Raw genomic sequence first — 72,089 nt, 5'->3', positions numbered from 1 at the left:
ATCTCTGCACTGATGATGATGAGTCTGGCTGAATATGATGGTTCTCTCAGTTTTACATTTCTTTCGCTCACATAATTCTTTCACTAGTGTGAAAATATCTTGAAATTTTCCTGAAATGACAAGCTGACAACATACACTTTTTGTAAGAGCAAATATTTGGCCAGGCCTCCCTGGTTGGGCCCATCTGGTGCTTGTATGACGATTTCAAAATGCTGAAGGCCCAAACTCTCAGTGAGGTCACCATTCTCTGAAGAAGGCAAGGGAAGATGTAGGGCCCACTCGTGGCAGTCAAAATACCAGGTACGTGGCATAGCGGAGCTCCGCAAGTCGATCTTAGCTGGCTTCCTCTAGTCTTCATCGTCTCCTAATACCGGTACTTAAAGATAAAACAAACAGAAAGAGAACTTTGAGTAATCAATCAATTTTCAATGTTTGATGTTAAAGTGATATATTGTACTACACGTTGTACATAAATCTTGCCAAATTGAGAACATTTGTTTAAAAAATCAGCACATTTTTCTTTTTCATTGGAGATCAACATTCAACAATCATATCATTATGGTCAACTAGTGTTTCAGTTTGAACTCTTTATACATACATGTATGATTAATGTACAACATATGTTACGTTTCCACGCCTGACTCTGTCAAGGGCGTGTTATAGTTAACTTCACATATTCTGCTCAATGCACAAACCCGCCCCCACCGATTGATAAATCACTAGCACAGGGTAGACAGTGTTTCTGGCAATTCCATTTCTCTCACTTACAATGTACCGGGTAACCGGTACATACTGTATAGCCTGTATTTTACTTGGTGATTGACTAGCAAGCGGTGTTCCCTACGAACTGTTGTTATAATATACTGGCTTTTTGTACGCTTAAATGGTCACAGATTTGTCATACAATTTACACACACACATGAAAGCAAAGCTTGGCATTTTTTTCTACAACTTTGCTCACTGCATGTCCAAAATACGATTCAACATAAATCTACAAGTTAAATACATAGCTGTACATGTATTCTCAAATCATCACTATTTTGTTGGTGTCTAATGTGGCAAACAGAATGTTTCCATCATGGCACACAAACTGATATTGAGTGATAAAGAGCTAACTTAAATCCAACTTTGTAGTTAGCGTTAATAATACTTTAAATCTAGGCTAACAAGAGGTCTAAGGCAAAACACTCACTAACTGGCCAACACTGGTGCTCGGTTTGTCTCAGTCGGGTTCCTCATACACTTGCACTGCAGACGAGTACAGCATGGCTATGCATATCAGTGAACCTACTGCGTACTGGTGGCTGTAGCTGTTCCAGTGTCTCACAGTCCATTATCGGGCATTGTCAGTCTCCGACACGTACCACCACCACAACGGTAGTACCAGATTGGATTCACAGTGGATTGTTTCGTCAATTTTCACGATGTCACTAGCTTGCACATTTCAAATCGTTTGAACATACATGTAGTATGGTGTACGACATTTCTGAAACATACCGTAGGGCGTACTAGTACACCGAAAAAAACGTAGCGTTCAAACGTACGGCTTCGATTCCGATCGTCACCTAGTATGATCAGCTATGGTTGAATACGGCCTGGAAGCAAACTCGACATCAAAGTCACTCTCAAATGAAATAAAACGTCAATGTTTACCGCTAACTAAACCTTAGATTCCTGAGCTCATTGAAGATTCTCATTCCGAAACACAAATGCAATCGTAAGTGGAGTTTTCTCGGTATAATTGGCTGCTGGATGACAGAGTTGAACAGATTGCGATGGGTGCGTTGATGTGTGTACGACAGCGCAGTACCGACGTACAGCTCAAATATGAATGCGGTGGCGGCCGGCCGGCCAGCCAGCCAGCGCAGGGCTGGGGAGCGGACGGCGGATTGCGCTGCCCGCCAAAAGTAGCTCGTTTGCATAACGGCTAGCTACGCGGTAGTATGACGTCATGTTGCCGTTTGAGACCCAGGGATTTATTGATGAGCATAACGAGTTTAAAGACAATTAGGTTATAACAATTACATAAGTATAATTTTATTTCAAAATATATGACTTATATTTTTTTTTTTTTGCAATTGTTAATATCCACATGATAACAAAATTAACAAAATTTTCCGTAAAAGTTGTTCATTGTAACGACGTTCTGTTGTTTGACAACTTCCAGTAGAATCCACCGGTTTCTATTGGTTTCTGCAGGCACTCGGTTGGTTTCTACTGGTTTGACTTGTTAGAAGTATTTTGACACCCCATTTTAAACCAGTAGAATCTACTGATTTCTGTCGGTTTCTACTAGTATTACTTCACAAGTTTACAACCCTCTTCAAACCGGTAGACTCCACAGGTACTCGTTGGTTTCCGCTGGTTTGACTTGATATTTTTACATCCCATTTCAAGCCAGTGGAATCTACTGGTTTCTGTCGGTTTCTACTGGTATAACTCCACACTTCTACAACCCTCTTCAAACCAGTAGACTATCTACAGGTACCTGTTGGTTTCTACTGGTTTGACTTGTTTGTTTTTACATGTATAGGAGATGACTGGTTTGTACTGGTTACCACTGGTTTGACATGATATTTCGACACCCCATTTTAAGCTAGTGGAATCTACTGGTTTCTGTCACTTTCTACTGGTATAACTTCACACTTCTACTAATCCTCTTCTTACCAGTAGACTATCTACAGTACCTGTTGGTTTCTACTGGTTATTTGATTTTCCATGTATAGGAGATTGACTGGTTTGTACTGGTTACCACTGGTTTGACTTAATATTGTGACACCCCATTTCAAGCCAGTGGAAACTACTGGTTTCTGGAGGTTTCTACTGATATAACTTCACACTTCTACAACCCTCTTCAAACCAGTAGACTATCTACAGGTACCTGCTGGTTTCTACTGGTTTGACTTATTTGTTTTTCCATGTATAGGAGATTGACTGGTTTGTACTGGTTACCACTGGTTTGACTTAATATTTTGACACCCATTTCAAGCCAGTGGAATCTACTGGTTTCTGTCGGTTTCTACTGGTATAACTTCACACTTCTACAACCCTCTTCAAACCAGTAGACCCTTACAAAAAATAACCATGAAATTTACGGTATTACCATGGTAAAACCTCAATTGCCATAGTAAAACCATGGTATCGATGGTATTACTACGAGTACCACAGAAAAACCATGGTGATGCATGGTGATACCACAGAAAAACCATGGTAAAACCTCAATTGCCATAGTAAAACCATGGTATCAATGGTATTGCTACGAGTACCACAGAAAAACCATGGTGATGCACGGTGATACCACAGAAAAACCATGGTAAACTATCAATACCATGACACGACCATAGTACTGATACGTATACTATAGAATAACTGTGAAGTCTATGGTATTTCCATGGTTTTACCATAGGCGACACAAAATAACCATGGTAATAGTATGTTATAATTTTTATACCATAGCACTACCATGGTATTACTACCAGTACCATGGAAAAACCATGCCATCTACTGTATTTGCCTGGTATAACTATACAGGTACAATAAAATAACTATGGTGATGCCGGGTTATGGCCATCATACCATGGCATCACCACGGTATTACCACTTGTACCATAAAATAACCATGGTATATAAGGAATTTCCCCAGTATCGCTGCACTAATTAACCATGGATATACCATGTAATAACCATCATACCATGGCACGGTTCTGGCACTACTAAGCCTACTTGTACCATAGAATAACCACGGAGATACCATATGATAACCATCATACCATGTACTACAACCACAGGGTCTTTAATCGTACCGCAGCATATATAACCATAGTCTTTTTGTCATCTTCTGTATTTCTAAGGGTACACAAAAATAGCCATGGTGATACCATGGTTCAACAACAACATATCAATTATGATATTCTTATAGCTGAAAGGGACTGTACAGTAGGTACTGGTTGAGATGAGGATTCAGATTTACAACTTATTTTTTTCTGTTAGATGATAAACCTCTCATGAAATAAAGTGTATGAAAGAGCATATACAGCTGTAATTTCAAGAAGGATTCAACGTTTTGAAGAAAATTCGTCTTGAAATGGCTGAGATTACCAACCCCCCCCCCCAAAAAAAAAAAAAAATCAAAATGAAATTGACAGGCCCCATCTTTCATTAGGAGCTCTTTGTTTTAATTTGTTTTTAGATATCTCAGTCATTTCTCAGCCTGTTTTCATTAAATAAACGTTTGAGTCCTCTTCTGCTCTTTATCATTTCAAAGAGTGGTTTCTAAATATCTCGCAAAATGTTACAAGCTGAATCCTCATCTCATCCAGTACTGTATACTCCTTTTAAATGTCAAATAATGACGAAAAAAGGTACATTCTCTACTGGTATCACAAGGAAAAAATGGTCCCATTATAGCTATCCGTTTGACCCAACTTGTTCAAATAGTTGCAAACTGGAAGTAGGCCGATACTCGTTCACATTACCATGGTGTGAATTACCATACAATTAAAGATGAAAATTAATACCAACTCACGCCATTCCAGCTGACACTAAATTGAATGAGCTGGCACACTCTGAAAAAAAAAAACCCAATCAATTCCAGCTGAATATTATGGCCTGGCTCTAAATCATTGATTATGAAGTTTTATTTGTACCAACTGGAAAACATGTCGTTCAACTGGCAGACTCACTAGTTGACTCCACTTAGACAAGTTGACTCCGAACTAACATTTCATTCCAACTGACAGACTGAAACAAATGAAATAAACTAGGCAATTGTCTACCAATTAGAATTCATTGACATAACCTACAGATTCACCACTGGATTCCAATTGCAAGAAACGGAATAAAGTGTCATACTGAAATATCAACTACCCGATTCCTGTATAGATACAATAATTGTATTGAACTTGACTAGACACAACTGGCAGATTTACCAGTTGATTCCACTTGAAAGCGATGGAATGGACTGGTACACTGAGAAAACATAGATGACTCCAGTTTGAACAAATGGATCAAACTGTGATGAGTGAGTTACATGTGTGTAATAACAACATACCTAATAGTAGTAGCATAGTGGTACTGGTGATAATAATGATGATGATAATAATAATAATAATAATAATAATAATAATAATAATAATAATGATGATAATAATAATAATAATAATAATAATAATAATAATAAGGTCTTATCCAGGAGAGCCTCTCCAGTGTTGTCGCTGCTCTATACCACAGGGCCCTGCCATACCACTAACAGTTGAACTGTTCTAATGAAAATGACAGATTAAAAAAATTAGATCTATTTTGTAAACTGGAAAATTAAAGCCTATTGGTTGATTCCAGTAGGAAGAAATAGACCAAAGTATGCCCTTAGACAAAGTGGGATCAACTGGACACAACAAGCAGATTTTTCAGTTGATGATCCACTTGAAAGAAATTGTGTGAAATGGCATACAACAACCAGTTGATTACAGTAGAAACAATGAGTGCACATTCGAGTTCGACACCCACAAATCATACAGCCAACAAATCAAACAACCCATGAATTTGACACCTAGCGAACAAGGCCCACATGACTGCGACACTAGGTAAATAAGGCCCACGACACTTTTACAATAAGCCCCATGATGCAATGTCGAGCTTGTGGGCCGTATGACTTGTGGGATGACCCCGAAAAAATTGGACCAATTTGGTGCAGGTTGAATCGACTGGACACAACTGGCAGATTTACCAGTAAGAACTGGCATACTAAAACATCAACTCCATGATTCCAGCAGATTCAACTTTTTTGAACCAGGCTCTTGTATACCTGTTGCAAATGACTTGACACAACTGATAGATTTATTCAACTTCAAAGCAATGCAGATTTAACCTACATGCACTTTGATAAAGTTTAGGCTGTAACAGTTAGTAGAACCCAGCCGGGTAATGTATCAAACTGGCATGACTGGGGAAGTTCATACCAGTTCATCAAATCTGGCAGTTTTACCAATTGATTCCACTTTTTAAACGATTATAAACGTACCAATACATTACAGTCAAAACTATTGGACCATTATGAGTATACTTGCAACGAATGGGAAAAATCAAAATATATATCAACCGATTCTAAAGGTAAACCCCTTAAACTCTAAGGGACGTGGCAGGAGAGGGAAGGGCGGAATCCACCCTCGATGTTTCAAGTCTGCGATGGAAGAGACCCTGTCATGAGACATTTTCCTGACTTTTTTTCAAGTTCAACTTCAAATTCATTGTTGTTTTTTCCACAGCAAAATAATCTATTTGGTGAACATAAATCTCGCTTTCTTCAATGAAAGTAGAATGCATGTAATTGTACAGAGAAAGCAATAATTGAAAACCTGAAGTAGGGGTACAATGCAGTGGTTGCTGAGGTAACAAAAGTGAAATAAATGAAATATGCATTGTGTGAAAAAAGCAGGGACCCACTAAAAAGACAAAGCTTGTGAAGTACGGTCCCTTCTCCGATTGAAAAAAAAATCGACGCAAAGATTGATTGAAAACAGCAACAAAGAAACTCTTTAAAAATCTGACTATTCTTTATCGGAGCAGATCCAGGAATTCCGTAAATGGGGTGGGGGTGGGGATGGGGGAGGGATCTGTCATGGTGCCACTTCCGCAATTAAAGGGGGCAGACACGCCCATTTTCATTTTGTTTTCTTTTTATTTATTTATTTTTATCTTATCAAAAATTAAAGAAGGGGCCCCCTGGAGCTATCACTGCTGTAACATTAATCACTGCGATTGATTGATCTTATGCTAATTATGGTATAAAAGTGGTCAATGAGAATCTCATAAGAAAACAAAGGAAACAATAAAAAAACAAAGAAATACATTTGAAACTCAAAAAAAAATCATATACATAATAAATTGGCTTTTGGAAGTCCTTTAATGTCTGATGCATGGTCTTTAAACATGTAAAAACAGACGTACAAATGATTAAGAAATAGACTCTTAATGCTTTTAATTAGGCTAAAATAATATGATGGGGCTAATTTGCACAAATAATTAATTGATGAATTAAATAAAATAAAAATAAAATAAAAAAATAAAAATAAAAAAAAAATATTATAAGATATATAACACATAATTTTGTAGATTACAATGTGGTAGTAACTTGGGCCAAATTTCGCTACGATCGTAATACTAATGGTCGAGATCTTGTGGAGGGGGGGGGGGGGGGGAGGCGAAATTCCCTCCCAAAATGCAATTTTTAGCATTTATAGCCAAATAAGCCTGGCCCGTTAAAGATAAGCAAAGTTTTGGAACTAATTCACATTGTGTGTTATCTCATACAAATTCCAAGTACGACCCAAAATATTATACCGGTATGTTCATGTAATAAATGTACTACAGCCTGTATTTAGTATATGTGTGAATGTGTGTAGTGTGTGTATGTGTGTATGTGTGTGCTTGTGTGTGTGTGTGGGGGGGGGGGTGTGGGTGAGTGCAAACACCCGGTTAGTACTAATATATCCATGGTACCAAGAACTGACTTCTCCATGCAGTTTAAACCTCATTAACCCAACTGGAAAATGTAACACAAGTTGATTCAAGTTGCACGAACCATGTTTTGACTTGGTTTCTGTATCGCTCATGAATATTCATGAGAGAGCATCTAACATGCAAAAGGTGAGAAAATAGATAAAAGACATAAAAACCCAAAGTATATATTCTGGGTTTAAACTTTGAAGTATGTTGGGAAATTTCTCTTTTGTTACCAACTATTTTAACTTGTGTTATAACAATGCATATTCATATTTTGATAGGACTAATATTATGCATGACATGTAGTTAGTAACCATGCCTTAAACCTTTTCAGATATCAGCCCATATATAAAGAACTGATACACTAGCAATGTATCTAGGAATAGGATGTATACTCTAGGTATACAGATAGGTAGACCTGTAGATTAGGATGTAGGTCTTGTACAATAGTGTAGAAACAGGTGTATGTGATTCGAGGCCAGGTTATGTAGGTAACATACTAGTATTGCATGCTGTAAATACACGACCATTAAAGTTATTTTTCTTTTCAAATTGTAAATACCATGGTAATACCATGGTAAATCACCTCAGAAATACCATGGTATTGTGGTAAGCACAGTAATACCATGGTAATATACCATGGTACATGGTAAGAGCAGTAATACCATGGTATTTTGCCATGGTAATACCATGGTAATGTACCATGGTTTTACCAGGGCAAAATTACCAGGTTTCCATGGTTCATTACCATACCATGGTATTACCATGGTAAAACCATGGTTCTTTTTTGTAAGGGGACTATCTACAGGTACCTGTTGGTTTCTACTGGTTTGACTTATTTGTTTTACATGTATAGGAGATTGACTGGTTTGTACTGGTTACCACTGGTTTGACTTAATATTTTGACACCCCATTTCAAGCCAGTGGAAACTACTGGTTTCTGTCGGTTCCTACTGGTATAACTTCACACTTCTACAACCCTCTTCAAACCAGTAGACTATCTACAGGTACCTGTTGGTTTCTACTGGTTTGACTTATTTGTTTTTCCATGTATAGGAGATTGACTGGTTTGTACTGGTTACCACTGGTTTGACTTAATATTTTGACACCCCATTTCAAGCCAGTGGAATCTACTGGTTTCTGTCGGTTTCTACTGGTATAACTTCACACTTCTACAACCCTCTTCAAACCAGTAGACTATCTACAGGTACCTGTTGGTTTCTACTGGTTTGACTTATTTGTTTTACATGTATAGGAGATTGACTGGTTTGTACTGGTTTCCGCTGGTTTCACTTGATATTTTGACACCCCACTTTAAAGCCAGTGGATTCTACTGGTTTTTGTCGGTTTCTACTGGTATAACTTCACACTTCTACAACCCTCTTCAAACCAGTAGACTTCTACAGGTACCTGTTGGTTTCTACTGGTTTGACTTATTTGTTTCTACATGTATAGGAGATTGACTGGTTTGTACTGGTTACCACTGGTTTGACTTGATATTTCGACACCCCCATTTTAAGCCAGTAGAATATTCTGGTTTCTATTGGTTTATGCTGGTATTACTTCATCACAATTGTATGACCCTCTTCCAGCCATTACTACTGGTACCTGTTGGTTTCTACTGGTTTGATTTAATTCTTGTTTATACATGCAGAAAAGTGACTTGTCTGTACTGGTTCATACTGGTTTTCACTTCTTTTAAAGCCATCTTCAAACCAGTAGGCTGCACGGGTACCTGTTGGTTTTTACTGGTTAACAAGTAATGTCTTAACATGCATAAAAAAAATGCTGGTTTGTATTGGTTTCTACTGGTCTGACTTGTCTTTTTTCAACCCAGTTTTGAAACCAGTCGACTCTTCTGGTTTGTACTGTTCTCTACAGGTTTCCCTCTCCACTTGAAACCATTAAACAGTACTGATTTCTTCTGGATTCTACTGGTCTAACTTTGAATTTAACACTCCATTTGAAAACCAGTAGACTCTACTGGTTTTTATTGGTTTGTTCTGGTCTTTTGACCAGTTGAATCTAATGGTCTCTATGGGAATCCTACTGGAACCCTCTGGAAATTCCCATAGAAACCACTCAAATCCGGAAACCATTAGAAACCAGTAGAAGGTCTCTACTGGTTTCTACTGGTTTCTATGGGAATTTCGACCTGGGTTACAGCGTCTGGTCGGGCTAACTCACTCTGTACTCCCGTTCACAGCTCATTAGCATTCTACCTAGCAAGAGCTAGGTACTGCACGATCCATCCATTACTTCACCGAGTCCATCAAAGTTTTATCACTATCGATGAAAATCGCAGTGCTCTGTATCGTTTATTTTATCACCAGATAGGCCGGCCGGCCTAGTCAAGACTTCGACTTAGCCGATGCCCGCGCATTGATTGCATGGTATCTAGCATTAGCGATCCACGTACGCCGAATGTTTCGCGAGTTTTTTTTTTTTATTATTATTATTATTTTCGCCAATTTCGCGAACCTGGTGCTTTTTGCGAATGTAAAAACACGAGAAAATATTAACTCTCTTTCCGTATATATTTCCTTCTTCCGTGGTGTACTCCACAACCACGAATTTAAGCACTCGCGAAATTATTGGCAAGTCCCGATTCGCGAAAAAATAGACTCGCTAAATACATGTACAATATGTATATGGCGTACACAGCTGTAGTACTACCGAGGAATTGCCGATATGATACATTGTACGTATCAAAGAGGTACGAAGCTCAGGCTTCTCAGCTCTTTGATACACGGAGGCTACTGCACTGCGACATACGCGGCCGGTGATGGGCGCATGCATGTGACTGATTGACTACGAAGCACCATCGTACAGGCACTAGGCCTGACAGCTTCTGTATTCGTGGCCTAAATAACACGTAACAGACTCTATTTAAACGAGGAAATGTGTGATTTCACAGGAGACTTGAAGTAGAAAACAATTCTATTTCATTTTTTCTGACATTCTGATAAAAAATGTCTTGGGATTTCGGGGTATGACCCTCGACATCACGCTCTCATCGAGAGCATACATAGGTAAGCTTAGGCTGTTGTGTGATACTTCCGGGTTTGCCTTTCATCCCATGACGTCATGGACACGCCCCCAAAATAACCACGGATCTTCCGATTGAGCATGATTCAGGATACAATTTTTCTAAGCAGCCGTTCTCCAAAACGCAATTTTCTAAATGGGTGAATTAAAAGCCGCTGTGTTTAACATGCTCCATGCTTGAAATGGGGGAATAATCCAACAAAATATGCGTTTCCTCTAGTATCCTGCTTTAATAATGATTATTACGCACTTAAATCTATGTACAGTGCGATTGGATTAACACTATGCAGATAATAAATCTACGTAACGTGTGCAACATTATTGCGACGCGACATAATCGTGAACCGGTCTGAACCAGATTGTAAGGTCATCACAACTATGCATGGAAATTTCCACTAGCTATGTAAGGCTGGGGAAAATCTTACTGATATTCCATATCCTGAAGCAGTGGCAAATTAACCTGACCAAAACACAGGGCTGCTACACACAAAGTAATGAGCGGCTAATCGAGTCGCTACAATACTATTGAGTATTGGGCTTAAGTTAGAATCAAATTGATATCATAATGTATGTTTCTTTGTGTCAAACTAGACAGACCACCATGACCACTGCACTAGATCTTCTAAGTTCTAGTGAAAGTAGGGCCTAACAGTTAGAGCAGACAATGTGTGTGATGTTCACACGTCAGTAAATTTTCTTATTGTGTGGAACCTGGCTGTATAGGGACCTACCGTTTAGGCCTAATACTGCTTTTAGTATTAAAAAAAAAGGTTGCTTGATATGGAAGCCAGGCTCCAAGTTACAACTTCTTAATCGAGATTTCTCGTCTTATCCTAAGTATTAATACAATTCCATTGTCTGGACCACACTTTGTTTACATTGGACTTGACAACATACCGGTACATTGTCATAGCCGAGGTACGTATGTCATCATTTGGATGCAATATTGTAGCACATTTGTATTTGTAGGCAGCTGTAAGAAGTTGCCCACTGGGCGTGACTATGAGCCTATGGCCAGTGCAGTGTGGCCTGTGCTGTGGGATTCATCGCTAGACAACTATTAAGAACAGACAAGAAGCCTATTTTCATGTGCTGTGTATCATGAGATTGAGAATGTAGCAGTGTTACACTCATGTACTAAGTAGCTATGAATACTGCTACGAATTTGTACCTAGGTAATAATTTATATTTAATCATATACCGTACGCTGTAGATACCTGTAATCATTAATAACAAGTTATAAATTTAACTTTGAAGTTATACTCATTTTGCATTATGCCATGAATTTATTTAGACCATATACGTATTGACATTTCTAAAAGAAATTTTCTTCACCAAAAAGCACTTGGATGTACACCTCCATATCTCGGCATTAAATGTATACCATTTTATTGTTAATTTTAGGAGTCAACATCCACAAAACTCACAAGATAAAAAACAGCCTGTCACTGAATGTGCTGCTCCTGAGAATGCTGAGTGGGATCCCTACTCCCATGACTGACACATCTGCAGGATTGAGATGCCCCAACGAAAGGAACTAAAGTTGTTTGTGTTCATGAACCATATAAGAGTCCGTATAAAGACAGTGTGGATTAAATGCTGCAATATCTATTTTACCTATTCTACAACAAAGGCGATGACATGTTTGGCTGCAACTAATTGACAAATGCCCAACAGCGACGTCAAAGCACTGAATTGTTCAGTGTTTTAGTAGTAGCCATGACAAATGAAATCATGGGCAGACATACTCGAGCAGGATTCGAACTTAAAACCTCCTGATCACCGGACAGGCGTCTTATCCACTAGACCACCGGGCATGCAGCGGGTACCGCGTCATTATTCAAATTCATCACGTTTATCAGTTTGGAAAGTTTTTGACGTGCAATTTTCTACGAAATGCAACATAAATTCGGAATATTTGATACAAGGTCCTTCACATACACAGGTTTACCAGCGTGAAAGTCCTGAGATAAGCAGGAAAATCACACAACCAAGAATTGTGCATGTACCACCAATCAAGACTGCAACTTCTTTTATGTGAATATTGTTCTGTTTGGAATAGCCTGTGTATAGTCCAAAAACGGCCGTTTTTAGCTGTATTTTTTCGCTTAGGAAATTAAGGGGGTGGGAGCGCACAGGGCGCAACTGCTGGCAGTTACTGGCAGCAACATCAGGAGAATGACATAACGATTAAATGCAAGCGAGCGGAGCGAGCGAGCTTGAAAATTGTGTACATTTTACAGTCTAAAAACTGCCGTTTGTAGCTATATTTTTTCGCTTTGAAAATTAAGGAGGGGGGGGGGGGGCGCATCGGGCGCAACTGCTTGCAATTATCCGGCAGCAACATCAGGAGAATGGTATGACAATGAAATGCGAGCGAGCGAAGCAAACGAGCTTAAAAATTTGGACATTGTACAGTCCAAAAACGGCCGTTTGTAGCTATACATGTATATATTTTTTTCGCTTAGGGAATGAAGGGGGTGGGGCGCACCGGGCGCGACTGCTGGCAATTACTGGCAGCAACATCAGGAGGATGACATAACGATTAAATGCGATCGAGCGGAGCGAGCGAGCTTGAAAATTTGGACATTTTACAGTCCAAAAACTGCCGTTTGTAGCTATATTTTTTTCGCTTTGGAAAGTAAGGGATGGGGCGCACCGGGCGCAACTGCTGGCAATTACTGGCAGCAACATCAGGATAGCGAGCTAGCTTGAAAATTTTACAGTCCTATAAAACTGCCGTTTGTAGCTACATTTTTTTTTGGCATGGAAATTAAGGGGGAAGCCCGGTGCGCTCCCCCCCCCCCCCCCCCTCCCCTGGATCTGCCACTGGTAGTCAAGGGTGTCGATTTATGTTCATGTTTGGGGGAGGTATGACCAGCGAGGTGGCGTCGAAGTGACCAAGCGGGGGAAGGATGTCCAAAATCTGCAATTTAGAGCATCCCCTTATTGTCTGTGTTTGTGTGTGTGTTTTATATGCATGGAAAAAATAGGAATAGCTCAGGTCAAGTCTTATTATTGACAATGCGAGGTATTTTAATATAGACAAGTATGTAAAGCAACACTGCAAAATCAATGATCTAGCTTTGATAACGAAGCGTAAGGTACAAAGGTGTACACACACATCACATTGCGCAACATTGCAGCGACTCTTTCTTGCCGTTCGGATATTCTGAGTACACTGCGCACATCGTGCTTATATTCCGAATGCCAACCAGGAATCACGCTGAATCACAATCTTTTGTCGGCTCCGGGCTTTTTGAACAATGTTTCACAGTATGTACCTCTTTAATTACTAAATCCTTTCTAAACCCTTGAATTGCCATTTTGGTAAGTCTTTTTTTGTAACCAGCGGATGGGGGGGGGGGGCACATCACCCCATGCCCCCCCCCCCCCGTAATTACGCCACTGCACGCTCCTATATACGAGGGTGCTTTTGCATTTTTAGAATTCAAATGAAAATATTTCGTAAACACATTTATGATGTAATCTGGGGAAATTTCAAAATCAAAAGTATATATATATATATCTCTCTTTTTTTGGGGGGGGGGAGGAACCCTCCGTTAATTGAAAGTATCTAGATATCTCCTCCCACCCAAGGAACATTTGCATTTCTTTAAACTGAAGTAACAGACCTGGTGCACACTTTAGATGAAACATTTTGAAATTTGTCAATCTAAAGTGTTGAAGTAGAAATGACTGAACGGGTAGGGTATGGGAGGGGTTAGACCTATCCCCCTCTTACGCGAGGGAGATTTTGTATTTTCAGAAATGAAATTCAGCCATCTTTGGGTGAAATATTTAGACAGTTTTCTATCAAAAAAGTGAGAACATTTCCACATCTTCCTCTCCGAGATAGATTCGACGCCCCTGATCATCCCTGGGTATGCCCATAGATGTATCAGAGTCATCATTGTTTCAGGAATGATTCAGGAAATGGAGGGGGGGGTTCAATTATGGCATTATAGTTTTTATTATTGTTTGTTTGTTTTCGTACATAATTTGCAGATGGTCCCGAGTTGCTCGCTTTATAGCATGTTTACATGTAAGCCTATGCTATTTGACGTTGTCAACGTCTGGACCATACCTTATGTCGATATTACTTTCGTCGCGAGCGAGCGAAGCGAGCGAGCGCTTGAGAAAATTATGTATACTTTATCCTACAAGATAGAATACTGTTCAGCTCTGTTACCTGTCTGAAGGCGGGCGTAATAACGTAATGCAATGATATGCCAAAATGAATACAATCGCATTTCTGCTTCCTCCATTTTTTCTCAAATTTCAGGGGGGGGGGTGATTGTACAGGCCATCCCCCCCTCCTCCATTTCGGGGGGGGGGGGGGGGATATATCCCCCATTCCCCCCCCCCCCGGATTTACGCCCATGCTTGATAGGCAACTTTACAAAACAGCGTGACTGATCAACATCTGCCAAAAACATTACATAAAACTATGATAACGTCAGTATAACATTAAGCCACTGTCTGGCAATATACTGCGACCTTGGCATGGGTTATAAAAACACAATTACTAACAATCCTCTCACTATAGTTTCACATGACATCGTAACTATATAATTACACAACTATTCTATTTCAACTAATTTGAATTAAAAATATGACCCTCCTTGAACATTATATCGACACATTTCAAACACTGAAAAAACTATAAGCAAGTTCTGTTTGGAGAACTTCATCACATCTAGAATGTTGCTCTTAATGTGCATTTTGAGAGACTGTATATGAATACTGCCACAAATATTTCTTAATACAATGTATAACTACTAACCCAAATACAGCTGTGCCAAGGCCATCTGCCTTCTTGTATATCTTATAAAACTAAACCAACTAACACACCAGCCAATCTTCCATCCGCCAATGAGAAAAAAAAAATATTTGGTAACAGTTTTCTGTATGCACTGCTGGGGCAAAATTATTGAATGAAATATCACTAGGGAAATACACGTAACGTGATAAAATACAAGGCAATATAACAAATACTAAGTAACCTAGAGGCGGGATGCAGATAAACAGTCTGGAGAGCAAAATGTGTAAACATAATCAAATATCACACATATAGTTGTGCAGAAATCTACAAATCTATATATCAAATGCTGAAACTCTAGTTTTGAGCTCAAAGGACAATCCCAGAACTGGAATATAAAAATGGAGCATCCTAACACCAGAAAATGTGAAACATACAATAATAAGATACAGAGAGAGGCCCATAAGAATGCTTCTTCAAAAAGGGCTGATCAACATTTCCACAGAAAACAATAAGTACATGCTGTTTAGACACTAGTACATAATTTATCAGTGTGCTGATGGTGGATACATAAGAATAACATTAGAGTAAACCTACACCAGTGCTGTGCAGATAATGCAGTTAAAACAAGAAACAATCTATAAAGCTGTAAAAAAAAAGGCTTATACATGACGATCTTGACACACGGATGTGGACTTGAATGTAATTGAACAAAAATGAGGACAGAACCTTAAGGAAGATGTATCCATAAAACAACTATGATTGTATGTATAGTACAACTGTACATGGGTAAAAAAAAAATATATCCATGATTACACTTGAGACTGAGAAATGAATAACCATACAATGTATGTAATATCCATACACGCCCTTTAAAACTGTGGATATTCAAGAAATAAAAAACCAAAAGGATGCCCTATATCAGATGCAGACCCATACATTGGAAAAACATGTACAGGGTAATAATATCTGTGGCATACACAATACATTGTATATGCATTAAAACAGAATCATAAATCAGAGTCAGGTGGATGAGTGATGACATGGTAACAAATTGATCCATACCCAATGTTACAAAACCAGGAGTCCACAACAATGTAAAAAAACACACACATTTAAATAAAACATGCAAGTACAGCATGGTGAATGTAACTTAAAACTACAGGAAGGGTAAAATCACCCCAAAAAGGGCCAACTACCCAGGAGTAAAGGGGGACAAGGGAGGTTGGGGTGGTACTGCTAGGCTCCACTCAAAGGGTGCTGAGGGATGGGGAACTCGAACACAGGTGGGTAGTATAATTTAACTGTCCGTGGTAGCAAAACCGTCGGTGCCACAGGCAGGTGCATGGAGATCATCGGACTTGCGCTCGGGGGGCCATCGCACAGAAGAAGACGCATACACCTCGGGTTCCATACAGGGGACAGGCGACAGGACCTCCTCCACTGAATGAAGATGGTGGGCGAGGGCCACAGGTCCAGGGGGGCATACTCCGGCTGAGGCTGCTGTCACAGTAGGTGGGACCGACACCGTCCGGGGGTGGATGGAGATGAGACGGATGGCTGTCGACGTCAAGATCGGCGATTTGGTCAGAGTCATCATCGGCATTACTGTAGGGACTCACAGCAGGTCTCGCAGTTGTCGGATCACCAGGAGGTTCACCAGCGTAATAGCCACTGCTATCAGGGAAGGCATGCTGATTTGCATGCATGACATCTGCTCGACTGATGGTGCTGCGATGTTGACTGGTGAGTCGGTGAAGTCCTGGGTGCAAGGCAGAAGGGATGTCAGCCTGGTTTGCGAGTCCATGGCAACCGTTATCAGAGGCAGACACATCCAAGCTTTCGGATTGGTTGCGGTACTCACTGTGTGATATGTATGCACTGGTGTGAAGGACAGGACTGGAATCGGTCATAGGCGGACCAGAGTAAAGCGAGGAGTCAAATGGCTGGAAGATGGTAGCAGGGAACCCCAAGCTCTTCACACTTGGAGTACAACCAGAGCTATGCTCAGTCGGGGGAAAACCAGGCTCATAAGAGCTAAGCATAGTGGGTAGAAAACCAGAGGTACATCTAAGCTCAGTTCGAGAAGAGCAAGAGCTAGGCTCAGTCTGGGGTGAAGCTATAAGATCAACATCATAACCACTATCCACAGACATAGTGACCAACTGAGAGCTGATTGCCAAACGCCCCAGGTTGCACTCACCGTTGTAGTCATACTATGATAGAGTTTCCCGTGGAAGTACTGACCTAACTGAATGAGTGGAAGTACTTGGACAACCCTGTTCATTGTCTTCAATAGCCTTGCTATGTCCCCGCTTTACTGCATGCAACATATTCACTGAATAACCAGCACCTTCTCATCACCTTCACACACAAGCTTATGTGCATGTTCACTCTCATTCTCTTTTCCCACTTCATAGGGAATCTTACTCACATTCTCATCATATTGAGGATTAGTGTTATGCTCATGTTCAGACCCATTTACATTGTCTTGAAACACATTGATAAACAGAGACTGATTCACATAATCTTCACACACAACGACAGGTTCGTTCGTGTCTTCATATGTAGGTTCAAGTGCATGTTCACATGCATTGTCATCATAGTCAGACACAGGCTCATTATATACCATCAGTGGTGGCATCACCTGTACATTCGAAGTTACATTCATTCAGGTCTTCACATGTAGGTGCATGTAGGTTGCTCTCATCATCCTCACACACAGTCAAAACCATATGCCTATCATCTTCATATACCGCGTTCCTGTCAGGGGCATGTTCACATTCGACCCCTCCCTCACGGGCGCTCAAAGGGGATTCACGGTCGCTGACACCGATTGTGGTGGGCATGTCATTGTATGAGAACACACAACCATTGGGAAACGAGATCATGCGCCTGGAAGGCCGTACACAAATGTCGTTTTGCTCCATAAAGGCAGCACCAGCCACAACAAAATCTATACATGTACCTAGATCTACGTCTTCTTGGTGGTCACTCAGCACGTCATCAGAGACGACAAAACCATCGAACCATAATTCAACGTCACTGTGAATTAACTTGAAAGAAGTGAGGCCTATGATAGCAGACTGGGGTATGGGGAATGACAAATAGGGTCAATGTAATCCTCGTAACCATAGTCGCCAATGGAAACATCCAAACCAAAATTGTCGGCAGTCGACTCACTCACCATATTTATCCCTAACAAAAAAGTCCTGTGGTACTCCCTGTGGTACTTGTCGGTACCACACAATGTACCACACACTTGTAATGTTACCACAGGAACTGTGTGGTACTGTACCACAGGCTTGTAGGGTACTCCCTGTAGTACTTGTCAGTACCACACAATGTACCACATGAATAAATGTTACCACAGGACCTGTGTGGTATTGTTTTACAGGCTCATGTGGTACTCCCTGTGGTACTGGTCGGTACCACACAATGTACCACACAAATATATGTTAACACAGGAACTGTGTGGTACTGTGTCACAGGCTCGTGTGGTACTTTCTGTGGTACTTGTCAGTACCATGCATATACAACACAAGCATACGTCAGCACGGGCACTGATGTGCGGTACAGGATAGTACCGCTGGACAGTACCACAGGAAAGTACATGTCTAATATCCTGTGGTATTTCGGGACGTACCGTACCACAAGGTAGTACCACAAGAGAGTACCACAGGACGTTAGCACGGCCGGAAACTGTCCTGTGGTATTTTGGGAAGTACCACAGGACAGTACGACAGGAATCCCTGTGGTAAATTGGGTCTTATACCTCAGGACAGTACGACATGAATTGTCCTATGGTATTTTGGGACGTAACACAGGGCAGTACCACAGGACAGTACCACAGAACAGTACCACAGGACAGTACCAAACGACTTGTCCTGTGGTATTTTGTGACGTACCTCAGGACAGTACCACAGGAATTGTCCTGTGGTATTTTGGGATGAACCACAGGGCAGTACCACAGGACATTACCACAGGACAGTACCACACGAATTGTCCTGTGGTATTTTGGGACGTACACCACAGGACAGTACTACAGGACAGTACCACATGAATTATCCTGTGGTATTTTGGGACGTACCACAGGGCAGTACCACACGACCTGTCCTGTGGTATTTTGGGACTTACCACAGGACAGTGCCACAGGGCAGTACCACAGGTAAGTACCACAGGATAGTACCACAGGAAAGTACGACAGGACAGTACCACATATATTGTCCTGTGGTATTTTGGGACGTATCACAGGACAGTACCGCAGGGCAGTACCACAAGACAGTACCAAAGGAAAGTACCACAGGATAGTAGCACAGGATAGTAGCACAGGACAGTACCACACAACTTGTCCTGTGGTATTTTGGGACGTACCACAGGATAGTACCACAGGACAGTACCACACGACTTGTCCTGTGGTATTTTGGACGTACCACTGGACAGTACCACAAGGCAGTACCACAGGTAAGTACCACAGGATACTACTACAGGACAGTACCACATGAATTGTTCTGTGGTATTTTGGGACGTACCACAGGGCAGTACCACAGGAAAGTACCACAGTATAGTACCACAGGACAGTACCACAGGACAGTACCACATGAATTGTCCTGTGGTATTTTGGGACGTACCACAGGGCGGTACCACAGGAAAGTACCACGGGATAGTACCACAGGAAAAAGTACCACACGACTTGTCTTGTGGTATTTTGGGACGTACCACAGGGCAGTACCACAGGAAAGCACCACAGGATAGTACCACAGGACAGTACCACAGGACAGTACCACATGAATTGTCCTATGGTATTTTGGGACGTACCACAGGACAGTACCGCATGAATTGTCCTGTGGTATTTTGGGACGTACCATAGGGCATATGGTGGACCCACTTCGAAGTTCAACCTTCAAGTGCAAATACTGGTCATAATATCCCTGAAGGACGGCAGGGAAACGAGGAACATTGTGGTCAATTTGGTGTGTCACATTGGGATCCGAAACGGCACTGCCAGTCGGGCACCAACGCTTTGGTAACTCCGGCGTTCGGGGGCGGAAGCGCATCGCTGCTGGGATGCTGCGCCGCCACGGTTGGGCTCGGCCACGGCCGGCCGCGCATCGCTTCGTTGATGGCGCGAGCATTGCAGTGCGTGTGGCTGCGTACGACTCTAAACTCCAAACTGTGTATCCCTTACCTAGATTATCACACCAATTTTCTGGTGAACGCCTAACCCCAATATATCGGGCGAGATCTACCCTTTTCTGAATTTCATGTAGCGTTGATTGATGGTCCGTGGATTCGAACCGACGCTGCCACCACGCCAGTAAATAAAGAAAAACATTAGACGATCCAAGTAAGGTGTTTAGGTGTTTATTGGCCGTGACCGGGTCAACAGGCAAAACGCACGAACATGAGTACAGAACATATAGCAGTATGGAACGCCGTCGGTTACAGTATTATGGAACAGGTAAAATAACACAACTCATACTGGCGCACAATATGTGCCCATTGAGTTAACTCAATGGCATGCGTACTAATTAGTATACAGTATTCATTTTTTTTAATCTGTTACAATTTGTATTCATTTGAAAGCCTTGCCATAAATCCTTGGGTAATTTTCATGAAAACATACGAGTAAACAAAAAAGCAACAAAAAAATCCTCAGATATTTTATGAGTAACGAAAAATCAACGTATGTTCCAGTATGTGTCACATGTCATATATTGATCAATATTTAATATTTTATGTTAATTATTTGACCAAGAGATAGCTGAATATGAAAGTGTGCACGAAACCATTGGTTCATTGATGAAAACTCAATATATTTACATGTATTGAATAAGTTTCTACAGAAATGAATACACTGCACATACATGTATATAAAAAGTGAACGTTGTATGTTTGATGTCAAGAATTTAATACATTATAGTTGTCGACGTATACATTGTATTATGCTGTAATATATAAAGACAATCAAGTCTTGAAATTAACTATGACAAAGGAAGATGGAGAAAAGCAAGACAAAATAGTTTTTACATTTTCAGTCATGAGCTAAGAAAGTTGTGACCCTTTGAGCAATATAGTCATTGTTTTTGTTTGGACATCAACTGGCAATGCTAGCTTTCTCACAGGAATATGGACAACTTCCTTATAAAAGGCTTTGCAGACAAAAGTATAATTCATAATTCCTTGAAAGTATTTTTTCCACCCTTTACATATTCACAGGTTTCATGATAGACTGAATAAATGCATAAACAAATGCATAGTATCTTCAGTCATAGCTAAGATATGTACAGTGGAACTTGTAGAAGTCAAAGCTTGCATTTATAGCCAAAGGTCTTTTTATATACAAATAAATTTTCTTTGCTTTCTTTTTTATAATAACTTCAGTCAAATTTCAGTCCCTATTCGTCTTTTGCTAATTTTACTGTACACGTATGCAAATTGTTTTCACATAGTACAGCTGTATAAGCCTGGTAGGGATAACACATGTAACTAGATGTCAATAGATTGTAATGTTTAATTTCCACCTCATAAATCTTGCCAGAAAAATTCTTATGTTAATAATAAAAATGAGACCTATAATTGTGTTAAACAAGTCAAGTGAATGGCTGTATGAAATATGTTAGAGTGTACTTTTACAGTAGACTCTTAACAAACTTCTTGGGACTCAAGAAATTACATTTTTCATATCAGGGTTGTAGAAAAAAAAATGCGTAGAACTCTTTTTTTTTTCTTAACTTGTCAGAATGACTTCGCTATAACAAGAGTTTGTTATACTATAATATAGTGCTCTTTATAGCAAAAACCCATTGTACTCATATTTTTGTTTTAACATGATTGATATCTTATGCAACTACAATATATTTTGATCGCAAAATAATAAGCTAAAACTAAATGTGTGCCAAACCATTTGATTATTGTGTAGCTCATGTTAGATTAGATACGTACATTTGATGTTGATATGAAGCATTAAAAAGTGCATTTTATTACTGTGGTAGATTTAGAATAATTTCAATAATTTTTTTAAGAGGATGACAGTACATTTTCATCCAAGATGTGTGCATAAGAAAGTTACAATTCTCTGAAGTAGCAATGTATTTCTGTGTTTAAATCAAAGTGGAATGCTTTTTGACAATCATGTCAACAACTCTCTATAAGCTTCGTACACGAAATTTAGCATCATTTGTTGTTTTCATTATACATACATCTCATAATTACCTTCCCCTTTAAAGGGATGGTAAAGTTTTGGCTGAGTTGGGGATTCAGGTTTCAACTTTTTACTAGAAAATCTTTTAAAGCTTGTATTGTTTTGTGTATATGTGTTATACTTGTATATGTTTCTTTTTATGAAGTCTATTGTAATCCAATGTTTTTATCATGTTTATGTACACAGGGCTCTCCTGGAAAGCAGTTGTGAAACTGAGGGGACTACCCTGTTTAAATATGACGGAATAAATAAACAGCTGATAAGAGGGTACAATTCTTGGAGGAATTAGACGTTTATTTGATGAAAATTGGTTTTGAAATGGCTGAGATATCCAACCCCCACCCCCCCCCCTATAAAAGAAGAAAAAACCTGAAGCAAAATATAAAAGGTGAGACGAACCTTTTATCAGGACTACCTTGTTTTGCGTCTTAATAATTCATAAGTGACTTCTAATTACAATGTATCTCACAAAAAGTTAAATCTTGAATCCCAATTGCAACCAAAACTATACCATCCTTTAAGCTTCAGTAAGATAAGTAGGAACTTTCTGCAAAAGGCTTTAAATCTCGATCCCTGGAAAAAATAGACTTCATTAAAAAGGAGTGAATTGCCCATATGCTGGTCATGAAGATAATCATATTTCTGTGCAACACTCTTTTGAAAATGTCTCATGTTTAGAATTAATGTTGTTTTTTACCTGGTTGTCACGCAAAACTACAAACAACTATGATTAAAGCCACTGACAGTGACGAGCATCAACAAGCATAAAAATATTATTAAGCTTAATGAATTCTTTACATGGACATACTATGTTTCATTATTCTCCTAGTTGTCTTAATCAGAAGCCATGGTGAAGGTGTACAAAATTATTGACCAGTAACACTCATGTAGACGTATATTGAAGATATTGCATGTACATAATATGACTACCAAAGTTTACATCTGTATGCATGAAATGGTGTTCACATTTTCACATACATGTACAGTGTACATTGTTTTGAATACTGAAGCAGCCTTAAAAAATGTAATCAGGAGTAATCAGGGCAACTACCCGCATGAATGAAGTAGTCTAAGATAAGGATTATGTACTTTTGGGGGAAATAAACAGGCATGTTATACTGTACTTCAATGTTTGTTAAATCTTCACTTTCCTACAATGTTAATGATATGCATTGTATGTTATATGCTGCTGTGGGAGTGATGTCAATGGCCAAGATATAGCCCATACCTGATCCACTTGTCTTGTACGGTGCCAATATGTGCTTACGAAGCAAAATAACTGGGATCAATATGGGCCAAGTAACATCAATCCCAAATTGTTCCTATGTAACCCAACTGGCATCATGGCATCTTAAAGGCAGCTTAAAATTGTGTGCCGTAGATGTTTGGAATGATTTCAAATGGCCGAAATATTGCCCATACAAAATCCACTTGTCCAATACGAAGCCCTTATCGTTTGTATCGTGCAAAAGCGATATAAATCCCATCTGGGCCATGTGATATCAATCCCGTATTATTCCCACATATATTAAAGCCATATAGCGTCCATCATCTTGGTCTTGGTTGCTTATGGGCCCCAGATGTCATGTATAGAATTATGCGGAAATGATGTTAGAATGCACATTTATATAGTCCACAGAAAATCCACTTAGTCCATTTTTAATGGTGCTCATAATATGGTCTACAGAGCAAACACGACGTAGATCCCTTCTGGGTCATGTACAGCTGTAATATCAATCCTTTAATATTCCCACATAATGCATCTGGGGCCCATATGGAATCTTGATCTGGGCTGCTTATGGGTCATATATGGGTTGTCTGGGACCTACATTGTATGTGGGAATTATGTCTGATGGCCGAGATGTAGCCCATACCAATTCACCATTGCCCATGTGCCCTTATGGTCTGTACAGTGTAAAAAGGACTGGATCCCATCTGGGCTATGTACAGTAATATAAATCCCTTATTATTCCCATATAACCCATTTGGGGTCCATATTGTATCTGGACCCGGGCTACTTATGAGCCCTAGATGGATTATATGGGAATTATGTTGGAATGTTTTTGACCCAGATGTAGCCCATACAAAATACACATTACCCATATTGTGGTGCCCTTATGGTCTGTTCGGTGCAAACACGACGTGTACCCCATCTGGGCCATGCAATATCAATCCCTTATTCTTCCTACATAACCCATCTTGGGCCCATATGGTATCTTGATCTGGGCTGCTTATGGGCACTAGGCCTATGTGGTTTATATGGGAATTGTATGGGAATGATGTCTAATGGCCTACATGTAGCCCATACAAAATACACATTGCCCATAATATGGTGCCCTTATGGTCTGTACGGTGCAAACGCGATCTGGTCCCCATCTGTTCCAAATGGGACCCATAATTATGTCCCATTTTTTATGGTACCCATATATGCTGCCCATATGGGACCCATTTTTCAGCCCGGATAGCCCACATTTTAACCTAAATGGGCCCCATATACTTTTTGATATTAGGGGACCATCTGATATTAGACCTATAGTGGCAAGAAATCCCCTACGCAGTCATGATGTACTTTGGCGCACAGGACAGTCGCAGAAACCATTGAGGTATTCAGGAACTTAGCATTTACTCGCAAATCTAATAGGCTACACACCGCTTGATATTCAATCACCACACAATGTGGTACAGGAAAGGAACTGCGTGTGATGTTTTCATTGCACTGGTTAAAGTATTTTTCAAATCTATCGATTGGTTTTGACGAGTTTGTGCGTTTGAGCAGAATGTGCAAACTTGGCATGCCGTACTTCATTATGTCGAATGTGAGAATTTGGCAGACAAAGGGTTAATACTGAATCTCAATCGAAACGTTTTGGTTCCGTTGACTGCCCGTGAAGAAAGAACATTTTTGCCCAAGATATTCTCGCACTTTACATAACCTCAAGCGTATAAAGGGTGGGGATTATGGTATAGTAATTATAATGATCATTGACAACGTTGCATTAGTACAGACCTACCGTTCGGTGAGCACATGTATGCAGGGTAATATACACAGTGTTGATTGATTGATTGATTGATTGATTGATTGATTGATTGATTGATTGATTGATTGATTGATTAACATGTCTTTATTCCAAAAAAAAAAAAAATCTGAGTGGGCAACTAAAAGTCGAATTACGCAGATATACAAAAAGTATACATTAAGATGAACAGAGTAATATCATTACCATAATAGATACAAAGAAAACATCACATTCAAACATACTGTAAGTTTATTGATACGATTTTAACACTACAAATTACCATATAAATCTTGCTGACAAAGAAGGGAAAAAATAAATGTACATTTTGTATACAGCACGGGTACAAACCTTCTTAAATTCTTTTTTTTTTCAGACAAAAAAAGAGAAAGAAGAAGAAAAGAAAACACATAAACAAAATAAAACTTACTCAGAGCCACACAACACATCACCAAAAAGATCCTATTCATCTTCTACAGATAAAGGAGGATTATAGTCATGTGTTTGGGGAAAACGCGTCAACAAGGCTGTCATTACACAACCAACATTCCACAAATAACATTTTTAACAATCCACAAATAACATTTTTGGTGAGGTGTTCATCCCCCCCCCCCATAATCAGATACACATTCATTACACACATGTGCCTATTAAAACACATCATACACACTCCACACACACACACACACACACACATAGATCGAAACACACACGAACGAGCGTGAGCATACATACGTTACATAAACACATACATTGTTCATATACACTCTTTCACACACATTCACATACATATACTCACAAACGCACGCGAGCACACAGCATGCACTACACAGACACATACAGTGTACATGTATACTTTTTTCCCCTTGCTATTTTATTGATTTCACTTAAATCATTCATAAATCAACCCATTCTGGGTGTAACATGAACATAAACGGTATAAATACAATTCAAAACACAAACAAATCTATTTGTCAACTTATGCTGTAAAATCATCTCTCTTCAACATAAACAACTCGATTATAAATAAACCCTACTGACAATTTCTTCACGAGAAAGTATTGACATATACCAAACATATATCCTCTGAATATACTTAATTATCTTACAAGGGCATATACAAAAATACGTTATACAAATCCAGAATGACATCATTCATAAAAATACATACACACATACACACCAAACACCAACACACATACACACATACAACCCCCCCCCCCCCACACACACACACCCGAAACGATACCACCTTCCTTCCTGATGAAACGACTTCCAAATGTTGGTACGTAAAACATAATGGGCCGTATAATAGTATGCATAAAAGCAGCATCCGCCCGCACGCAAGCACCGCTCCAAATTCAATTTTTCAAATGCAAATCCGTCAAACAAAACTCATCAAACTCCTTGCTGCTGATAAAATCATATAACCTTTATGCCAACAAAAACTTACCCCTCCCCGCGCGCTGCCAATGACACATTATCTTACCTTCACCACTGATAACTATACTAAAAAGAAAAAAACAAAACAATACTTATGCCCTTGTTTCAGAAAAATATTCCCATTCCAGTAAATGTAATTCCAACTAGTTTCTTTTTAAAGCAATTTCTTTTCTTCATCCAAAATATTTTTATTCTTTTAAAAATTTCCTCAAAAGTAGGAATTTCCCCTCCGACCTAGATCTAAAAATAATATATTTCAAAATGAAAAAATTTGAATTATAAAGTGTCATTTTTGGGTCTCTTCCCATAACACCGAAATGAACATCTTTCCACTCTATATTTTGAAAATCTGTCATCTCAAACCCATCTATCACTTTCTGCCACAAATTCTTAACATACACACAATCCTAAAATAAATGTTTATATGTTTCTACCGATTGCTCACAAAAAGAACACCGATTATTTTCAACGAAACCAAACTCAAAAAAACTCCCATTGTATAAACAGCTCCATGTAATAATCTATATTGAAATTCCCTGAGTTTTGTTAAAAGCGTTGTCATTCTTGGTCTTAAAAGTATATATTATGTAATTTCCTTTTTCGAAAACAAATAATCACTTTGGCCATTTTTAATTCAAAAAATAAACGATTGCTGTAAATTTGTAACTAAACAGTTCATACACATTTTTATATGAAACATCTTTCAATAAAATTACATTTTCGACAATTTTCTAAGAAATATTGTATTTCTCTTTATCAACAGAATAAAAATCATACATATTTCCCTCAAATTTCTGGCTTCTTACAACAACCTCCCCTATTTTCCAAACTTTAACTATAGTGATTATTTTCACTATCTAATCCTAACCTGTGAAAATGTACAGCTGCTCTAATACAATCTTTTTCCAAAATTTGCTTTACTAAATAAATATTTTTTCCTGTAAAAAATTTCACAAAAAATACACTCACATACACATTCACGCACACACACACACACACACACACGCACACACATTTACGTACATACATTCACACAGAGAGAAACACACGCACTCACACTGGCAACTACACACACACACACACACACACACACACACACACACACGCACGCACTCACACCCATGCACCGCCATGCACACAAACATGCACACAACACACGCACAGCCTACGAACTTATCCAGCAACCATCCCCAAAACCAGGGAGGTGTCGACTCCTTGCAGCTGTAAACAGAGGTCCACTTTACAGCATGGGTATGCTTTGTACATGCCGCAGCCCTATGGTTACACTTTACAGTATGACCCATGATTAAAAGTGGGATCACACACAAAAATTCCAGACTTTGTTTGGGTGCAGTGTGGCAAGAGTGGGGTTTTCTAGTGTACATACAATTATAATACACATAGTATATTTCCTGGTCAAATATATCATTTTTCTCCCCTACCAACTTCCCTGATAATTCCTATACACATTACTATAAGAATAAAATTACATACACATTTACACAACACTGAGAATAAAAAATCTGCTATACGAATCTATAATACTCATCCATAAGTGATTTATTATAGCATTAACTCGTACGTGTAAAATCACTATGATGATAAACATTCAGTATATCAATAAAATACAGAATTGCACTTTTCTTAAACCGGTCAGTTTTACAATACAATTGAGAGTATTTTGTAACATTTCTCAGGTTGATATTAACGTTTCTTTGATCAGGTAACCACTATGAATAAACGGGGTGCTTTTCTAGTTGCAAACCAAAATCTAAGCACAATTTCATTCTCCTTTCTTTTACATTGTTACAGATAAAATGACTGTAGTTAAAATGCAAATTTTTCTTTCATTTACTCGGACATGCCCACAAAAATTCTTTCAACTTACATTCAACCGGTCGTTGTATGCAGTGGCGTATCTAGGGGGGGGGGGCAAGGGGGGCACGTGCCCCGGGCGCCACTCTTTGGGGGCGCCGAAAAGGAAAAAAAGAAAAAAAAAGAAAAAAACGAAGAAAAAAAAGGAAAAAAAGAAGAAGAAGAAGAAGAAGAAAAAAAAAAAACTCGCCCGGATCGGGAAGGAGGGAGAATGGGGGGGGGGGGGGGGGAACGAAATCAAACAAGACAATGTTTATTGTGTTCACACAGGAATTCCATGTTTTGTAAGCTGAAATTTCGGCTCGCTCGTTGCAATCGCTAGCCAAAATTCATATAAAGAGAAAAAAGAAGATAAGAACAAAACGTGATGATGACGCGGACAAAATGACAATGTATATTGTGTTCACACATGCCATCGTTAGAAGGCAAAATGTTACACGGAGCAGCGGCTGCAATTTTATTTCTTTCGTTCTGAAGCGATCGCCCATTGGATCAAACGAGGGCGCCAAATGTGTCGAACATACGGTTGGGGGGGGGGGCGCAAAAAACCAAATCCAACAAGATAAGAACAAAACGTATAATGATGACGCGGAAATATACAAATTTCGGCTCACTCGCGCGTACTAATTTAGAGTATTTTTTTTTCAAGTCCTCAGTTTGTTGGTATAGATCGTTATCTATAAGGCCGTCACCATTCATTTTCTTGATTAGAATTGTAAGATTTAATAAGCAAAAAATGACAAGAATTCCATGTTTTGTAAGCTGAAATACAAAAATTTTCGGCTCGCTCGCTGCGCTCGCTCTAAATTCATTACATTTAAATCATCCTCAACTATAAGGCCGTCACTATATCTTTATTAGAATTGTAAAATTTAATAAGCAAAAAATGACAATTCCATGTTTTGTAAACTGAAAAAAAAAAGAGAGATAAGAACAAAACGTGATGATGACGCGGAAATATACAAATTTCGGCTCACTCGTGCGTACTAATTTGGAGTATTTTTTCAAGTCCTCGGTTTGTTGGTATAAATCGTTATCTATAAGGCCGTCACTATATCTTGATTAGAATTGTAAGATTTAATAAGCAAAAAATGACAAGAATTTCATGTTTTGTAAGCTGAAATACAGAAATTTTCGGCTCGCTCGCAAAAATTTCTCAAAAAAAAAGAAGAGATAAGAACAAAACGTGATGATGGCGCGGAAATATACAAATTTCGGCTCACTCTTGCGTACTAATTTGGAGTATTTTTTTCAAGTCCTCAGTTTGTTGGTATAGATCGTTATCTATAAGGCCGTCACCATTAATTTTCTTGATTAGAATTGTAAGATTTAATAAGCAAAAAAAGACAAGAATTCCATGTTTGTTAAGCTTAAATACAAAAATTTTCGGCTCGCTCGCTACGCTCGCTCGCCAAAATTTATCACACACAAAAAAGATCAGAACAAAACGTGATGATGACGCGGAAATATATAAAAATTAATGCATTTTCCCCTATAAATAGACCAATAATAATCTGCATATTTTCCTGCAATATCATTAGTAAACCTTTAATCATGATATTGTACACTTTTGAGTAGCTACAGACAGATGAGGTCAGTGGCAAAATTCTGTTTTGGGATGTCCTTATGGGTGCATTCTAGTAATCTGAAGAAAACATTTTGTATAAAAAAATGTTATAAGATATAAAGTTATACAGTCTGTATGGCAGGTATTCAGATATCCGATCGGCCACATGCGATGTTGAGAGTATCATGACTCTATGGTAGTCAACACGTCTTAGCATTTGAAGATACCTCAAATAGCTCTTCTGGTTTATTGTAAAGTAATCATCCTTCCAAAATTACGTCACATACATTACTGATTGCAAGAATTTATGAACACCACAAGACGAGCAATGATAATAATTGATACATAACAAAAAATGATAATGATAATAACAATAATTATTATTATTGTTATTATTTTTTCATTATTATTATTACTATTATTATCATTGTCGTTATTATTATCATTATTATGGTTATCATTTTTCATTATTATCATTATCATTATCATAGTCATTGTTATTATTATTATTATTATTATTATTATTATCATTATTATCATTAGTAGTAGTAGTAGTAGTATCATTATCACTATTATCATTGTTATTATTATCATTTAAAACAACAACAATTTCTTCTTCATGGTATGTCTCTCTTCCCAGTCTTAACCAACCTTCTTCTTTATTGGGGGGGGGGGGGGGGGGGGGGAATGAATTCCTTCAAAACTAATGCCGAAGATCAGACTGATGCTGGGCCCCTTAGATATAGGTATTTTTAACATCGTCAGAGATAGACAATAGACGCCTTTGTTTTCGACGAACAAAAGTTTCACGCGAGGTTAACAGCGTGACGCTTCCTTTGTGCAACAGTGACAAGGACACGATTCATTTTTTTTTTCTCTCAGGGGAGCCATAACTGTTTTGCCGATACTGCAATGTCGTATGTTATGCACAAGTATAATTTAAAGGTACGGTTCACCTTTGGGAGCAGTGATTAATATATATATATATATATATATATATATATATATATAAAAGATATCACATTTGATGCAGATGCGTTGTTAAATTGTATCACAAAACATCCAACCATGTAAACATTTCTCGATAAAGCCTAAAACATGAGGATATATGATTATTTTTCTCAATAAACCATAACAGTAGACGGTTTAGTCTAGAAACATTCTTGTTGTACTTATTGTTCATATTTTGTATATCTAGCAATACTTTATATTGATTATATTGATTCAAATTTTATGTTGGTTGCTTCTAGATCCATAACTCACATTTCAGAACTGTTTTCAAGCAATAAGGCTGTGTTTGTGTCATCTGCAAATGGTGAGTTATGCCTTTAAAGATAGAGTAATATCCAACGTTGTTTGAAAGTACAATGACTCGGTTGAATCAGACGAAATGGGGACACTTCTCTCAATCGCTTTGATCACTTCCATTTTGCAATGAGTATAATCATTTGTTTACTAAAATAGTTGCGACTCATCAGGTTGATAGAGGGACTATATAGCGTATATTGAACTGATATGTGTGTGATTATGTCAAAACTTTTTTTTTCTTCATTCCAAGGTGTCTTCACGTCATAAGTCCAAGCACATTCTGTAGATACGTAAATACGATTTCTTATAATTCGACTCAATCCCACGACCCCTGGGAACATTGGGTTAGCATGTCCGCGAATATGATTATCCCTATTACCTTTTTATCTCTTGCGTCACATTTTTTGCTTCTTCTCGACATAGACCTATACTTCTGACGAGATCGCTGCGTTTCTGCCAGACTGCTCTCTGCACTGTACTGGTCTGTTTTCTACTGTTATGTTAGAGTTCTGTCTTATTTTGTCTCGTCTCATAGTCAACTCTCCGTTGTACTGTTACTTTCGTTTCAGTCCCGTTTCATGTTAACTCTTAAGAATAATGATGATTATAGTAGTAATGATAATAACAATAATAACAATAATTATTATTATTATTATACGACCAATATCTATATTGCGCTTTTACTCTCGTGTCCAGGTGTCTGTTTTTGTTGATCTGTCTTTTTAGTGGGCTTCCAGACTTTTTCCTTGCTTTCAACTGATGTTTTTCTTCTGAGTGGCCCACATCCTATACAAGCTTTGTCTTTTTAGTGGGTCCCTCCATTTTTCGAATTTTACATATTGTTTACTTTTCTAATCAATTGAGTTTTATGACGATGTATCCTATAAAGTGCTACGATCATTGTACATTCTTTTTATCCTACATAGTTTTACGCACCTTATTTTCTGTTACCCAAAAAAAAAGTGATGTCAATATGTTCTTGTCGAAAAATGAAAATGAAAATTGAAATTGAATTGAATTGAGTTGAATTGAATTGTATTGTATTGAATTGAATTGAATTGAATGGAATTGAATTGAATTGAATTGAATAAGGAATTGATTATTGAGCGTTAAATTCACTGAGAAGATCTGGTGGCACTGCGCTGTGGAATGAGCCCTATGGAATTGTTTGATGCTGTACTGTTGATTTTCATTATATTCATTTCGAGGTTGTCGTTACGGAGGATATGGTGGATTAAATGCCTATCCCTCATTTGAAATCGTATACCTAATACCTTAACGTTTATCTCTTGCAGATTATGAAGGCTTCCTAATCACTAAAGAGATCGCAACACATTTTCGACTGTTACATGTTATGTTTGTATTTCAAGTTTACAATTATTTAGTTTTTTTTTCCATGCTGATTAGTTCTTTAGTGAGAACGCCCAAAATAGAAAAGATAAAAGAATATTACTGAACCAATAAACACATAATAAGAGGAACAGAAAAGCTCATAGGAAAGGAACTATCTTTTTTAACTGTGTACGAGTGATATGATTATCGCACTTTATTATGATTATGTGGAGTCATAATACCTGTTGAGATTTGTTTGCGGAGTCACACCAGAGATTACTGTTTATATACGATATAAACTGACTGTTGTTAGCTACTGAATGTGCCTACCTTGTATCTTTCAAAAGAACATCTTTCTAAAGGGTGGTGAGTTTAATAGTAGTCCACTTCCTGGACTGTATTCGTATGCAGTGTACCCGCGTACGTACGGACGTACGTTGATGGTGTCTGTATGTGCACTGTATTATACAATTCTCCCCTCCTGATTTTTGTCGGGAGTACCAATTGGTGGCGTGAAGTGTCGCAATCAGCGTTTGGGCGCATTGTGTGTGGGTGCATGCATGTGTATGCGTGTGTTAGTGGGGAATGCGGACGATCAAAATCGTCCAGTATCTGGACTAATTTAATAGCTGAGTCGGTAGCGCGTCTGCCTCACGTTCCAAAAGGACCCCGGTGTTAGATTTAACACCATGGGTGTTAAATCCACCACCGATCAAGAGTCAATATAGGACCACACCGACAGGTGCAGAAAGTATGGTGTGATGGTGTTGAAAAGTGTTCACCTAGCATTTCGCGGTGTTAATTTGACACTGTACTTATATAGATGGTGATATTTTTCACACTGCGCTGCCTGGTGTTAATTCAACAATGACACTACACGGTATTGATTTGATATGGCTAGTGTTATTGCCAATATGGCATAACCCTCGCCCATTGTTAATAGGAGACCACATCAACTGCTGTTACGTTGTGGTGTAAATGTTTTCACAACTTTTCATAAATCAAATACTTTATATAATATATCGGAAAGTTCTTGTTCGTCTTGTTGAAGTTTAAAACATGAAGAAAATCGGTATTTCCTTATGACCAAAATTTGTGTGTTTCTGCCCCCCCCCCCCCCCCCTCGGCTCCTCCGCGAGTTTCAAGGTTCCTGTGTAGCAGATTACTTTTCATGTAGATTTATGAATGTAAAACTACCTACACCCCTTTACTCACACTCACGTGCCTTTAACAAGAGACGAAGGCTAGTCTGTTTTTGTCAAACGACCACGCAATAGGCCTACACATTCATGGATCACATGAAGCGTAGGCATGCGTTATTGTTGTAATTTTTTTCGTTTATTGTATTCTACGATTTGTTTTTGTCTTCGTTTATTAAAAAAAAAAGTCAATTAACAAAAAGGAGTTTGTCTCCCGAGGCAAGTTTACTGAAGCGAGAAAGTGTTTTTGTGCGTGTTACGCCTATGTGCATATTCGACTGTTAGTTAGCCCTGTATTAATATATGTTCTCACACAGAGAGGGATGAGAGGCGCCCTGGCTGGTAAATGAAGCACCTCGATCATTGGGAGAGATCACCCAAAGGGATCTAACCAGGCTACTACCTGAAATGATACTTCGCGGATCCAGTATCCTCGAACACTTTACACCCTAACACTTCTGAGCACCATTTCCACACGTGTGGAGAAAGGATTATAGGATCGGAAACGCCAAAACTATTTCATCTTCAATAACGACCGAGAGAAAGAGAGGGAAAGAGAAATAAGCGGAGGGAGAGAAATAAGTTACCACATATTTCTTCACACTTGTCAATCTCAGCAGGTCAAAATGGCAGACGGAGTGCCGAACTGGAATAAGACGGCGGAAGATGTCAAGTTACTGACGGAAAATGTTGACACATTCTTCCTCACCGTCTTCGGATCCATAGTGTTCTGTAAGTAAACTGGATTTTTTTGGTTATTTCTTTTTTGAACAATTAAAGGACAAGTTCACCTTCATAAACATAAGGATTGAGAGAATGTAGCAATATTAGTAGAACACATCATTGAAAGTTTGAGGAAAATCAGACAATCCGTTCAAAAGTTATGAATTTTTGAAATTTTTGTGCAGTACCCGCTGGATGAGAAGACTACTGCAGTGTATGAATAACTTAGATGTCACATGCGTACAACAATATAAGGAAAATATAAAGAGAATTTCACAAAATTCCATCTTTTGAAAAAAGTACACATTCCCCTGACTCGTTACCGACAAATGTTATGGGTAATATTATTCCCCTTGCCTTTAGAAAGAGGCAAGTCAGGTGCTCTTTAATTATGCGAAAAAAGAGAAAATATGTTGAATTTTCTTTTACATTTTCTTTATACTGTTGTACGCATATGACTCACAAACTGTAGTAGTCTCCTCATCCAGCGGTTCCAACACAAAACTTTAAAAAATTCATAACTTTTGCATCGATTGTCCAATTTTCCTCAAACTTTCACTGATGTGTTCTACTAATATTGTTGCATTTTCTCAATCCTTATGTTTATGAAGGTGAACTTGTCCTTTAAAGTTCTAGGAAGTTAAACTGTCTAATCCCCGGCACTCTGTTTAAAAGTTAATGGACAAGTCCACCTTCATATACATAAGGATTGAGAGAATGCAGCAATATTAGTAGAACACATCAGTGAAAGTTTGAGGAGAATTGGACAATCCGTTCAAAAGTTATGAATTTTTAAGATATCTGTGCAATCACTGCTAGGGGAGAAGACTACTACAGTGTATGATGTCACATGCGTACAACTATATAAGGAAAATAGAAAGAGAATTTAACAAAACTTTACTTTTTGAATAAAGTGCACATTTCTTCGACTTGCTACTGACGTATGTTAAGGGTAATATTATTCCCCCTGCCTTCTGAAAGAGAGAAGTCGAGTGTTCTTTTGTTATGCGAGAAAAATGGAAATATGTTGAATTTTCTTTATTCTTTCTTTATATCGTTGTACTCATGTGACATCACAAGCTATAGTAGTCTTTTCATCCAGCCGTGACTGAGCAGAAACTTCAAAAATTCATAACTTGTTAACGGATTGTCCGATTTTGCTCAAACTCTCACTGATGTGTTCTATTAATATTGCTGCATTCACTCAACCCACATGTCTATGAAGGTGAACTTGTCTTTTAATGTGTTTGGGTTTTTTTTTTTTCTTCTACTGAAGCTCACAAGAAGCTGAATGGTGTAATCACTGGCATCCTGTCTTGTCGTATAAAGATAGAAGAAGGAACGATGGCTGAAAATACTTGGCAACAACATTAAATTGAAACATCGCCATGCATTACATAATTTGTGAGAATCGCACAGAATCATTATCCTGTTTATCAAACGATACAGCCGATCCTTGGACCTTATTATGCCAGGTCGCTTGTGGCCCTACCTTGCATGTAAGGTATTCTTTTAAATTTAATTTTTTTTTTCATTCTGCTTAAAACTGATTATCCAGTGCTCCATTATTAAGCTACAATGCACTTATATAATATAAATAATCTGATGCTTTCATAATCGAACGGACTGTCTATTCTTTCATGTCTTTTGGGGCTGCGGATAAAGGGAATAGAATCTTCGAACAGAGACCCAGAAAAGGGAAGGAGATTTAAATCCCGTGTCGTATCCGTAGGGTCAGCGAACGTTAATTTATGATTGGATGTCTGTTGGCGTATACGCGAAACGCTTATGTGCTCCATTATTTAGCTACAATGCACTTGTATAATATGAATAATCTGATGCTTTCGTTTGCGAACGGACTGTCTATTCTTTCATGTCTTTTGGGGCTGCGAATTAAGGGAAAAGAACAGAGACCTTGAAAAGGGAAGGGGATTTGAATCGCGTGTCAGCAGGGTCAGCGAGCGTTCATGACTGGATGTTTGTTGGCGTATACGCGAAACGCTTATGCGCGTTAAATAAGTTTGCATAACTTTTCAAACTGTCTTTGTGAATATCAGCCAATGAATCTCGCTGAGGTGCGTCATCAAGGCAGGATTTGGGAAAACTCACTATAATGGCACATTGTTTTAGGCAGAGAAGGCGAGAAGGCAGCCTCATGGCACACGTGCAGGCATGCTTTTGCTCAATGCAGGGCTAACAGGCCTCGATGACTTATCAAAATCCGCCGAGACACCTTGTTCAGGACGTAAATGCAAGAAGGTAAAGGCTATGTCAAGAATCGTCTGAGCGTGTTGGTTTTAGGACAAAAAAAATACGCGAAAAGAGAGCAAAAACGAAATGTTGTTCTTTGTTACTGTAGGTCTCCCTTGTTCTTCGGAATCACTGTGTTTTGAGTGCTCAATAGTTTTGAACAAGATTCCCATCATAGTTCCTTGGTGAGTTTCCATGGATCGAATTCTCACCCCCATAAAGTTTGAGCTTCCGTCAACTACCGCCTCATTACTTTGGTTCCAGATTTTGAATAGATAATGTAAACAAAAAAAAAAGACTCAGAATGAGATCACGTATGAATGTCAAGGTGGTTTCGACTGGGTGTATTATTGCAGGGAGCAGCGATATACAGATCTCTATAATACTTTGCATGATAAGCCTCACACTCAAAGACCAGTAATATTCTATATCGTTGCAGGACGTCAACCAAAAGATATTTGCACAAATAGAGTTCCTTTGTGAAGTTGTCAGGACTATTTCAGCTGAAAAAAATGTAAACACGGTAAAGGTGATATAGTGTTTATGGATGGTTTTCGGTCATTTAGCAAACACAAAGTCCTTTGCCTGTCGGTATATACCTTGAAAGGCAAATTTAACCTCTTGTCATCAGGCTTGAAAATTCCAATGCACTGTATTATTCTTCTCGCACAAAAGTCATTACACCTCATTGTCTTCCTGTTTGGAGCACTATACGAATGAGACGTCACAATAGAAAATGGCGAAGTGATTCTGTTTACAAGTTTATACCGTGTGAAAGGCAATCGCACTGGTAGGCCTATACAGCTTCATGCTTATAAAACAAATAGAACATTTTCCATACATAAACAGTTTGTAGTCCACTTCATTGCTATTCTCTGACTGCCATATCAAGTGACTGACTGAATAACGACAGAAAACCTGGGTAATTACTGCCCCCATAGACTTTTTCTTTTTATTCAACTACAACTATATAGTATTAATTCCCTTTCAATCACGTAATACTATGAAACATCGATTCACTTTGGCATTACTGTACAACATAACAGAATAATTCCTTTAACAAAGAAAGCAATTAAAATATATATTTTTGTTTTTCAATATAACAAGTAAAATATAACAAGTAAAATACCACATAGTACAGCAATTACACAAAAATAAAAGCATATCTACAATAAACCACATCCCCAAAAACAATTATCCCTAACTACCCTTCCTTACAATATGGCTATACAATAAACTGTCCAAAATCATCAGAAAAAATTACTCCTCCATATTCCCGTCTCCTCTCCCTTTTGAAATCCCAGGAAGACATCTAATTATGTCCTTCCTCCCGTCCCACTTAGGCCTATAGTTTCCAGTCAAATGAACGAATGAATGAATGAATGAATGAATGAATGGATGAATGAATGAATGAATAAATAGATAAATATATAAATAGATAAATAAATAAACAAATTAATTAATTAATTAATTAATTAATTAATTAATTAATTAACTAATACGTAGATGAATAAAATGCTTAATAAAATTTAACAATACCCATGCACACAGACACACAGAGTATATATAGGGGTATGCAGGCACTTCATCAAATTCGACAGCTCAAGAAAGGTTGCCAAATAGAAAAATGCTGTAAAACTCTGACGTCGGATGTATCGCTTTTGTTCCCTTTAAAGTGAAGAGTTTTGATGTAATTCACAATGGAATGAGTGATCATTCGATTAGTATTATGATTTGGAAGTCTGATATTTCATTTTCTTCAAGAATTATAAATTTCAGAAGTGAATGGAAAAATGGAAAGAAAGAAAGAGAATATGCCAATACGCTACAAAGGAAAACAGAAGTAATTTTGGACACGTGGAATTACAAATTCGACTTTAAAAAGGAATGAGGTTATTTGTAGCAGGGGGAAAGGGAAAAAGATATATGCGGAAAAATAGCAATTATCACTGATATCACAGTCGTAGCTAACAACTGGGACTAACAGATGCAGATTTGTCATGTTTGTGCTTGTAATTGCTGGTATGATCAGAATCATGTCATGAATAATCTTAAAAGCTCAGAAGATCTCACAGACCATGGCATGAACAAAAAAGTCACATCCAATTCTGATGCCATTCAGCGTTATCATGCTTTTCTGCGATCATTATTATTACTATTCTTTTTTTCCCGTCTCCGATAAAGATGTTACCCGGAAGTAAAACACATTTCAATTCAATTCAATTCAAATTTTATTTTATTTTTCAAAAAAAAAAAAACATTAATATTTCACTTTCCTTGGTATAACAGAGAAGGTTGCATAAGCAAAACAAAGCAAACTGGATGAGAAGAATATAAAAGTGGAACCTGGTAGTGATAATACGATGTCATAAGAACTGAAGTGATAAAGACGAAGTAACATTACTGTATTTCTTTCTTTTATATTCTTACTGCTCTGAAGTCATGCATTGCGGCTTTGCCTACCTTGAAGCCGGCTCCATACGGACAAAGAATTTTACAAATACCGTCATGAAGAACCTTATGGACTCAGGTAAGTTTAAATTCTCCTTCTGCTGTTGTTGTTGTTGTTGTTGTTGTTGTTGTTGTTGTTGTTGTTGTGGATGTCATCGTTGTCGATGTCGTCGTCGGTGTTGTTGTTGAAATCTAAACTACCTCATTAAATTTACAAACGGAAAAGGGGCAACTTGAAAGCAGAGAGCAATATTGAAGCTCTCTGATTAACAACAACAACAACAACAACAAACAATTTTGATACCTTCATATTTTATTGACCAACCGTGCTCTAGTAAACATACTGCCGTGGAGCGTCATGTGTTAATGTATTGCAACATCATCAAATTCTTCGTCAGTGGTCACGGTATCAAATCTGAAACCAATCTATTGTAATACGCAGCTAACCAATTAAAAAAGTTATAACTAAATGACTTGTTTTTTTTTTTTGTTATCAGTTGCTTTGTGGCAAAATAGTTTTTAAAGTATATTATGGGCACAACAGGGAAAAGTCTTCTTTAAGCGTCCTAAGCCTTCTTTAGCGTCCTATATCCTCTCTTCTGAACTTCGTCCTGTAATTTATTTTTAGAATATTAATTCTTTCCTTCAAGGAAATTCTTTGGTCCTATATATCCCTAGACAAAAGATTCCATTCCAATCTTTGTATGAGCTATACCTACCATACGGGTGTCATAGGTGTGGTAAGAATTTATGCATTTCCTTTCAGCAAAATGCATTCTTATCATCAAACTAAATCATTGCTATCACTTATTTTATTGTTTGATTTGATTTGATTTGATTTGATTGTTCCACACCTCAAAACACAAATAACATGATACAATCGATTGAACATAAGACTGGACATAGCGTCGTAATGACAAAGAATACAAGAGAAGACAATTATACAAACATGAAATGTGGGGACCTACTAAAAAGCAAAGCTTGTAATGTATAGGTTCCTGTATTGTTTTTATCAATATTATGGCTATCATTACTTGGCTTAGCATGGCTTTGTAACAACAATAAACGGTGAAAAAGGTAAATGATGACTCAGCCCTACCCTTCCCCCTAATTCTTTCTGCGATGCTCGTGTTTAATGCTGTCAAACACGAGATTCATTCCCCCCTTAAACTCTCCCATCTTTAGGTATAGGAGTTCTTGTCTATTGGGCCGTGGGGTTCGCCTTCGCCTTCGGCAAGGGCAACCCGTTCATCGGGCTGTCATACTTCTTCTTCGACAACCTCTCGGCGCAGGAGTACGCCTTCTTTTATTTCGAATTCACCTTCGCCGCCGCCTGCACCACGACCATCTCCGGAGCCCTTGCTGAGAGGTTGGCCTTCCTCCCGTACATCCTCTACTCGGCAGCAATGACAGGTGTGCGACGGCTTAATTTCCCCTCCTTTCTCTTGTGTGTATGTGTGTGTGTGTGTGTCTGTTTGTTTGTTTGATTGATTGTTAATATGTTTGATTGATTGTTTGTTTCATTGATTATTTGCTTGTTATGTTCTTGCACAAAAGAACACACACTCTCTCTCACACACACACGTCCGCGCGCACGCACACACATACATATCATGTGATACACGCACAGCCTTGAAATTAAAGAAAACCAAAGCCCAAAGACAAATGTGGATTGAGTGAAAGCAGCAACATTAGTAGAACACATCAGTGAAAGTTTGAGGAAAATCGGACAATCGATGCAAAAGTTATGAATTTTTAAACTTTTGGTGTTGGTACCGCTGGATGAGGAGACTACTTGAGCATATGACGTCATGTGTGGACAACAATACAAAGAAAATATAGGGAGAATTCCACAAAAATTTACTTTTCTAGCATAATGAAAGAGCACTAGACTAACCACTTTCAGAAAGCAGGAGGGATAACTGCTGCCCTTAACATATTATGTCAGTATCAAGTTGACAGAATGTGTAATTTTCATGAAAAATTAATTTTTGTGGAATTTCCTTACTACTTTCCTTATATTGTTGTCCACACATGATGTCATAACCTCCAGTAGTCTCCTCATCCAGCGGTTCCAACGCCAAAACTTTAAAAATTCATAACTTTTACATCCATTGTCCGATTTTCCTCAAATTTTCACTGATGTGTTCTACTAATGTTGCTGCTTTCACTCAATCCGCATTTCTCTTTGGGTTTTGGTTTCCTTTGATAAAAGACGGAGTCAAGTATGATATGCGAAAATGGAAACATCCATATCGCGATATCAGATAACACATTCCAATTACAGAAGCAAACACACTAGCATACATAGGCCTACATACACACATACACACATAGGGATAGACCTATACATAAATCAATGCATACGTCATGGAGAGACTAGAATGATTGCGACTCCATGGTAGATAAAATGCAACAAATTCTCTATACCGTATTTGCTAAGTAAAGTTATTGACAAGATTTTGTCATGTAAATTATATTTCTTAGACAAATAATATTATTCGAAGTTACGTATACTGTACAATGAGCACAGAATAATCTTGTTCACGAAGTTGGCAAAGGGTGCCCGAACCCTTGCCTTATTCATCACCCTGCTATGTCCCAATGATATCTCAGCTGGCTTGGTTTCTTTATAGTCTTGCTCGGGTTTGTTTGTTTGTTTGTTTGTTTGTTTGATTTATTTGGTTTATTTTTCTTTCAAAATAATATCATACATAAATCAAGATTCTTTTCAGTAATATTTAATATAATATCAGTATACAGATTACAATATACATGATTCCAAGAAAGAAAATAAATGTATAAATATATTGATTCCATTAAGTAAAATATATGTACTATTATCAATTGATATGCAAATGATTACCTGAGAAATTATGCAGACTTAAGAATTGCCACTATAAGCAGATTCATGAACACGTAGCAGCCCAGAAAATCTACGTATTCTTACATAAAACTGTAGTATACATACTAGTATTTTATTTAGCAGAATGGGGATAAGACCTGAACATAAAGATGCATTGTTTCATAAAGTGTATAGATGCTAATAAAGATATAAGGGTTTAGGTGTCGAATTCAAACAAAGATCAGTGGTTACAATCAGAACACACTCCGATATATCACTTTTGTCAAGGAAACAGCGATTGGTTTGCTACTGCCAAGAAGTAATCAAAACCAGTATTAAAGCGCAGTACCTTATTATCATCACACAGATTTAATCATGTCATGATCCGAGTATAGATTACGTAGAAATACGTACTCCCGGAATTCAAATAAAATGGTTCTTGCGTCGAGTTATTTTTGATCGCAACTGAATGACAAATTGCACTTCGTCGATGTAAATAAGCACTGATTATCCAGTGTTAACCGGATTGTGGACATGATGAACACCATGGGTATATACTCGGGTGGGATTCGAACCTACGATATCATAGGCAGGCGTCACATCTGCTATAGACTACCGCCCAATAGCCAGTGATGGTTTATAGCCCGAGAACAGCAGCTGGTGCACTCTATCCAGCAGTCAGGCGGTCTTGGGTTCGAATCCCATCGTATGCCATGCTTGTTATCACGGCTACTTTTCAAATACTGAGTAAACCGTATAACAAATACGTCGCAGAGGAAATACCATTGTCAACTGTTATTCCTGGGTTCGTCAACAAAAAGGTTCGTTAACAATGCAGATGAATAATGAACGATTGCACTGTGAGCTAAGCCGAAATTCCGCAGGGACCCAGAGTATTTTCTTTTTATTTATTTCATTTTATTTTCAAGCAACGCAATCAAAAGTCTCTCCATGGTATGCTAGAGTTTTGCCCTAAACAATAGAAGATATCGAATACCAAAAGAAGCCTATACTTTAGGATGATTATTCTGTTGCCCCGCAGCATGCGTGTTTATTCTTTCACAAGCCAAACGTGTTTAAAACAAAAAGTATAACGGATAAGTAAGCAGTTAACGTGTTGGAAAACACACGGCAGTCTAGCTATGATTTCCTGTAGGCTATATTATACCCTTGTAAAGCCGCATGTTTCAAATAGTCATTATTGCATTTTTGCCATTCGAAGAGACGCGAGTTTCTGCTTGAGTTCCGGCTATACAAAGGAGTCATTGTGGGCGGGCTGTGTTTGCATTAAGTGAAGAGGTGTACGTTGTATGGGGAATATCTCTTGTGAAACAATTATTTCAGGCATGATCTCTCTAACGGTTAATGAAGCATGTCTTGCCTTTTGGTATGAGGATGATTTTGAAGGGGAACTTGAACTTGTGAACCGCATTCGTCGTGGATAGTGAAACATGCATGATTTCTTCTCTGTCTGGAATCTCGTATATACACTGTAAAAACAACGGTGTTAGATTTAACACCATGGGTGTTAAATCTAACGCCGATCAAGCTTCAATAAAGGACCACACCCACAGGTGTAGATAATGTATTGTGACGGTGTTAAAAAGTGTTCACCTGGCACTTCGTGGTGTTAATTTGACACTGTGGCTGATGATATTTTTGACACTGCGCTAGAGTTAATTCATTCATGACACCGCATGGTGTTGATTTGATATTGGTGGTGTTAATTTCAATGGTACATGTATAACACCCGTCCAGCTTCAATAGGAGACCACACCAACTGATGTTACTGTGGTGTAAATGTGTTTACACTTCTTTTTTTTTCAAAAATCAAGTACTTTATCGGAAAATTCTTCATCGTCTTGTTCAGAATTAACAAGAAATTCAGTCCCTAAGAAACTACTAGTATTCAAAAAAAAGTATTTTGAAATGACACCCGGAGGTGTTCATCCAACACCATGAATGAGCACCGGAAATTTAACACCAGCTCGGTGTTTCATATTTACACCGAACTTTTTGCAGTGTACGCGTAAGGATTGTGTCCCCCCCCCCCTACACTCACACAACACACACACACATGTACATGCATGTGTACAGTGCCAATAGAGGACCACACCGAAAGGTGTAGAAAGTATGTTGTAATGGTGTTGATAAGTGCTCACCTGACAATTCGCGGTGTTAATTTGACACTGTAACTGATGATATTTTGATATTGCGCTGGTGTTAATTCAACAATGACACTACATGGTGTTGACTTGATAGTGCTGGTGTTAATGTTAAGGGTATACACCAGCCTGGTGTCAATAGGAGATCACACCAGTTGCTGTTATACTGTGGTGTAAATGTGTTTCCTTTTTTTTTCCAAAAATCAAATGGGCCTACTTTATCAGAAAGTCCTTGTTTGACTTGTTCAACTTCAAAACAACAAGGAAACAGTATGCTAGTTACCTGTCTAAAAATAGTTTTATATTTTAAAGTGACACCCGGAGTTGTTAATCTAAGACTAGAAAAATGAACACCGGGAATTTTACACCAGTTGCAACAGCGTTTCACATTTAACACCCGATTTTTGCAGTGTACCTGAAAAGAGGTGGCTTAGGTTAGAGGATGAGAGGAAAGGAGTATTCTCTGTCATATTTATCGTCATATTCCTCTATCAACAATAGCGAGTTTTAGATCTGCGACGCGAACGCTAAGACGGCCACAAATGGTGTTCTGCGCATGCGCGAGACAGCAGCTTCCATTGTCCAATGTGGGAAGGATACGTCGTCTTAGTGTTCGCGTCGCAGATTTAAAGGTCGCTAATTTGACAAAGGAGTTCCACACGTCGTGAGTACAGAATGTTTGTAGAATCCCGGTGCAGCACTGCTGCGTCTATACGTAATTTTGCTGGTCATTATTATACCACTGTCATTTTTTTTTTTTTTTTTTTTTTGGTTCGGATTAGTTTCAAGGCAAAAAGGAGGACAGGTCAGGCCATTATTGTTGACGATTCCATGCACCAAATTTGAATTCGGCGTTTGCCCATCATGCCCATTTTTCCTTTTAAACCCCCACCAAATCAACAACGACCACATAAGCAAATAGGCTTACTATTGACGGTATCTCAATCACGTCGCTCAGGGATTTAAAACATACCAGGCAAAAACCAATGAAAAGATTTGAACAAGTTCATTGCCTCGTCATAGGCTGAATAGTTGCGCAGTAAAATCTATTATACGTGAAAATGTTGACCCCTTTGCTTCGGGCTTTTTTCCTTTCGTCTTTATCATTTTGTGTATTCATCTTTTCATTTTTTAACCTTTATCTCGTCAAGGACGACATCGTAAAGCGCAAAACACCAACCACGATAAAAAAACCCCCTCTTCTCTTGCTTAAATGTACGGAACCGCCTGAATCGTTGCAGACAATAATATCATTATTTTATCGATGGAGTGTCGAAAGGACTGGGGGGCTGAATTTAAAGGAGATGGCTAGCTGATCAGTTGGAATCAGTGGGAATGCTGGGGGATGATTGTTCCAATCCTTAATGTGGAATTTAATTAAGAGTACATCATGCATCTATTGTTGTGTGAAAATTATTTGCTTCAGAATGGTGTCATATTCAAGAAATGTGCAGTTTAAAGTTTCCAGGTTAGCATGCCTGTACAGTGACGGGGCGATTAAACTGCACATTACTTGAATATGGAACCATTCTGAAGAAAATAATTTTCACACAACAATAGATATATAATGTACTCTCAAATGAATCCCATAAGGATTGGAACAATCATCCCCAGCATTCCCACTGATTCCTGACTGATCAGGTACTAGCCATCCTCTTTAAGAATGTGCATTAGAAAAAAGCATTAAAGGGACATTCCAGACGATTTTCATAATTTCACATCATGTAGTACATAAATCGACAACTCCATGTGCAGATTTGTGGAATTTATTGTGGTTTTTAGCAGAGAAACAATACTTTGAAAAACCTTAAACAAATTACACTGAACAAGGATGATGACATAGGAGGTTCACATATTTCAGAAATGTAATTCCATCGTAATTCCATTACAATACCGCCTGCTTGCGAGTTCACCTGTGCAGAATCTATGCATGCCTTCTTCTTTTGTTCTATTTCCTAAAATTTTACTCTTTTTTATCAGAATAACTTATATTTTGACTGGATTTCCTCTTTAAGAGAAGGAAATATGATTTATGTAATGCGATGACTGTCGTAGACAAGTCCTTAATTTCCATTACTAGCTGGTATCATATTTTGGATCAAAAATTAAGTTCTTAAGTCTAGTGATAGGTTGAAAGAGTTTAAGTGATTATAGGTATTTTCATCTAAGAATATGTCAAAATGTTGGCATGCTGACGCTCCAGGAAGTACTATGCAGCTGTAGGTATACTATTTGCAGAATAACGTCACTTTTTATGACGGCATTTCCCAAATAGTATGTATCTATTTTTGGAAATGATGTCACAAAAATATATAGCACTATATTTGTCTGTCAAGAACCATCAAATATGACATGAAATGCACGATCTTTCTACATTGGATTTTCAATAACCTATTTATAGTATAGTCATATATAAAAGTACAGCGTTTGTAATGCGCAGAGACTCCAACTCTCCCGTTTTTGACGGGAGATCTCCCGCCGAAATCCCTTTTTTGCAAAACCTCCCGTTCTCCCGCTTGAAATTTAATATCTCCCGCTTGAAATGAATTCTTACTTAATATCATTTTATGTTGAAAAAATAAGCCGTAGATAAAACGAGAGAGCATCTAGAACCCTAGAGCAAGGAACTTCGCGCACATCAAATTGGAGTCTCCCGTTTGCTAGGGGTTTCAGGCGGGAGAATCTCCCAATCAGAAGGTGCTTGGGGTTGGAGTCTCTGAATGCGCAATCGATCTAGCAGCCCATGAATAATAGCCTAATAATATATAGGAACCTGCATTGGGAGTATTGTAGACTTCAAAGTCTCGTATATAGGAAAAGGGCTAAGGAATAATGAGGTGACGTCATGGACTTAAACATTTCTGGCGACTGTATATGCTGCTATTTTCGCGTACAGATATTTTCGCATGTGGAGAGGTCACAGACATTTTCGCGAGATGTTGTTTTCGCGAATTGACACCGAGGCTTATGCGCTAGTTACCTTTATTAGTGCATGACAATTATTTTTGAGTGTTGTTAAAATCGTGTTCCTACTGTCATTCGCAAAATTCGCGAAAATTAAACCCTCGCTAAAGTAACATTTTTTACATGGGATATATATACATTTTTTTTTCTCCGTTTCCTTGGCAGGTTTTATATATCCGGTGATATCTCACTGGGTCTGGACCGAAGAAGGCTGGCTGAATTCCGGGCCTGGTATATCGGGTGTTACCATGCAGGTTGGTCAAATCAAACACAGTGTATGACTGCATTTCAATGGAATTGAAACAAAACACCAATTCAACAAATAAACAAACAAACAAAAACAAACAAGCAGAAAGACAAACACACACACACACACACACACACACACACACACCATGACAGTCAATGAGCCAAACAAAATGACAGACACACAGAAAAATCACAAAAAGAGAGATAATAATAAAAGAATGCATTGTACACCAAAAATTTAGTGCACCGCTATTAGCCAAAGGTTCATCCATGGCTAAACATTCAAAAGGCTCTTTGCATCCCAAACAGCGCCATATTACAGTGATGGGAGCGTTGTCATTTTTTTTTTCATTAATGGTCATTGTGCTTTTGATACGGTATATAGCACGCAAGTGGGATGGGGGTGCAGTTGAATCGAAGTTCGAACCTCTTTGTATCATCAACTGCATGGTGAAAGCCACATAATAAAGAAAAATATATCAACAAATACACGTTATATAGACGCAGAGTCTCCTCCATGGCTGCATTGAATGTTCCAACAATTCAATTCGGGTCTTTATCTATCTTTATTCATAATTCATCTATTCTTCAAGCTCACGTATATCCCTTTGCGGCCTCAGGCTTTCTCTCTCTCTCTCTCTCTCTCTCTCTCTCTTTTATAGGGGGTCCGATCCACATTTTCATCGAATTATTCTATATTCTATACAGTGAAGCCGCCAAAAGTATTCACAAACAGAGTAATGATAAATTATTTCTGGAGAGGGAGAGAGAGAAAGAAAGGGGGAGAGACCCAAATGAATATGGATAAAAAAAAATCCAGGAGGTTCCAATCGATTGACCAAATGAGGGAAATTCATATTGAAATGGGCCAAAGTATTTCCATGGAGCTACAACCGTGGTATTTCCAACTATCTTCAAGAGCGATGCAAAATGTACAGTAGGTAGCAGTTTGGAATCATTTGAAAATCACAACCATGGCAACTGTACTCCATCATTTGACAAACTGAGACCATCTATATTATAAAGTTTCAATGAGCGAGGGAACTCCTTATACCATAACTATAGTTCTAGGCGAATCTGGTTATACCTATAGTGCAGTGTGTTTTCACACAACATCAATATTTTCCCTCAGAGTGTGATACAGGACTTGAATCTTTTACACACACCACCCTTCTGCTGACTTTTAGAATGCGTTCAGATATCCCAAAACAAAATGGTCCATAAATGAACAAATATTAAAAGATGGAAGGCACGTTCTATAAGAATGACTTTGATTTTGAGACATCTCAATCATTTCAAAAACGGATTTTCATCAAATCAACGTATAATTCCTCTTAGAATGATTGCATGCCATCCTGCAATATCAAGTGGTTTCTAATCAGCTGCCAAAAGGTTAAATAAAAAATCTGAATCCCCCATCTGAACTCAAACTATACCATCCCTCTGCTAAGTGACTCGTGCTGAAAGGGTCACAATTATTGAGGTTCCCCTCCCCCTCCCCATCCAGGATTTTGCCGGAAGTGGTGTGGTTCACATGGCCGGGGGTACTGTAGGGTTAGTAGGAGCCGTGCTTTTGGGTCCGAGGCTGGGGCGATTTGACGAGCAAGGGAGGCCGAGACAGATCGTTCAACCTACCATACCTGTGAGTATAATGCTGGCCATTACTATCCACCACTTCTAACCCTGCGTATGGATAATGAGTATACTGTATTAATGTGTATGTAGTGTGTGTGTGTGTGTGAATACATTTTGATAGTCTTCCATCTCAACCAGGTTGTCGTTAACCAGTGGGCATTATGAAGTGTTCTGCGACGTACCAGAGTGTTAAAGCATTGCCTTGCAGGAGGCTCTTTTTGCTCTACAGTGCTTGAATTTGGAAAAACTGTTTTATGTAGTATAATAAACATTGAAATCAAGTGACTAATCTCTTTCGAGTTGACATGCTTTTTCGGCCTTAAAAACAACCCCTCGTCCTCAATCCTCGGTTCCAATGTTCCGCTGCTCCTCTGAAGGACTCGCGGATGTCGCTGGTTCAGGAGATTATATCAGAGTATTCAAAGGCTACAATGCCTAGAACGATAGCGTATGCCTCGTGTACACATTAGGAACCTACATTCAGGAGCAACTTCCAGATATCTTCGAATACGTTCAAATTCTCAGGCAAAAATCTTGTTCCAGACGTTTACCTAACGAATGATGACCGTGTGCTAACTGTATTACTAGTATACACAGAAGAGAAGGAAAACGTGTGTGAAACGTTAATCCAACTGATGCTGAGCGTACGAAACGAATGACAAGGGAATACCCGTCGGATGCTAATATGATATTATGCATCATCGACTGTATTCATAACAACATCTTCAACCAAGTCTCTTTAGTAGCGTTATCAAAAAAAAAAAATCGATTTCAATACATTTAGAAAGGCGATCCATCACCAACATGGCTTAATGAATATTTTTTTTCACGTGATCTTTCACCTCATATTGGCGCACTTGAATACCATCTAGTTTATAACTCAAAGTATTTTTATTCAAGCACCTAAAGTGACGAAATAATCTCTTATAAGTGGAAATAAATTGAGTCAAAATAAGTCCCGAATTTAAGTTTGTATTTCGCGATGAGCTGAACGAGCTACTCACATCTAAACCGCTACCTGAACTGTGTGCAATCGTTAATCTATCGGTAGACCAGCGTCAGGCACGTCAGATGAACGACATAAATACATGAGGTTGTATCGTATGTCCGCAACAATATCTTTAAAAATAGTGAATCAATCTAAATACAAATTCAGGGTATGAAACTATAACTCATTGCTCACATCTTACAGAAAACTCCATTCGATTTGCTTCAGTCTGTCAGTGGTCAAAGAGAAATTAGGAATTTTGTAGAGGATGCCAGGAATCTCTTCCCTCCAAGTTTTGTCTATTGCATTCACACACAAGAGCATCGAAGTGCTAAACTTGGAAGAATCAGACTCATGACATGCTTTACAACAATCCACATTATTCAGCTGTGACAGCTTTAAATTGAGTGGGGTTTTCTGCAAAATAGAGCTAAGATGTTATATTTTAAGACCTTGAAGTAGCATTTAGGCAGTTTAATCATAATAAGATTGGGTGTTATCAATGCGAAAATCTGATCGTATTGTGTGTGTGGGTTTTTTTTTTTTTTTTTTTTTTTTTTGGGGGGGGACATACTGTAAACATCAGCAATTTTCGTGTTTTACGGTTTCTTTTGGGTGGTGGTGGTTTTTGCTTTGTTTCATTTCAAATCTGCCTACAAATCTAGGCCAAAAACTCAATTCACATCACTTGTTCATACTGTGCCTTTTGAGTTTCGGAATGAAAATACATGCCAATTTCCTTCTCATATATTGTCTGTACAATCCGTATAATACTGTGAGAATGTTTTACGTACGTCATGAGTGAGCCAATTGATATCAAGCTCTGTTCTTTGAATGTGAGGGGACTTGGAAACCCCTTTAAAAGACGATGCGTTTTTAATTGGATAAGAAATTCAGATTATCATGTGATTTTCTTACAAGAAACACATTCTTCACCAGATTCAGAAAAAAGATGGTGTCAAGAATGGGGATATAAAATCATATTCAACCATGGTCGATCTGACAGTGCAGGAGTATGTATGCTTCTGAAACCTTCTGCAACTTTTGAAATAGTAAACACTGTTAGAGATGACAATGGTAGAATATTGTTGGTCATCCTGAAATTCAATGCAAATTTGTTAACACTCGGTAATATTTACGGCCCCAATAATGACAACGATAGTTTTTTTGCTGATCTGCATAAGCTACTTGCAATGCACGGGGAAGAACCATATGTAATCGGTGGTGATTTTAATACAATTTTAGATGCTAAGTTAGATAAATTTCCGAATTTGATCCAAAATCATCCACGATGCTTCAAGGCCATAACTGATATAATGTTAGATTTTGATTTGATTGATATATGGAGATCCTTTAATTTATCAAAATTGAAATACACTTGGATGTCTCATGACAGTAAGATAGGAAGTCGTATTGATTATTTTTTGATATCCCAAAGCTTAACCACTACAGTTGAAAAATGTGATATCCGCTTTGGATATAAAACGGACCATTCTTTGATTTCTTTGATGTTAATGAAGTCAGTTGCAAAGCGGGGGCCGGGATTTTGGAAACTCAACACATCTATTTAAGCTTCGGCAAAAAATCTGGAAAAGATACAAAGTGTAGTAGATTTAGTTTTGACTGAAAACAAAGATTCGAACCCAATAAAGACTTGGGAATATTTGAAATACAAAGTAAGACAAAAGTGTATTCAAATTTCAAAAGAAAATAAAAGTGTCCGTCAGAAAAGATTGAGTAAATTAGAATCAGAAATTAATAAATTGCGTAATACAGATAATTTGAATGATAACAATGTGTTATTGAATTATCTGAAAAGGAAAGAAAGGGAATATGAAGAATTACAGGAAGAAGTCGTGCGTGGTATAATTGTCCGCACCAAAGCCAAATGGATTGCTGAAGGTGAACGTAATACTAAGTATTTTTTTAATTTGGAAAAGAGAAATTTTCAACAGAAGTGTATTTCTCGATTCTCTATTCTCTATTTCTCTACAAACAATGGCATTTTAACCGATGCAACTGATATTCTTGAAGAAGAAAGGTTATTTTATCTCCGGTTATATACCAAAGACAATCTGAAAAAGTTAGATGTTGATCCAATTAAAAATTTGGTGTTACCTACACTGCATCAGAATGAAGAACGATTCATTGGGGGAAAGATTTCAGAGAAAGAATGTTATGAAACTATAATGTCGTTTGCAAACGATAAAACACCGGGATCTGATGGTTTACCCATCGAGTTTTACAAAATATTTTGGTTTCAGATTAGAGATTTGTTATGTTCTATGTATAATAAATGTTTTGAGGAAAAATATCTTCCACATTCAATGCGAAGAAGCATTATAACTTTGATTCCAAAAAACGGTAAAGACCTGTTACTTTTAAAGAACTGGCGTCCAATATCATTTCTTAATAGTGACTACAAGATTTTGGCAAAAATTCTCTCCCAAAGACTTAAAAAGGTTTTACCTTATATAATAAGTAGGGATCAATATGGTTTCCTGAAAGGTAGATACATAGGAGAAATTATACGGTTGTTCATTGATATAAAACATTATTGTGAAATGCATAACATGGAAGGTATTGCTTTAAGCATTGGTTTTGAAAAAGCCTTTGATATGTTAAATTGGGATTTCTTATATTATGCTCTTTATACCTTTGGTTTTGATCAGTCTTTTATTCAGTGGGTCAAATTGCTATACTGCAAAATTGAGGGTTGCGTAATAAATAATGGGTTTTCTTCGAAATCTTTTGATATACAACGTGGAGTGAGACAAGGTTGTCCTTTATCTCCATATCTTTTTATAATTGCAGTTGAGTTACTTGGCTGTTTAATGCGACAAAATGAGGAAATCAAGGGATTAAGAATATACGATATGGATGTGAAAATATGTCAATATGCAGACGACACAATTATGTTTTTGAAGCCGAATGAATTGAATCTAAGAAAATGTCTTGGAGTGTTGGATAGTTTCAGAGAAATGTCAGGCCTAAAAATAAACCTTGAGAAATGCAATGTAGTCAGACTTGGAGGTTTTTCAGAAACATTGTGTCGAGACATTCCATTTATTTGGCCAACAGATTTGTTTATGTATCTAGGAATAAAGATTCCCCTCTCTGATTGTACCAACGATTATGATTTGAATTTCAAACCTAAAATTGCAGGAATAAGAGCACTTTTGAATTTGTGGAATTTTAGATCTTTGACACTGTATGGAAAAATTGTTATAATAAAATCTTTGATAATTCCAAAATTGATTTATCCTTTAAGTATATTGCCAAATCCTCCTCCATCTTTCTTTGATGAGGTTCAAAAATTATTCTTTGGGTTTTTATGGAGTTATAAGAACGAAAAGATAAAACGTTCTTTGTTGTATAATGATTATGATGAGGGTGGTCTGAAAATGCCGCATCTGCAATCTTTTACCTCTGGTATGAAAATAACTTGGGTAAAGAGGTACCTTGATAAAGAAAATGAGAGTAAACACAAAGTTTTTCTTAGAATGTATGTGAAAACTATGGGCGGTGATATGTTCTTTAAATGGAATCTTTCACCTCGGCACCTTATTCTACATGATAATATTGATATTTTTTGGTACAATGTTCTCTTTGCATGGTGTCATTACAAGTACTACAATCCAGCTAAATTCAAGGAAATTGTTTCACAGCCATTATGGTTTAATTCCCATATTTTAGTTGATGGTCAGCCTATTTATTCTAGAAATTTGTTTGAATCAAATATGATTTACATAGGAAATATTATCAAGCCTGATGGTTCCTTCATGAATTATGACCAAATATTAAAGAAATTTAATCCAGGGTCATTCTTGATTTATTTTTCAATAGTACATGCAATTCCTCAAGAATGGAAATTCACCATAAAACAAAATATGGATTGTCAAAGTGTTGTATTACTTTCAAATCCTTGTGATCTTCTACTGAACAATTTTCTTAAATCCAAAAGAGTTTCAAATTTTTGTTACCCATACTTTGTAAAGAATCATAAAACCACACTTTCAGAGACAGACCATCAAGTAAAATGGGAAACTGATTTACTGTTGAACTTACAAGATTCTTTGTTATGGAAGTCTCGATTTTCTTTGATCTATAGATCATCGATAGAGAACAGAATTCGTAATTTTCAATTTAAGTTCGTACATAGAAAAATCGCTACTCAATATTATCTATGTAAAATAGGTATCAGTGATTCTGCACTTTGTAATTTTTGTGACTCTCATCCACAGACATTATTACATTTATTTCTGAAATGTACCCATGTGTCATCCTTCAGGTATGAAGTATTTTTTTGGCTCAAAGCTAAAAATGTCCGCAATGTTATGTTCACAGATGAAGAAATCTGTTTTGGAACTTTGCATGTTGAAAGGGGACATTTCGTGAATACAATTATCTATTATACAAAATATTTTATATTTTCTTGTAAAATCAAAAATATCATTCCAACTCTAAATCCGTTTCTGTTTTCTATGAAGCATTTGGAAAATACAGAACGCATCATAGCTATGAAAAAGAATCGTCTAGATTTTCATGTGAGAAAATGGCAAGCTCTTATACCATAGTTTTCTATGTTATACATGTATGTTTTTTCCATAATGTACTATTCATGATTTTGCATGTATTTGGTATATGAAGCAGCATGTGAATTGGGAAAATAAAGTTGAAAAAAAAATACTGTAAACATTTCTTTCTCACACCCATGAGAGCAGTAGAGTTCAAAGTTAAGGGTAACGCGGAAGTACCTTTTAATTTAAAGAAGACTCTACCTCAGCATAAGACGGTGTTCTTTTTCTCCTGCTTTTCGATCGAATAGATTGTAAGTTTTACGATTTTCTAGAAAGTTAAGAAAAAGAAATCAAATATCTCACACAGTAATTATTGTCTTTAGATGTTACCATTCTGGCTAATGAATTCTTTGCATTGAGCGTAATTCTGTTTCTTTAAGGGTTTAAGCTGGATGTTCTTAATGCGCACTTATCTATTGCTTATGATTTTGGTTAGCAAGTTTTGAATGGATTTTGAACAGGGAACGATGAATGTAAAGCTCCGGGAATTGTTAATGTTCTATTCAATATGTCATTATCACAATTCACGTTATTATCACAATTGCTTATTTGTTTATTTATCCAAACCAAAGTTGATATTACTATAATACTCTAATCATGATTTATGAAACTTATGTGATTCAAAGTTCCTTAAAGTATTATGTAATCATGACATGTAGGCATTATGTATATTGCTTTGTATTACTCTGTATGAAAAGAAAATCATTTGAATTTGAATTTAATTTTCCATTCCCGATTTCTGCCACCACCGGTCACCATCACGACCAACATCAACAGTACATAGCCCTCGGGACATTCATTCTGGTGTTCGGCTTCATGGCATTTAACGGCGGTTCTGCCCTCACTCTGTCGAAGCGTGGAGATAATGTGGTCGTCGCTCACTCAATCATCTGCACCGTCGTCTCCGTCGGGGCCTCGTCGACGACCACGATGGCGGTGGTTAGGCTCTTCGGTTCGACCAAGCAGTGGAACTTTACCCTGGTCTGCAATGGCGCTCTGGCCGGAGCGGTAAGAAATCTTCAAACTGGACATTCACACTCCTGTTGTCTATGTCTGTTTTAATGACACAAATATATCAATACTGATTATATTACATGTACATTAAAATATATCATGCCCCCCCCCCCCCCGAAAAAAAGAAAATTACAAAAAGATTCCTGCATTAACAAATTTCAATATAATTACACTGAATTAATTTATTTCAGGGTCTGGAAATGAAATATCTTATCTACATTCTGCAGTTAATCAAATTCATTTTGGTTGAGTGATCACAGAGAAATGTGGATCGTTGTAAAGCATGTCATGGGTCTGCTTCAGTTATCACCTGGTTATCTGCAAGTTCAGCAGTTGTTCTTGTTCTTGAAACTGCATATCAATGTGTGAATACAATGGACAAAAACTGCAGCGACGGGATTCCTGACATGTTCTACAAAGATCCTAATTTCTCTTTGACCACTGAAGCAAATCGGGTGGGGTTTTCTGTAGGATGTGAATGATACGTTACTGTTTCATACCCTGGAATGTTATTTGGATTTATTTACTATTTATAAAGTTATAATTGCGGAGAGTCCCGTTGTATTCCTTTCTTTCTTCCTGTTTTTCTTTTTTTTTGGGGGGGGGGGGGGTTGGGGAGGGGGGGGGGGCAAACGGGATTATGTCCGTTTATGTTATCTGTTACATCCGTCGTTGAAATCGTTAAGTCCTCAATATATATAGAAAGGCAGAAAAGGTCGTTTGATATTTGTGACCATGCATCACAAAACCAACAAAAAGTCGCACCCCTTGATTTTATGTGAGACTCAAAAATAGGAAATAAAAAGGGTCAACAAAGTCAATCTTGAGTTTTTTATATTTTCTGAAAGAGATTTTCTTCTACATTATGCTTAATTTTGGGATCATAATATGAATTGGAAACTGTATTTTCAGCAGTTTTTCTACAACCCCTTTTTTGCAAAGTAGTGTGATCAGGTATGTCTTACTGCTTAGACATGTTAGAGGCCCCTTTGAATATTTTGAAAATCTTTTGCACTTCTTGAAAATCCTTTGCACACATTCAACTCTAATAACTTTTGAAAGGATAATGCTACTGCTTTGAAAGTTGGCATTAATCATGGACAGAATGTGTTTATACAGCATTAAACTAGTAATCTGATAATCTCTTCATTGTTGTTGTTACAGAGGTTTACATCCTGTTTTTGTCCCATTCATCGCAGAGCTATGGTTCGGTAAAGATTATCAAAGCGCTTGAATAGACAATGTACTTCAGAGCCTCTACGCTGAACAGAACGGGGATATTACCCATCTCAGAAACATTATCTTATTATGTAATTGAGATTGTATACACAGACAATACACTGATGACGACAAAAAGGGTTAAACTGGTGTATATAGGTCTGTCGGAAGTGACGATGTAATAAACAGAAGAAGGAATGAAGACTGTTGTTGTTCTTGTCATCACTATTTTTATTTTGTTGTGCTGTTGTTGTTCCTTTTTTTAGGTGTCGATTTGCGCTGGCTGTGACGTTATTCCAACTTGGAGTGCACTCATAATCGGCTGCATAGCTTCTTTAACGTACCTCGCCTGGAGCTGGCTAGTACTGAAACTACGCATCGACGATCCTGTGGACGCTGTTGCGGGTACAGAACAAACAAACCCAAAACAAACAAACAAACAAACAAACAAAAAATACCATGAAAAATAAAGATAAAAAAGAAGAATCAATTGAGTAAACACACATGCCTTGTTTGTGTAATTCACAAAAAGTTCACGAATATCGTTAATGGAATGGCGTGTAGTTCTCATCTGATGTGCTATGAATAATAAAGCTACAATGAGGATTATCGTGGTTTTTTTTTCGGGGGGGGGGGGTGGTTAAATTTCCAAGGACATCATAGCTCCCTTAAGGAAAGGTAGAGGAAAACCTGATAACTACTAACTTGTTCAAGATCAGCTCATGTATCAGAATAATGATTTGATATGATTTATGACTGTGATATCAGCTATTTTAGTCTGCTTATGGCAATGAGACCAGGCGGGGAGAAAGACCCATAAAGAATTGCGCCAGAGGATGACAGATCATGCCAGTTGTATTGTCAAAATGATCAGACGCTGTGGTAAACCGTTTACTCGTTTGTTTTGTCCCGAACGCTGTGTTATAGCTCACACACATACACAAAAAAAAAAACAACAACAACAACATTGCAGCCTTTGGCTGAGAATGATGATATCATTCAGTGATTCTTCGAATCGCCGGGGATTTGCTATACAATGGAATACAGTTTCTTTCTTTCTTTTGATATTTTCTCGTTCCCCTTTCGAAACCCTAAAATCCTAAAAGGACCTGAGGTGCTGCACTCACTAAATGATGTAGATGGGGAAAACTCAACAATATTAGCTGTTTATTATTGACATGGATGGTAAGCAACAGTTACTGCATGGTAACTGCAGCATAAACTCGTCACCAGACTTACCCAGATAGAAGACTCCTACGATTGTCACGCCAATTCATTTTTAGACAGCCGGACATCTTCCTGTTCTTATGGCTTGCTTCAAACCAGACGAAACAACACTTCCGCGAAAAACAAACCTACTCTATTATCAATCAAAATGAGTTATCTGTCTTTTGAAGGAAATACAACAAATTCATCTGGAGTAGGCCTACAAATAGAAAAATATATGCATTATGTGATTATTATTTGGAGACCCTGTAGCGTGGGGATACATAGGTTGCCCGATTCATTCGCTGCCCACCGGGGTACATTCGAAAACCACGAATAGCACCGGTCAGCGAATCCAATAATGCGCATCGTGGTTTAGGTTCGGTTGAGATGGGGCTTCAGGTTTCCAACGTTTTTGTAATGACTTCTTTTTAGATGATGAGAAACCTAGAATAAAAGCATATAAGCATACGGCATATATTATAATTCTAAGAGGAATTCAAAGTTCATTAATTCTGATGGAAATCGGTTTTGAAATGGCTAATGTATACAAAACAAAGCAAACCTAATAAAAGGTGGAACCCAAATTTTATTAAGATTGTTTTGTTTTACTTTGTTTTGGACATCTCAGCCATTTCAAAACCGATTTTCATCAAGTAAACTTTGAATTCCTCTTAGAATTGTATGGTCTTTAACAGTTCAAAAAGGGGTTTCTAAATATCTCGCAAAAAGTTAGAAGCTTCGTCCTCAATTCAACCAATATTATATTATTCCTTAAAGCGTACGCTCGTCGGTAAGGATCGGCACCAGTCGGGATTCTTCGGCCGTGTGTGTCTTTGCATAGAGATCAGTGATAAAGCTGTACACACAATTCGATTCGGGAATCCTCGAATAAATCTGAGTCGGACCAGTCTTTCCACTCCATTGTAACATCCCTATAGATACCTGCTCTTTAAAAATGTGTTGGATGGTATCAACATGTAGATAACAGGGGCGGATCCAGGAATTCTGTGAAGGGGGCGGGGGGGGGGGGGGGCCGCAGCTAATATTTCTGGTGCCACTTCCGTTTTTCTGCTTTTGTTTTCAAAGAAAAATAAAGGGGCGAGCACCGGTTTTTGGCGAGTTTACATGTTTGTTTGTTTTTTTACTTGCTGGACGCGTTCTACTTAAGTTCTACTTGCGGGTGTTCTGTGTGACCTGCGTGCCAGGCGCGTGGGGGTTGACAACTCAATGCAGAAATTCCTCTGAAGGAATGTCCGAAGTCTCACAGAATACCATTATCTTGGTTGTATACGGGGACTGCGAAGTACATGCGTGGGAGTTGCCTACGAGGTGTTGCCGCTTAGGGCCTCCTACTGGCGTTCTGGATGGACCCTGCGGGCAATCCCCACGACCCTTGGTCATGCTCAAAACTTGGCTGCGGGTAAATCGGACTTGCATGCGCACACAACGGGCGAGATACGAGTTATGTACTATCAGGTGCGGATCAATTGCGGAGAGCTCCGGGTAGCAAATTTGTTCCCCGCAAGTCAACCCGTAAAACTTCCCCAGATACGGTATGACAAGGCCTTGAGCATGCTCAAAACTTGTTCCGAGTGAGTCGCGCCGACTTGTCTTGCTATCGAGCTCTTTGTTTGTTTGGTGTACACGATCCCTCAGATGGCCACATATCAACTGATGATGAGTAAAGAAATAAAAAATCTCTGAAATGCTTTGAAAGTGTTAAATATTTTACCATTTATTTTCTTAATGTGTTTCTTCGTTCCTGTTTAGTGCATCTCGGAGCTGGTACCTGGGGGATCATCGCCGCCCCGCTGTTCAGTAAAACCAAAGGAGTCTTCTTCAATTTCAACCGATTTGGCTTCACGGTAATTTGCGCGTAGTTCTCTCTTTATTCATTTTTTTTTATTCTTATATATTCCTCTTTTTGTGCTTGCATCTATACTATTGACGTTCTGTAAGTTCAAATTTCGATGATATTGATAATAATGATAGGGCCTAATGATAATAGTAATAGTAGTAGTAGTAGTAATAATAATAATAATGATAATAATGATTATAATATTAATAATAGTAATAATAATAATAACAATGATAATAATAATGATAATAATAACAATAATACATTCATTCATACATACATACAAACACAGGCATATACATTCAGTTTCTATAGCGCCATTTTCCATTCTTATTAAAAGTAAAAGTTGTAGTAGTAGCAGTAGTGTTGTATTAGTAGATAGTAGTAGTAGTAGTAGTAGTAGTAGTAGTTAGTGGAGTAGTAGTAGTAGTAGTAGTAGTGGTGGTGGTGGTGGTAGTGGTAGTGGTGGTAGATGGTAGTAGTACAGTTATCGTTATAATTTGCATTACTGATGATCGAGGGAACAAAACTTCTTATCCAACATTTTCCTCCAGTGCTTCGGATGGAACCTACTTGGGGGCGTGGCTATTGTCGGATGGGCAGGCATCATATCTTTCGTTCTTTTCGGGTCGCTCAACTTTTTCAACCTTCTTCGAGTTTCGGAAAGGGAGGAGGAAATGGGTTAGTACATGTACAATTATTTTGTTTACATGACTTTTTATGATTAATAATTGTCTTTTTATGTAGACTCAAAGAAAACAGATTCTAAAGAAAGACATATCTTCCTTTATAAATAAAGAGTGCCTGGTCATTACGCAATGAGACATGAATTCATTATTGTTTTTCTATCTGCGATACAGTTCGATTTTGGCATAAATATCATAGTTCGGAATTAAACATGGGCCAAAAGACTGTTGTAACTCCATCTCTTGAACCTGTTTGATATAACATTAACATTGCCTTATTATTTTATCATTTTCAAGTAACACGATTGGCAGTCCCTTATAATATTCCCCCTCGCTGGGGGAAAATGTAACTCCTGCATGCGGGAATGTCAAGCGTTATATTACACCTGTAAAGATGTCATTGATTAATATTCTGTATTGTATCTGGCATATCAGCGCATATAGTGTGTATTATGTAGAAATAGAGAGAGAGAGAGAGAGAGAGAGAGACGACAGACAGGCAAAGTGACAGAGACTTTGAGTGTATCTTTAAAGGGATGGTATATATATTTAGTCGAGATGGTCCTTCAGGTTTCCAACTTTGTTTTTGTGCGATTATATGAAACCTTTTTATTATATGAAATATAAAAGAGCATAATTATATTCTACAGTAATTCAAAGTTTATTTGATGAAAATTAGTTTTGAAGTGGCTTGGTATCCAGAAACCAAGTAAAACAAAGTGATCCTAATGAAAGGCGCGTCCCACCTATCATAAGGATCGCTTTGTTGTGGACATCTCGGCCACTCATTTCAAAACCAATTTTCATCAAATAAACTTTGAATTTGTATATATGTTCTGGCATATTTTAAAAGAGGTTTTTCATTATCTAAAAAAAAAAAATGTGATAAAACAATTCGAAACCTGAAACCCCATCTCAACCGAAACTGTACCATCCCTTTGACATTCCTCATAAAATCAACACTGATATAACAGTCAACGCATATTTATGGTGTGTAGTAATGCATAGAAAGAGATAGTAAAAGAGAGAGAAAATATGAAAGCGTATCTTTAATAAATTGCATATCACCAGGTCTCGATGTAGCAGTCCATGGGGAGCCTGCTTTCCCGTGGATAACTTCAGTGCAGCAAAACCCTTCCGACCGGTCCGATTACGAGGGTAGGTGTAAGGATACCACTTGTAGGATTTGGTTTTCAGTGAAGCTGAATTGTCACTATAATAGAGTACGAGTATTCCATACTTATACATGTAAATACGCGTTAGCAGCTATTGATGTTGCTGAATTCTCCCTGCTCGTTTCTCAAAACCTGTTACGGGTCTACCTTAAATTGTAGATATGGGTTTTGATGAAACGTCTTACTGCAGTGAGTATCAAGCTACTGCCAAAATCTAAGCGTTTTTAACAGGCTCCCAGATGTAAGAGTGTCATCGGATATAGGTTTGGCGTTATAGAATCATTTCCGACAATCACTTCTACAAGGTCCCTTTTGCTATAAAATAATACATCTTTATTGATTCTCTCTTGGTTAAATTGTCTACAAATAAGTTATCACGTGGCTGCAGTGGTTGCGTGCAGTGAAGAAGAAGGCAATCCTTTGTACCTTTTCAGCCATAGTACGAAGTTGTAACAAGCTTTGGGTCAAAAAGTTGCAGTCTTGGTAATCAGAATTTTGTCGGGATGGGTATCACAGAAAGTTGTGAGCGAAGCCACTCTTCAAATTATCTTTTTTTCCCCTTGCATACTCTTTCTTTTGTAGATTTGTTATCATTTTAAGACCATTTATTGCATAAAAGAGATTCGAGATTGTTTAACACGTTTAAGGCCTTGGAAGATTCAGATGCCTCGATTGCTGGCTTGTAAAAATAAATAAATAAATAAATAAATAAATAAATAAATAAATAAATGAATAGATAAATAATGATAAAGAAATAAAAAAAAATGACGTGTTTATCTCTGTATATATTATACACATGCGGAATTTCACTGATGATAAAGTGAATAAAAAAATGTATTAATCATAGTATAGGTTTTCCCGGTCAATTTCATACTTTTGTCACTCAAGTTCCTATTCCGAGCATTCGATTTCACGCATTCCACGCTCGCAGCACTGAATCAGCAAACAAATTCAAAATCCGGTCATTCGAATTCACTATCCGAGCATTCGAATTCACTGTCGGAGCATTCAAATTCACTATCGGAGCATTCAAATTCACTATCGGAGCATTCAAATTCACTATCGGAGCATTCAAATTCACTATCGGAGCATTCAAATTCACTATCGGAGCATTCAAATTTAAGAGAGGAGCACGCATTTCATCAATGAGCAGTCATATTCATGTCAAGCTGGCGACGGAATCTCGTCGGTCATTCAAATTCGTGAATAGGCAACCATGTTCCAAATAACTGCATTCAATTTAAAAGAAGTCCGGAATTTAGTTAGTTTGGGGTCGTGTATGCGTGTGTTTCTCATTTGGCTTTGAATATATTGGGATTTTTGATGATTATTTATTTTGCAGTAGAGGTCCACCTGTTCATTGACAATTTTGAACTCGCGCTTAGCAAATAGGAATATACAGGCACATGTCCCTCGGATTGGACATAAAATGGAGGTCCCATGTGTAAGAGAGTCGCAACTCATGCACGTAAAAGATCCCACTTCATTTATTCATCGCAAAGAGCAGAACATCAAACTTGACCCCATATTATGGAAGACCAGCTTTTGCAGCTGAATATGGGTTATCCAGCCATCTCTGTTTGATGGAAAACGAAACAAACAAACAAAAATTAGGCACTGTATAGCCCTACAGACGAGCATAATACGTAGGGTTGTTTGACACTTTCGAGGAAAAAAAAACAATTTCGACTACACTGTATATTGAAACTGATACTTTAACATTTCATACGTGTTGTTTGTTGTGTATTGCTGTCTTATTGATTTAATTTTGCGGGACTATGTGAGATCATTGGGTGTCAGTTTGTCTTTAAATTGATGAATTGTCATTATCATGATTATGTGGTTGGTGTTGGGGCGTTGTCAGCATGCAGTATCACCAAGAAATATGATTACTAGTCGCTGTGTTGTTTGGATGCACTGCTGATTGGACATTGCAATTTGAAATTTATTGAGATGAAAAACAAAGAATACATGAACAGAGAACAATGTAGAACACGTAAACAACCATAATTACACTATATGCAAGCCTTTGTTGGTTGTGTTGGCTCTTTTCCCTTTCTTAAAAGTCTACTCCATTTTCCTCGTTAAATTGATTGCACGAAGTAGGAACTTGATCGCCTAAAAATGAATTTGAACGCTCCAAACAAGCTCATTGGGACTATCACGTGACTATCGCATGAATTTGAATGCACGAGTAGGAAAGTCGGTGCTCGCATTTTGAAATTGAATGCCCAATCGTGAATTTGATTTCACGAAAACGAAATAGAACGCCCATAAATGAAATTGATCGCTCGGATTCTGAATTTAAATGCCCGAATATTTTCGCGTGCGTGCGCTGCGTGAATTTGAATGCACATTAATGAATATGAGTGACAAAAGTATGAAATTGACCGGGAAAACCTATAATATAACCCAGATTCGTCAGTGCAGTTTTCTTTTGAATAAAAAAAAAAGAAGAAACCAAAACTGAGCATGAGATACGAATATTAATAGCTGTTTTATTTTCTCTAGCTTTGATCTCATTAGTTTCTTATTTTGTTTTGTTTTGTTTTGTTTTCTTGTTTCTACAGCTATACTCGAACCTGGTACGTCGGGATCAAACCATGTCTCCTCACAAGAAAATGTACCAATGAACGGTTCGCTTTCTAAATCAAAGCCTCTTTCAGAATCCTCCGTGCTTCTCAAACCGAATGAATGAGGACAGTAAGATACTGAAGTCAATGCTGTTAAATTTTTTTGTTTCAAATAATATTTTATTGCGATTCCATCATCCATCGTTGATTACAATTCAGTATTTAGTTGTGTTGCTTGCTGCGTGACATTTCAAACGTATATCAAAATATTACAAAATAATTATTAGGACTGTCATTGTATCAATTTCTAATTATTCTACTATACAATACACAGTAACTGCTTCACAAATATAGTCATTCCCGCAATAATTATAAGATCAATTTTTTGATAATGCCTAATGGGTCAGCAAAACCAATATGTATGTACAATACACATTACATAATAAACCTATTGACTGCGTCGGTATACTCGTCACAGCAGTAATTATTAGATAATGGAATCAATATTGTTAAGGGATCAAACGAAAGGCCTGTATACCTATGTATCAGGGGTCAACAAAAAGCCAACATACATATGTACACACATACATACAAAAACTTTACAATCTACGTAATTAATGTCTGTACATAATCCATACCTATAAAATATTACCCCTTCATCGCTCACCCGTATAACCTCATCAACACTTCCCCCTCTAAAAAGGCATACTCCAGGTATACCTCACTCCAGCACAGACACACACACATATTTGCACACACACACACACACACCCACAAACACTGAACCTGTTCACCAAACAATCAACAACAAAAAGCACACAAAGGTAGCAATAGATGTGGAGTAAGAATCACCGTGTCATTAATTGATTCCCTTTCCTGCTGTGCAAGGCCAGCGTACCTCGTTTCAGCCAGCGTACCTCGTTGTTAAAATGAACATCAATCGATTTGCTCGAATATGGAAAAGAACAGATCGATGTGAGAATGCTTTAATATTATGGTCATTTTCAATATCTTTTTACTTATAGAGGTTTTGTTGACGATGAAAGTCGAAGTGATGGTTGTCTTATTTCAAGGAAATCATGAATTCCTGCCAATTTACATGTCCTCGGTAATTAGAAATAAAACAAGAAAGGGAGGGTCTAACATTGCGGTCTACCCCTCCCCTCCCCCCTCGGTAAACAAGCATGGTAAAATATTGTGCCCGTGGTGTGATTTTCTGTTAATCCTGATTCCTCAAACTCCCAGGGATTTTCAACGGGAAAACATGCTTTCACTATAATCCCTTCCGGAATGCCAGCGAAAATGAAGATTAAAATGTTCTGGAATATCATGAATATGGGATTTAAAAAAAAAAGAAGAATTTTGTGAAAAGGAGATAATGCTGTAATGTTTCAAAACAAACATACAAACTTATTCCGATGTAACAATAAGGGAAGATTATCTCGATTTGTTTGGGTAGCCAAACGGCGTCAGGTATTCATACTTTTAAGTCTGTCAATGGTCTGGTGCGCATGGATTTACAGACAACAACAACCCTTTTTTTGTCACAGGGAAAAGGTGCATGATTATTATGCTTTATGCTCTTTACGTAGCTTTTTTACAGTCATAACAGCAGTCCTCGTCTTGCCCTGTGATAATATCCAAACAATCCTATTTCGACCAGCTACATTTTTTTTTTCAAAGTATTGTCTTCAAAGTTAATTTCTTTCAGGGGCTGCACACAAGTTTATCTTTGTCCAGTGGAATTGTACAATCTTTGCTCAGACTTACTTCCATACAAATGCAATTATTGATTGACGTAAACTGTGTTATAATTATGACTTCTAAACAATCATGTTGGGATGTGAGACTTGAAGCGTAGAACACCAATCTGTGAGAAATTGTCGTAATGTTAAAGGCTTAAACTGCGTGGGCAGCGATGGTGCATCCTTAGACCACAAAAAACGTCAGATACATTTTATTCCTTGTAGGCTTTGAATGTACGAAGTAAAAAAAAAAAATAATGATGCATGTACTGACTAGAACGGTATCAACATTTATTGGTTGTGACATTTCCGTACTTTACTTGATTATCATTGCAGCTTGGTTTAAGAGAGGTCTTTCATCAATCTCAGTATTTATTGGTGGTGATATTTCAGTACTTTACCTTATCATCCGTGCTGCTTGTTTGTTGAAGAGATATTTTAGAAAGTTTACTAGAAATCATTTTGTCTTTTTAAGTGGTGAAACAATCTTCAAAGTACAATTATTTTGTCTGTATACAACTCTACACTTTAAGCCATATTAGATATACACATTCAGTGATTTCAAGAAATATTTTGTTTAATATATATATTCCTATATATCTTATTCATTCGTTCTGGGCAAGGCGTGTGCTGGGAAAACGGGCATTGTAATACTGAGACTCTGTGCGTATTTTGTGCGTAGGTTGTCTTGAAATATCTGAAGGAAGGAGACGAAAAGAGGCATGTATCATTTTGACGTAATTAATATCCCAATTAGTATACGGTTAACAGTCATAGTTTTGAATAAATCCGTCCATCTTATTGTACCAAGGCAATAATCCCCCCCCCCCCCATAACCCCTTCCCCCCCCCCCCCCCCCCCCCCCCCTTGCCCCCGGCTATATCGGTTAGTGGTAAGATTAGGTTTATCTAAATTTGGGAGTTTGGGTTAGGGTAAGGGTTAGGATTAGGATTAGGATTAGGATTAGGATTAGGATTAGGGCCAGGGGAAGGGTTCGGGGTAATTGCCTAGGGGATAATTGCCTTAGACCCCTATTTTGATAGTGCCTGTGGATATAAAGTATGCAAACAGCGGGGCATTTTTCTATATAACTTTTTTGCATTTTATGTCTTATTTTGACGAAACGTCTGTTTGTCTGCTTTCACTCTATCGGTTAAAGTAAACTTCACCGTGACCTGACCTTGACGAACATGCCAAAATAAGCTATTATGAAAGTCCTCATAAACACCTGACATAAGAAATTTTATACAATGCAAAATGTTAAAGAGCAGGGGGTTTAGTAGCCTTTGTCAAGGCCCTCTATAAAATGTATGTTGAAGAGAGCCCAGCTGAGTGGGGGTGCGCGAGGCCACGCGCTGTTGCGCGCTGTCGCGCTCGGCAGGGCTTGCTTCGCTCGCCCACTACACGAGAGGGCCATGACAAAAGGCTAGAGGTTTAGCTCCGATGATGATACGCTGTCGTCTGTATTAAAAATAACGAATTGAGTATATCTGAATATAAGAACGACCCAAGTCCAGGGAAGACCATTTCAAGTTAAATTAAAAAAAGCTTCGTATCTTTTTTATTTGTCCAATAATATTCTATTTAACTGTGATGGGAAGGCAACATTGTACATGTATATACAAATTAGAACATATATTGTTATGACAATTAACATTTACATTAATTGTGGAGAGGCCATTTTGTGTGATGGTTCTTTGAATCATATTTATACATAATATTCTGCTGTAGAGATGAGAGAAGGACGAGAGAGGGCGCTATAATATGAATGTAAGAATGACCCAAGTCCTTCAATCTGACATTCATATAAGATTTAACTCATTCATTTCAGGCACTTCCGGAGGTAATTTAAGGCTTTATCACTTATACACAAGATGAGTCCATGCATAAGCAACAATTTCCCATGTCAAACTGAATTTGGCCAAAAATTGGACTTGGGTCGTTCTTATACTCAGGTCTTCAATTCTTTCGTGGCTTATTGAGGGCTCTTAATAGATAAAGACCATATTTAGACTTACATTCAAGTTCATTAGGCATCGCCATCGATTTGTTACTGTCGCCAGGAAAACGGATAGTCAGTGTCTATCATTCCTAGGCATTTTTGCAACAAGTTGACCCATTTTTAAAGCACGATTTAATCTGGTATTGATATCAAATTCAAATACTTTAGAGCTGTGGCATTTTAATCATGTGCCAACGAATATGAAAGCAGACGCAATCAACTCATTTGACTCTTGTTTATGGTATCTCACCGGTGCATTCTTCTTGCCTGTATCCTATTTAATGTACGGATGATATGGATGGCATTAAATGATTTGATTTATTTTACATGTGACGTAGATCGCAATGACATGTTCATAAACATTTCTACAAATTCCTGCTAATTTGTTCATTTATTTTTCTCATTGTGTAAATGTCTAGGTATGTAATAAGAGATTGATGCCTGCTGCACTTGCAAAACATAATAGTAATCTTTATTGCTGCATGTAAACCTTTGTACATCAAGTAATCAAGTATATGAGGAGATGATAATTGAGGAGTATTTTTGAATGAGGAGATTTGGTAGATAAGCCAGATCGTGGTTCCACTTTGCGCATGAGCAGAGAAAGCGCAGTTGTGCCGACAGGGCATGCTGTTTTTAATGCACTGAGATATTAAACAATGTGACTTAATGATTACTCATGTAAACCTTTTATTATATACTCGTAAAAGAAAAAACAGACATAACTGACATGATAAAATTCGACTCAAAACAGGGGACCACCATGGCATAATGATGCATAGGGCTCTACAATCAGAATGATTAGTCCGCTCCGGGTTTGAATCCTACTGTGTGTGTTCACCTATGTATCTCTTGTTTACTCTTTGCGTATTTTGGGCAATATAATAGCTCCTATTTATTCTCCTTTATTTCCATGCTTCATGGACATGCTTCGGTGCAATAGACTAGTGACGTGGAATGCTCTTTACTAGGTAGTTTGTAATCCAACTGTTGAAAAAAGAAAGGCTTTTGTGTGTAATATAAAGGGATAAATAAAGGAACATAATATACAGAGCATATCATGTCAATGTGTTTTGAATGTTCATTTTTGCTCATTGATTTCAATAGGACGTACTTATCAAAAGTTATTCTCATCAATTTACCGTTGTAGCCCAACTCATTGCTTTCTTCAAAAATAGGACTGAAGGCTTGAAGGACGTACAACACAGCAAAAGCTTTGGAGTAAGATTAGACACCACGGGTTTTAAATCTAGCACAAATCAGTGTCGATACACGACCACACCGACAGGTGTAGAAAGCATGTTGAAATGGTGTTGAAAAGTGTTCACCTGGTTCTTTGTGGTGTTAATTTGACACTGTAGCTGGTGATATTTATGACACTGGCAGCGCTGGTGTTAATTCAACAATGACACTATAGATGGCGTTGATTTGGCATTACTGGTATCAATTTCAATGGTATGACACCCGCCCACTGTGAATAAGGCGTCCACGCCCTCTGGTGTTACTGTGGTGTAAATGTGTTCACAATCTCTTTCTTTTCTTTCCTTTCCAAAAAAAAAAAAACTTTATCGGGAAATATCTGTTCGTCTTCTTTAAAGTTTAAAGTCGACAAGAAGAACTGGAAATAAATCACCTATTAAAAAGAAGGTATAAAGTGTATTTAGAAGTGACACCGTCTTGTGTTAATGGAACACCACAAAACAAAATGAGAACCAGAAGAATATCCGGGTAAGTATATAGTTTAATGGTGGATTGACCTTCAACAGATTTAAGTTTCCGTATTAAAGAGGATGGGTTCGACATATTATTGAAACAGAGATTGAAGGTTGCGGGAAGCAGGAGCAACATCAAATGGCGAGTCCACGTAATTTTCGTTATAATGGATTTTATAATGAAATCAGAAAAAAAAAATCTGAAGAATGATAGAAATGTCAAGAAAATCGGACCTGAAATAAGAAAGCTTTGGAGTTTTAAGCCTTTCATGTTTTCACGACACTCTTACATTAAGAGAAACCACATAAAAAAGAATGAAAGAACCGATCAAGTCGCAATGATTCCCACTTGTCTCCTATTGAGATGTACAGATGTGTTGGCTCAGTGAGTAGAGCGGCTGCCCTCACAATCGGGAGGTCGTGGGTTCAAACCCCGGCCGCGTCATACCAAAAGACGTTAAAAGATGGGAGTTGCTGCTACCTTGTTTGCCGTTCAACAGTTGAAAAGGTTAGAGCGACGTCGATCTGGCGCTACTCAGTGGCTGCCGGGCCCACGATCAATTGGGCAAAATGAATTTCCATTCTTGGACAATAAAATTTGGAGTTTATATCCAAAACAATTATTATCATTACAGAATCTCTGTACATAAACGAGATTCCTATTCACTTTGACATGGAGTTAAGACGAACAAGTATCCTTCCTGTCACATTATTACAGTCTTACCAAGCAACGACAATTTCCAGGAAAGGGATTAAATTTGTAGATGATAACTAATAAAAGACCAAAAATATCAATTATATTTCTTGTGTACAAACCATAGTTGTGAAGTGATAGCATCATCGCCTCTGTGATATTGCGATATTTGTAACTATTTTATAACTATTTGCTATCTTGTAAATATTTGCGATATTTGTGATTATCATGTTTCTGACAATATGTGAAGCTACAAAATTCAATAACTTTCTTTTAGTTATTTTTGTGTCATGTAACCTCTACCGTTCGGTTTATCTGATTTGGCCTAACTCCTTCAGGTCCACGGCTTGAATACAGTGTAGAATTGTACCTTAAGGTAGCCACGAGTTATTTTATTTCTGATAGAAAATATCTATTTGTTTAAAAGTGTACTAAATATTTAACTCACTTCTGTATTGCCGTCACTTTTACATACTCCAGGTCAGAGTGGGTTGCTCGCAAGAATGGCAGCCACGGAAGTCTCCATGAACAAACTTTCACGAAATATTGGCTTTGATAAATATCATCCATTTTATTAACATAGTGAAGAAAAAAAAATGTTGTGTTGCACATCATGGAAACGTAGCCAGACGTGCTCGACTCGGCTCGGAGGACGCACATAACCGTACAATCATGTCATAATGTTTAATTCAATCACTGCATGTGGACTTACTGTTTGATTCCGAGATTGGTTTGAGTCCGATCCTGGACATTTCATCATCTCCATCGTCTGATTTGGTAGACGGAAAGCATTGTTGCCGATCGGCACTGTTTACGATTTTGTTATCGGCATCAAACAGCACAATAAGTCCAGCTGCAGTGATTTGATTTTTGTGTCTTAATTCAATGTTATTATACCTGGATGAATCAGAACTTACATCATTGTCCGTAATGTAATCTCATCATGCTATGAACATGATGAATAAGGTATCCACAACGTTCTTTCGATTTTTATCCGCCTTTTAGTTTTCCAACAATGGACACACTACCTGTGTCGTCTGATTGAAAAGAAGTTAAAGATCACAACCAACACCGAAAATTCCACATCGAAGCAGGTCAATA

General features: G+C 37.9%; 1 protein-coding gene across 1 annotated transcript; it reads left to right on the top strand.

The window, feature by feature from the left end:
• The first annotated feature begins 34,878 nt into the window (after positions 1 to 34,878).
• LOC139714868 (putative ammonium transporter 1) lies at positions 34,879 to 60,423 on the top strand. Its single transcript, XM_071626517.1, has 8 exons — positions 34,879 to 34,984; positions 39,666 to 39,755; positions 40,862 to 41,089; positions 47,816 to 47,904; positions 49,407 to 49,541; positions 55,880 to 56,110; positions 57,601 to 57,739; positions 60,314 to 60,423. The coding sequence occupies exons 1-8, from the start codon at positions 34,879 to 34,881 to the stop codon at positions 60,421 to 60,423; spliced, it is 1,128 nt and encodes a 375-aa protein (XP_071482618.1).
• Positions 60,424 to 72,089: the final 11,666 nt, after the last annotated feature.

The sequence above is a fragment of the Diadema antillarum genome, unplaced genomic scaffold (assembly GCF_040938485.1).
Source record: "Diadema antillarum isolate AM-2024a unplaced genomic scaffold, OU_Dant_1.0 seq00002485_RagTag, whole genome shotgun sequence".
Classification (NCBI taxonomy): domain Eukaryota; kingdom Metazoa; phylum Echinodermata; class Echinoidea; order Diadematoida; family Diadematidae; genus Diadema; species Diadema antillarum.
This window is presented reverse-complemented; position numbering and strand designations above follow the sequence as displayed.

Excerpts from the sequence above, each read along its gene's own strand:
- LOC139714868 (XM_071626517.1), top strand. The coding sequence starts at position 34,879 with ATGGCAGACGGAGTGCCGAACTGGAATAAGACGGCGGAAGATGTCAAG. Across the intron at positions 34,985-39,665 it reads CTTCGGATCCATAGTGTTCT|TCATGCATTGCGGCTTTGCC; the intron begins GTAAGTAAACTG and ends ACTGCTCTGAAG. Across the intron at positions 49,542-55,879 it reads TCGTTCAACCTACCATACCT|TACATAGCCCTCGGGACATT; the intron begins GTGAGTATAATG and ends CAACATCAACAG.